Below are 72,089 nucleotides of genomic sequence, written 5' to 3' on the forward strand. Positions count from 1 at the left end.
GCTTAGTCACACAGCCACCTTGGTGCGCCTCTTTTTTTCTTTGCATCATGTGCTGTTTGGGGACTATTTTTTTGAAGTGCCATCCTATCTAACACTGCAGTGCCACTCCTAGATGGGCCAGGTGTTTGTGTCGGCCACTTGTGTCGCTTATCTTAGTCACACAGCGACCTTGGTGCGTCTCTTTTTTTCTTTGCATCATGTGCTATTTGGGGACAATTTTTTTGTAGTGCCATCCTGCCTGACACTGCAGTGCCACTCCTAGATGGGCCAGGTGTTTGTGTCGGCCACTTGTGTCGCTTAGCTTAGTCACACAGCGACCTTGGTGCGCCTCTTTTTTTCTTTGCATCATGTGCTGTTTGGAGACTATTTTTTGAAGTGCCATCCTGTCTGACACTGCAGTGCCACTCCTAGATGGGCCAGGTGTTTGTGTCGGCCACTTGTGTCGCTTATCTTAGTCACACAGCGACCTTGGTGCGCCTCTTTTTTTCTTTGCATCATGTGCTGTTTGGGGACTATTTTTTTGAAGTACCATCCTGCCTGACACTGCATTGCCACTCCTAGATGGGCCAGGTGTTTGTGTCGGCCACTTGTGTCGCTTAGCTTAGCCATCCAGCGACCTTGGTGCAAATTTTAGGACTAAAAATAATATTGTGAGGTGTGAGATGTTCAGAATAGACTGGAAATGAGTGGAAATTATGGTTATTGTGGTTAATAATACTATGGGATCAAATTGCCCCCAAATTCTATGATTTAAGCTGTTTTTTAGGGTTTTTTGAAAAAAACACCCAAATCCAAAACACACCCGAATCCGACAAAAAAATTTCGGTGAGGTTTTGCCAAAACGCGTCCGAATCCAAAACACGGCCGCGGAACCGAATCCAAAACCAAAACACAAAACCCGAAAAATGTCCGGTGCACATCACTACCCTAAACCACACACACACGGCAAAGCCTTTAAAATTAATTTGGATAATTATAACCCTTTTATTTAGAGCTATTATAATAATATGCAGCACAGGCGAGCGTACCCCTACACCACACAGGGCAAACCCTGTAAAAATTATTTGGATAATAATATAAGTAATGTATATAACCCTTTTATTTGGAGAAAATAATATACAGCACAGGACACCACCACTGGACTTATGGCAGCACAAGACACCACCACTGGACTGATGCAGCACAAGACAGCACCACTGGACTGGACTTATACGGCAGTACCCCTGGACTTATACGGCAGTACCCCTTGAGTTGTACAGCAGTGTCAGACAGGATGGCACTTTAAAAAACTAGTCCCCAAACAGCACATGATGCAAAGAAGAAAAAGAGGTGCAAGATGGAAATGTCCTTGTGCCCTCCCACCCACCCTTATGTTGTATAAACAGGACATGCACACTTTAACAAACCAATCATTTCAGCGACAGGGTCTGCCACATGACTGTGGCTGAAATGACTGGTTTGTTTGGGCCCCCACCAAAAAAGCCATCAATCTCTCCTTACACAAACTGGCTCTACAGAGGCAAGATGTCCACCTCATCTTCCGATTCCTCACCCCTTTCAGTGTGTACATCCTCCTCAGAGTATTAATTCGTCCCCACTAGAATCCACCATCACAGGTCCCTGTGTACTTTCTGGAGGCAATTGCCGGTAAAGGTCTTCCCGGAGGAATTTATAATTCATTTTGATGAACATCATCTTCTCCACATTTTGTGGAAGTAACCTTCTACGCCGATCGCTGACAAGGTTACCGGCTGCACTAAACACTCTTTCGGAGTACACACTGGATGGGAGGCAACTTAGGTAAAATAAAGCCAGTTTGTGCAAGGGCCTCCAAATTGCCTCTTTTTCCTGCCAGTATACGTACGGACTGTCTGACATGCCTACTTGGATGCTGTAACTCATATAATCCTTCACCATTCTTTCAATGGTGATAGAATCATATGCAGTGACAGTAGACGACATGTCAGTAATCATTGGCAGGTCCTTCAGTCCGGACCAGAGGTCAGCACTCGCTCCTGACTGCCCTGCATCACCGCCAGCGGGTGTGCTAGGAAATTTTATCCTTTTCCTCGCAGCCCCAGTAGCGGGAGATAATGAAGGAGGAGCTGTTGATGGGTCATGTTCTGCTTGAGTTGACAATTTTCTCACCAGCAGGTCTTTGAACCTCTGCAGACTTGTGTCTGCCGGAAAGAAAGATACAACGTAGGCTTTAAACCTAGGATGGAGCATGGTGGCCAAAATGTAGTGCTCTGATGCTGCTACTGGTGCCGCTGCTGTTGTTGCTTCAGGACGCAATACATCTATCCAGTGGGCTGTCACAGTCATATAGTCCTTAGTCTGCCCTGTTCCATTTGTCCACATGTCCGTGGTTAAGTGGACAGTGGGTACAATTGCATTTTTTAGGACACTGAGGACACTTTTTCTGATTCCTCTGTACATTCTCGGTATCGTATGCTTAGTGAAGTGGAACGAAGATGGGATTTGGTACCAGGGTAACACTACCTCCATCATTTCTCTAAGTCCCACTGAACTAATGGCGGATACCAGACGCACGTCTAACACCAACATAGCTGTCAAGGCCACAGTTATTCGCTTTGCAACAGGATGTCTGCTGTCATATTTCATCTTCCTCACCAAGGACTGTTGGACAGTCAATTGCTTACTGGAAGTAGTACAAGTGGTCTTCCGACTTACCCTCTGGGATGACGATTGACTCCCAGCAGCAACAACAGCAACGACAGCAACAGCAGCAGTAGGCGTACCACTCAAGTATCCTCTGGAGGAATCCCGGTTAAGAGAGGACTCCTCAGTCTTGCCAGTGACATGCCCTGCAGGACTACTGACGTTCCTGACTGAGGAGGAAGTTGACGTTGAGGGAGTTGGTGGTGTAGCTTGCAGGAGCTTGGGTACAAGAGGAAGAAGGGATTTAGGTGTCAGTGGACTGCTTACGCTCTTACCCAAAGTTTCACAACTTGACAAAGACTTATGATGAATGCGCAGCAGGTGACGTATAAGGGAGGATGTTTCTAGGTGATTAACATCCTTACCCTTACTTATTACAGATTGACAGAGACAACACACGGCTTGACACCTGTTGTCCGGATTTGTGGATAAATAATTCCACACCGATGAGGTGCTTTTTTGGTATTTTGCCCAGGCATCACAATGGGCTTATTCATCCCACGGACAACAGGTGTCTCCCCCGGTGCCTGATTTAAACAAACCACATCACCATCAGAATCCTGCTTGTCAACTTCCTCCTCAGCGCAAGCAACACCCATATCCTCATCCTGGTGTACTTCAACAGTGACATCTTCAATTTGAATATCAGAAACTGGACTGTGGGTACTACTTCCAGCACTTGCAGTCAGCATGCAAATGGTGGAAAGAGCCACCTCTTCCCATCCAGTGTTGGGAAGGTCAGGCATCACAACCGCCGACACACTTGGACTCTCATTGGGAATTTGTGATAATATCATCTTAGAACGCACAGTTCTTTGCTGTGCTTTTGCCATCTTAGCTCTTATCATTTGTCTAGCGGGAGGATGAGGGCTTCCATCGTCAGGTGAAACTGAACCACTGTCATGAATATAGGCCAGGACCTTAGCTGTTACTTGTCACTCCGTGTTGTAAATGGAATATTGGAAAGTTTACATTTCTACTCAGTCCATTTCAATTAATTTTTTGGGGTCTTTTTACTGAACTTTGTCTTTTTGGTTTTTACATGCCCTCTACTATCACATTGGGCATTGGCCTTGGCAGACGACGTTGATGGCATTTCATCATCTATGTCATGACTAGTGGCAGCAGCTTCAGCACTAGGAGGAAGTGGTTCTTGATCTTTCCCTATTTAATCCTCCAAATTTTTGTTCTCCATTATTTTTCTGGAGTTATATAACAATATGCGGTACAGGAGAGCGTACCTCTACACCACACAGGGCAAACCCTGTGAAAATTATTTGGATTAAATATTATTAACCCCTTTATTTGGAGTAAATAATATACCGCACAGGACAGCATCACTGAATTTATATGGCAGCACCACTGGACAGGACTTATACGGCAGCACCACTGGACAGGACTTATACGGCAGTACCACTGGAATTATACGGCAGTATCACTGGATTTATACAGTAATATCACTGGAATTATACGGCAGTACCACTGGACTGGATTTATATGGCAGTATCACTGGATTTATACGCCAGTACCACTGGAATTATACGGCAGTATCACTGGAGTTATACGCCAGTACCACTGGATTTATACAGCAGTACCACTGAACTGGATTTATACGGCAGTATCACTGGACTGGATTTATACGCCACTAATACTGGAATTATATGCCAGTATCACTGGAATTATACGGCAGTATCACTGGAATTATACGGCAATACCATTGGAAATATATATGGCAGTATCACCGGACTGGATTTATACGGCAGTACACTGGATTTATACAGCAGTAGCACTGGACATATACGGCAGTATCACTGGATTTATACGGCAGTACCACTGGACATATACGGCAGTATCACTAGACTGGACTTATACGCCAGTACCACTGGATTTATACGGCATGACCACTGGACATATACGGCAGTATCACTGGAATTATATGGCAGTACCACTGGACATATATGGCAGTATCACTGGACTGGATTTATACGCCAGTACCACTGGAATTATACACCAGTATCAGTGGAATTATACAGCAGTATCACTGGAATTATATGGCAGTACCACTGGAATTATACGCCAGTACCACTGGACATATACAGCAGTATCACTGGACTGGATTTTTATGCCAGTACTGCTGGAATTATACGCCAGTACCACTGGAATTATATGGCAGTACCACTGGAATTATATGGCAGTACCACTAGAATTATATGGCAGTACCACTGGACATATGCGGCAGTATCACTGGACATATACGGCAGTATCACTGGACTGGATTTATACGCCAGTACCACTGGATTTATACAGCAGTACCGCTGGACATAAACGGCAGTACCGCTGGACATATACGGCAGTACCGCTGGACATATACGGCAGTATCACTGGACATATACGGCAGTATCACTGGACATATACGGCAGTACCACTGGACATATACAGCAGCACAGGGACACCACCACTGGACTGATGTAGGATAACACAGCACCACTGCAATGGACTAGACTTATACAGCAGCACTGGACATATGGCAGCAGAGGACACCACCACTGTGACTGGACCGATGCAGCACAAGACACTACCACTGTACTTATGCAGGACAACACAGCACCACTTCAATGGCCTGGACTTATACAGCAGCTCTAGACATATGGCAGCAGAGGACACCAGCACTGTGACTGGACTGATGCAGCACAATACATTACCACTGAACTGATGCAGCACATCACAGCACCACTGGACTGGATTTATACAGCAGCACTGGACATATGGCAGCAGAGGACACCACCACTGTGACTGGACTGATGCAGCACAAGACACTACCACTGAACTGATGCAGGACACTGAGGACGGAGACACATCCTCTCTCTACACTCTCCAATGCCGGAGTGAAATTGGCGGCGACGCGCGGCTCCTTATATGTAATCCAAACCCTGCGAGAATCCAACAGTGGGATGATGACGTTTTGCCTCGTTCTGGTTTCTGAGTCAGGTGGGAAAACCCGAGCCTGACTCGAATCCGGGCTCGGATAGTGAAGTTCGGGGGGGGGGAGGGGTTCGGTTCTCAGGGAACCGAACCCGCTCATCTCTAATTTGAAATCAATAAAGCAAGGGTGCAGCCAGATTAACAACAATCTCACATTTCAGATCTGATTAAACTTTGCATGTGTAAATACACTTGAAGAGTAACTCTATCTACCTTTACATAGAATAATATAATCTAGTACCATTTCCTTAAGAATTGCTATGTTCAGTGGCATTTCATATGCTTTACCACTACCTTGTCATCGTAAATCTGATGTTATAAGACTATAACTTATTTGCCCCAGTAGCTAACACCATCTTCACATTTCGGTGATCCATAAATTCTCATTGCCGCAATAAGTATCTTTAAGACATTATAATTAACGGGTCTAAATACTGATAGTTAATAAATAGGTCCCTTAGAGAGGAGTCAGACGCACCTATGAAAATGTATGCATCTCCTGGTTTTGACCGTGCATCTGAATTGCAGAATATAGACTGTACATTGCTGCATAGTGTGTCTGAAGTTGCATAAATGAGTATGCGTGGTGCATTTTGTTTTAACAGAGACCAGCGTGGTGTAGGTGTTTCTGGATGGCAGGTATCAAGATGGACAGAGCAGCTATATTTGATGGGAGCGTTGTGGGTGTGTGTACTGTACAGCTCCATGCCATTCTGTACATAAGCAAGAATACACCAAAACATAAGCCCATCTATTCCTACCTTTTGGCAAAAGTCATCGACTTCTCTATTAGCTCCACTCTTTTGTGCGTGAACCCCGTGTTTTGGTTTTGGCAAAACCCCCCTCGAGTGTTTGGTTTAGATTTATAGATTTAAGTTGGTTTAAAATCGATAACAATTTGATAATCATTAATAAAAATTGATAAAAACAGCTAAAAATTATTTTTTTTGCAATTTAAAACCCAAAATTGGGATTTGAAATCCAAATTTGAACCGCAGAAGGATTCAGGTGGATATAGATTTCTGGGAAACCGAACCGCACATCTCTACTCCTTGGGACCACAAATCGTGACTGTTTCATTGCAAAGGAGGTAGCTAGGAGGTATCCATTTTACATACCTCCAAGTCCCAACCATACCAATATGAGGGCTCTTTATCCCGTTATCATGATCAGAACTGCAATGTCCAGATTACTTGGGAGTTGAGGAGGTACATTATGTTAATCTCCACTACTGCCTGCCTAGCATACTAGCACAGTAGCACTGAATAGGTGGAGTGCGCATCTAACACTGGTGCACACGACAGTTAAAAGATTATAGGAGGGGACTAGCAATAGAGAAGGGCCAGCCCAGAGGGTCCACACCCCTTCAGTGAGGCAGACATGCCACCTTCATGATGTGGCCATGCCCGTTATCCCAAGATGCAAATCTCCAAAATTGGGAGGACAAGTAAGGCTTGCTGGGTGAGGGGCTTATGCATTGTTCCACTGTATGCATAATAAGCTACATATAATTTAAACCTTTCATGCATAGAGGTCACTACAGTGGACACCTCTCTATACAATCCATCTCTTGACATCACTAGTGCATTATGGGGTATATGCAATTCCGGATGAATTGCGCCTTTTTTTCGACCGTTTTAGGATTCGACTATACTCGACAGCCGAAACCCTCCACCCGGGACCATGAATTCGACATATTCAATACAAAATTAATTCGACACTCCCCTTGTTGAATAACGGACCAATTGTCGAGTAGTGGGCGTCCTGGATTCGACTTCCCGCCGTTTGGAGCCCTTTATAGGACTTGTTTGCTGCCTGCTCAGCAGCCATTTTGTGAACCTGCAGAGAGGTGTGTGGAGGTGCAGAGCTAGCAAATTGGTTGTTGTTTGCTGTGGTATCGTTTGGATACCCAGCAGGCTTTAATCCAGGACGGACAGGATACCTGTTACCCCGGAGGAGAGTCGTTTTTGGAGCGATTTCTACATTTGTAGGTAAGTACCACATGTGGCCTGGCGTTGCATGTATGTGTTTGTGTAGTGGGTGGGTGCCATGAGGTGTACATGTGGCGTTGCTTTGGGGTGTTTGGGGTATGTATATGTGTGCAGGTATGTGTATATAGCTCCTGCTTGTATTGCTGCATGTTTTTTTTGGAGTTTTGTGTTTGTGGGTAGTTTTTCACGTTTTTTTTTTTTCATAAAATGTTTTTTGGATCATGCTTTTGCATTAGTGTACCTCCAGCATGTGCAGGAATGCTTTTTGGCTTGTTTGGGGTGATTTTAGAGTAGGGGTTGGCAACATGCGGCCCGCGGGCCGGATGCGGCCCGCGGACCGATTCTGCCTGGCCCGCTGTGCCCCATCAGAGTGCAATGACAAGCAGCCCGACAGGCTGAGCCGCTTGTCATTGCGCTACCCTGCTAGCAGACGCGGCGCCGCTAAGGAAATCCCGGTCACGTCACAGGGTCAGCTGACCGGGATTTCCTCTGTTGTTATGCGCTGGGGTCAGCTGTCCGGAACTCTGGTAGGCTGACAGCCAGTCCCTGTGTGACGGAGCTCTAGTCACTCACGACCCTGCATCCTGACCTCTCCGAGTGCTCCCCTTCAGTGTGAGGAGCATGAGTGGCCAAGGAGGAGCGGGACTCAGGCAGGCTGGCAGCTTGTTTCGGAGACTACACAAGGAGCCTGATTAGCAGCGGCTGTGTGTTGCTGGTAAGTGTGTGCACTGCAGGCGCGCTCTGTCCTCTAAGAGTTTGTTTGGGGCAGGCTGCGGGCACATATGGATGTATCTGCAGCCGGCAGCTGCTACTGTGGGGTGGGATGGGCAAGAGGGGGTTTGTGGATGGCTGCTGTGTGTGTGGAGGGGGGTGTCGGATGCCAGCTGCTGTATGTGGAGGGGGTGTCGGATGCTGGCTGCTGTGTGTGGAGTGGGGGAGGGGGTGTCGGATGCTGGCTGTTGTATGTGGAGTGGGAGAGGGGGCTGTCAAATGCAGTGGGTGTGGGGTCTCTCTGGCTGCAGCTATACTGACAGGGGGTATCTCTTTGGCCACTGTTATGTACTGAAGGGATGATGGATTGGGGTGCTGGATGCTGCCTGTTGTGTGCTGTGGGGGAGAGGAAGGGGGGTGTATTGTGATTGTGACTCCAGCCACTGCTCTGTACTGGATGGGGAGGTAATGTTGGCCACTGCTGTGAGTTTGGAAGACGGGGGTTGTGTAGGACGGCTGCTGTGTGTGATGGTGGGGTGTGCTTACCGCTAAGGTTGGGGGTCAAGGGTAAGGGGGGTATGACAAGGGGGGCCCCCAGATATATCAGTTTGCCGGGCCCCAATATTTCTTTTGCCAGCCCTGGCAGCGGCCAGTGACTGAGGAGAAGAGCGCACGGGGGAGAAGGAGGGGGAGGAGGGAGCCGCAGCAGCGCTGTGTAATTGGTAGAGGTGCTGCTGTCCCTCTGCTTCACCATAGGCTGCCCTCCGCCGCTGTGAATGCTGGGAAGCGTATCCCAGCATTCACAGCGGCGGAGAACAGCCTATGGTGAAGCAGAGGGACAGCAGCAGCACCTCCACCAATTACACAGTGCTGCTGCGACTCCCTCCTCCACCTCCCTCCTCCTCCTTGCCCGGGATCTCTGCAGAAGCTGCACAGAGGAGCCTGAGCCAGCGGAGAGAGTAAGTATAATTCTTTCTTTCTTTCTTTCTTTCTTTCTTTCTTTCTTTCTTTCTTTCTTTCTTTCTTGTCTGACGTAATGTGTAAAAACAGGGGCGCTGTCTGCTGTAATGTGTAAAAATGGCACGCTGTCTGCTGTAATGTGTAAAAAGGGCACGCTGTCTGCCGTAATGTGTAAAAAAGGGGACGCTGTCTGCCATAATGTGTAAAAAGGGGGACGCTGTCTGCCGTAATGTGTAAAAAAGGGACGCTGTCTGCCGTAATGTGTAAAAAAGGGGATGCTGTCTGCCGTAATGTTAAAAAAGGGGGACGCTGTCTGCCGTTATGTGTAAAAAGGGGGACGCTGTCTGCCGTAATGTGTAAAAAAGGGGACTCTTTTTGAGTATTTTGTGTGTGGCCCTCGAATATTCGCTGGAAGTGTTAAGCGGCCCCCCAGCTGAAATAATTGCCCACCCCTGTTTTAGAGCGTGTCGGTATCAACCATGTGGTCGACATGTGATGTCGTTTGTTTCCAAAACATGTTTTTTTGCTCCTATTTTAGCACTGGTGCATCGCTGCACATGCTGGAGGTACTTTTTGGCTTGTTTGGTGTGACTTTGAGCGTGTTGGCATCAACCATGTGGTCGACATGTGATGTCGTTTGTTTCCAAAACATCTTTTTTTGCTCCTATTTTAGCACTGGTTGACCTCCAGTATGTGCAGGAATGCTTTTTGGCTTGTTTGGGGTGATTTTAGAGCGTGTCGGTATCAACCATGTGGTCAACATGTGATGTCGTTTGTTTCCAAAACATGCTTTTTTGCTCCTATTTTAGCACTGGTGCATCCCTGCACTGGTTGACCTCCAGCATGTGCAGGGATGCTTGTACGGGGGTTTTGGCTTGTTTGGCTGAGTTTTTTTTTCAATTTTTCACATTTTTTTTTTAATGTGTGTTTGGTCCTGCTTGAGAACTGGGGTCCCAGCAGCATCACGTGTGGTTGCATGTAATTATGTAATGTGTTAAATTTGTAAAAATAATTGTTATTTTTACAACAGAGATGTCCAGGGACAAGCGGCCCCGATCCCCCCTTCCCTCCACCCCTCAGAAGAATTTTCCCTGCACAGCAATGAGGAGTGGGAGCCGACCCAGGAGGAGGATACGACCGAACAGGCATCCAGTGACCAGCCACGGTCGTCAAGGGACCAAAGGAAGAAGCAAAAGAAAAAGAAAAGGCCTAGAAAGGTAAATACTGACAACACCTGCAGACAGGGTTCACTACGATATGCCGGCGGTCGGGCTCCCGGCGACCAGCATACCGGCGCCGGGAGCCCGACCGCCGGCTTACTGACAGTGTGGCGAGCGCAAATGAGCCCCTTGCGGGCTCACTCCGCTCGCCACGCTATGGGCACGGTGGCGCGCCACGTTATTTTATTCTCCCTCCAGGGGGGTCGTGGACCCCCACGAGGGAGAATAAGTGTCAGTATGCCGGCTGTCGGGATCCCGGCGCCGGTATACTGTGCGCCGGGATCCCGTCAGTCGGCATACTGAAGACCACCCTGCAGACACAATAGCATCCAACTTGACACACCCTAGTTTGCGCACTGCCATGCACACCTACAGGTATCTGTGCGCACTGCCAGGGATACTGACACACTCACAGGTACATACCGATCATATTAGTTGCATGTTTTTTTTATCCCTAAAGGCAAGAAGCCAGCCAGAGGATCAGTCGGAGGAGGAAGCCTCTGGTGAAGATGCAGGACAGAAGAAGCCGCGTGGAACCAGATACACTGAGGCGGAAAACTGTGCCCTAGTGGATGGCGTCAACAGGTCCTACGACGTTCTGTATGGACCAAAGGCACAGACCACAGCAGCTAAGACCAAGCGAAACATCTGGGATGCCATCGCGACACAAGTCACTGCAGTATCTGGAAACCGCCGGAGCACCAGAAACTGCATGAAGCGGTACAGTGATTGCCGCAGACAGACCAAGAAGAAGATGGGGATTCAGCGCCGACATGAGACAGCTACGGGAGGTGGTCCGGCTCTCAATCTGAAGTGGCTACCCTGTGAGAACGTTATTAAAAGGCGCATGAACCCTGTCATGGTCCAAGGAGTTTGCGGAGGTGTGGACTCCAGCCGTCCTGCTGGCTTTCCCGAGGAGGAAGAACCGCCCAGAAGACTGAAGACGGCGGGAGATAAGCAGTCCAAAAGGAGGCCTGATGGTAAGAATACATTCAGATGAGCTGTACTAAATCTTTTTTTTTTTTTATTTGCTAATGTGTTTGTTCTTTTTCCCCAGACACGCCTGCCCAGAGGACATCACCTGTGCACAGGACATCGGCAGCGCGCGGACCATCACCTGCGCAGCAGGCATCGGCAGCAGCACGCGGACCATCACCTGCGCAGCAAGCATCAGCAGCGCGCAGATCATCACCTGCGCGCCACACATCGTCAGCGCGCAGAAAGACACCTGCGCGCCAGACATCAGCGCGCGGAACGTCACCTGCGCACCAGACACCGTCGGTGACCACACCACCAGCTGGGCGCCAAACTACATCTCCTGCGCTCAGGCAATCACCAGCTCGTCATCTCTCCAGGAGCTCTGGGACTGTGACCGAAGAGCCTCAACAAGACACTACCCTTGTGGATCCATCACCCGAACTGTTTGAGTCAACAGGGTTAACGGACGAGAATTTTCTTGGGTTTGAAGACAGCCGTGAAGACGTATCCAGCCATACCCTTGAAAAGTCTCCAGAATTGAGGACAAGTGAAGCTCCTGGAGCAGCGGCACCACAGGATGGAGAAGGTTTATTATTATTATTTTTTTGTGGGGGGGGGGCACCATTTTTGTATAGTTTATTAACTTTATTTTTTCTTCTTCTTTTGCAAACAGAGGTGCCACAAACCAGCAGCGGATTAGCGTCGGGGATTGGTCCCTACTACAGGCCGGATCTTGGACTGGATGAGTCGGACAATGAGGTGGAGGGGCAGCAGTCCGCTGTTTCTACATCCCTGTGTGAGTAATTATCAAATTGTGAACCTTCAAACAAATGTATGAATGTGTATACTAATTTCTAATTTTCTTTTCAGCTTCACAAATGCAATTGGTGGCAGACGTACAGCAAGGGTAGGATCCCTCAAATATTCTGATAAAGCTAAATATTTATCTTATATAAAACCCTTTATGAGGTCTAAGAACACTGTACGCTATTTACGTATGGAGTACCGTAAGGGTACGCTTGTTGCGTAACGATCGCTTAGCCGTGGTCGAGACGCTCAAGCGTCACGTTCGCTCACGGCCGAGAGATCACAGGCAGGCACGCTATTGGCTGCCGGCTAACGTAATGATTCGCTATAGCGTAGCGGACGCTCGGGACCACGAGGAGATCACCAGCGGCGCTGACGCTCACAATGTTAAACCTTTAAATCTAAACCAAAAACAATGTAATATGCTGTAAAACCTTAGTGTAGAGATAGGGTGTAGATGCAACACAGTGTAACCTTATTAACTTAAAAGCTGTTTGAGCGTCACCGACGCTCTGTGAATACTTAACACTATAAGAAATACACAGATACCGTGCTTAGGGTCCAACGCCTAATATATATATTATGAATGTTATACTTGCAAAAGAATTAATACAATACAAGTCATACACTACAATATAACATAGACTACCTAACCAGATAACTACACAGGAAATACAATACAATACTATTACGTTTAAGAGAGTACGAGAGAAAGAGAAGAAGAGAGAGAGAGAGAGAGAGAGAGAGATATGGCCCATAACATCAAGAAAGACAATATGATTGCGGAGAAAACTTACGCACAAAGGAAACGATCGCATGCGCCTCTGGACATCCAGCTCCCGATTTTCAGCAATGATAACCGTTGAAGAGTGAGAGCTGGATGTGATCGGCTTGTCTATTTATGCCCCACACACAATACAATTCAATGGTTCCTACAATCTCATTGTTCATTGGACACAGGAATTCCTCCTCGCATTATACCAAAAGGTCATAGGTTGATTCATACAGGTGGGCTGTGACTATTTCCAACAGCTCAGGTGGGAGGGAAACTGGGTTTCCCGCCGCATGGATAAGTAAGTGCAAATACAGTAAATGTTCATAAACTTCTTATGTCCATAACTATTCGCACGAGCGATTAATCCGCTTCAAACCAACACCGGAATATTGCTAATTAAATACTCTTCCGATGGGTACTAAACACCACTGTATTACTCCTGTCTGACCCTTCGTATCAAACAAAGGGGGATTTCTCTGTTCATGAACATTCTATATTAACCAAACTTTCAGAATCTATCAAAGGGACCATGATCTACAAAATACATTATATAGTGGAAATATGTAACGAAAGAGTCGCACGCTACGAACACATGAACTCTACCGTAAATGCACATACCGCGCGCCCGCGGGTGCCCGCAACAGCGAGTATGCGCCCGCACGGGAGAGCGCACGCATGTGCAGCGCAGACCTGTGTGAGGTGCAAATATGGCAGTGTGCATAGAGATATTTTTCTGACTTTGACAGTCCACCCTTTGGCAGTCAACAATAACTGCCACTTCCTAAAACATTTCAAAAAGAGAAAAATATATGTCAGGGGTTAATACATTTACATGGTTGGGTAGGGGAGGACAGGAGAAGGTAGGAAAAGGGTATGACCTAGTGTGATAGCAGAAGCATGTGTGTATGAATCCGTGCTTGGGGGTCATGTATCATCGTGCCGTACGTGTTTTAAATCAAGCTTCGAGGTATTGCGAAGTATACATTTGAATTCCTTCTTATCCCGTGGTACGGGTCTGTGGATGGGCTGTCAAACTTTACCGAGCTCTTTTCGGATTTTGAACAAAATGGGGAGCACATTTTAGTTGATGATACATGAATGGGGGAATATGTGATTGCTGATATCTGTGCCTGTATTCCCTATACTATGTGTGTAATTACCTGAAGGTTGTAGAGATGAAGAAAAGACATAATTACGGTAAATGCAGTGGTATTCTATGTCAGGTAAATGAACATTTGTCGGTTGAAGTCTTGTTCGGTGTCTGTTGAATGCAGTCTTCTTTGTGCTTTTGCCCATAAGGTGCGAGCAAAAGCTTTGTCAATGTCCATAGATTTACAAAAGTGTTGGGCTAGCGTAATTTTAAAATTTCTAGGGAAACTGGGGATCTATGGCAAAGTTCATCAAAAATCTGCGTATCATGTTGTCAAAACTTCTTCTTTAATCCATCTGTTGTCTGTATATCGGCTCATCAAATTCCTCGTCCAAGTGGGTCTTTTTACCTTGGAGAAAACGGAAAAACAGGTGAAAGAAACGGACCGTAGAAATCGCATTTTCATCACATCATTGTTTCTACATTTGGGTCATAAATCAAATCCATTGGAATTACAGTTTCCTCACTCCTTAAACTCATCACCCTGGTACTTCGTTTGCACTTCGTTAAAGCCTGACCGCATCTAAATATCAAGCCAATCGTTATGATAACACCTAAGATACATAGGAGAAACTTCCCAACATCCATTATGACTCCTTGAGCCCATTCTCCTAAACCGGAGAACCAATTTTGCGGGTTCAACCATGACACCCAACCAGTCAGCTCATTACTCACAGCAGCAAGGGTGAGATTGTGTCTCCTGCGAAATTCCCACTTCAGTTGGAGAATATCGTCCATCTTTTGGTCTATGACCTCGACCGGGTCCTCGGTACTATTTGTAATATATGTGCAACATTTCACGCCGTACTGCGTTGCCAGTGTGACACAATATCCACCTGTTACTGCCGTGAGATAATTGAGAATCATTCTATGCTGAACCAGTTCTGTTTTATAAGCTTGAAGTTCTCTTCCAGTATACCTAAACGTGTCATCATACATTTCTGTGATATTGTCTAACAAATTTGCGAGCGCAGATATGTATTTATAATTCAACACTCCTCTGGCGGTGCGAGTGAAATCTAACGCGATTAGAACCTGAATCCCGGTGGATTCATGGATCATGTCAGAGGCCGGATGCTCTGTTCTTTCTATCAGGTGCCGTTTAACTACGTGCTCGTAATGGGTGTGAGTATAAGGAGCTTGGGCAACACGGTGTATATCCTTCATTTTGGCATGTGATACAGTCATTACTTCAGGCAGTACTTTTCCAATATAACACAATCCTTCAGAGTTTGGGGCAAGCCACTTATACGCCTTCCTCCCGCATATGAAATATGCATCATCGGGGAGAACATATGGGACGGAGTAGGACATAACCATATTACACATCTTCCATGTGAAATCTCCTAACCCTAATTCTCCCATCTGTCTAGTACACGTATCAGTTTGTACGATATGTGCACAGTATCCTGGTGATACCTCTCCAACTCTCGTAATCCTATTTCCTAGGGTATACCTATATCGGAAAGATTTTCCTCTACTTGCTATGTGGCGTACAAGCTCTGTATCTGTCGGCATTCTATCTGCTCTATATGAAAAGGTCATGGTTTGGTTACTCCATGACACTTCCCAATTTCCCGGCTTTCGGGGATTGGAAATGTTAAAACATATGAGGGATCTATCCACATGATATTGGTGGAGCTTCAAACTAGGAGGACTGGAGATATTAAACCTCCTGTCCACCGGCCTCCCACCACTTAGCTCAAGTACCTCCCCTATCGTTAAAGGAAATGGTACTAGTCCTGATTTGCTATGACCTTGAGGTACTTGAGAGCATACCCAACAATCTGTTTGATTTAACACACTACCCACTAAGGAGTGATAGTCACTCAAGGGATGCCGGTCCATGTGGATATTAAAACTGGATTGGCATTTCTTAATGCACCCATCCTCAACTACGTTGTCACAGAGCCTACAGATACAGTTTTCTTCAGCTAACAATCCTTCACAATTCCTTCTATGGTCAATGCTATCGGATCGTTTTCTGATACTCGCCTTTGCTTGTTGATTATGTTGTTCTTGGGAAACTACGCCTCCATCTCTGTCATCAGAACCCATTCCAGAACCTCTCTCGACCTCCATGGTACTCTCGCCGGAACAGACTGCTCTGGTCAACATTATGGTCAACAGGAAAATCCGGATCACAGTCTCTTGGGGCAAGTCCATCTTATAGGAGGAAACGAAGAAGAATGAGAAGGGGGAAAAATAATTTGAGGGAGGGGGGATGGGAAGTGGAGAAAAACAATAAAAGGGAACAGGGAATCGACAACTGCTTTTGATCTTGTGATTCTCAATGCTCAGGTGCCGCCTCAGTCCTCCTGGAACAGACACTCCAGTGATACAACTTCCTCTACCGTCTGTTCCTTATCACGGGACCTCTCTGGATCAGCAACCTTCTTACAATGGGACGAATGAACCCAAGTCTCTCTCTCGGCAACTTTCAATGCTGTAGTGCTAGTCAATAAGACTTGGTACGGTCCTTCCCATCTGTCAATAAGGCAACCTGAGCGTAGAAAATTCCGTATCATTACATAATCCCCAGGTTCAATGTCATGACAATTACTATCTGGTAAATCAGGAATCACTAACTTCAAATTATCATTTTGATTCCTTAGCTGTTTACTAATATTAACCAGGTACTTTACAGTCACTTCATTGTTACACTTCAAATCATCCTGAGGGTTAATCATAACATGCGGTTGTCGACCAAACAAGATTTCAAAAGGGGACAGATTAAGAGGGGACCTGGGAGTGGTTCTGATGCTGTACAGTACAATGGGTAGAGCTTCTGGCCATGTCAATCCTGTCTCTGCCATAACTTTGCTCAGTTTATTTTTAATAGTGCTGTTCACTCTTTCTACCTTCGCACTCGCCTGTGGACGGTATGGAGTGTGCAGCTTGCTATCAATTCCCATCAACTTACACATTCCTTGAAAGACATCACCTGTAAAATGGGTACCCCTATCACTTTCAATTATTCTAGGGATACCATATCTACATACAAATTCCTGCACAATTTTCTTAGCAGTAAACATAGCGGTATTTGTGGCCGCAGGAAATGCTTCGACCAAATTTGAGAAAACATCTATACAAACAAGTACATATTTCAAATTTCGACAAGGGGGTAATTGAATGAAGTCAATCTGTATTACCTGGAAAGGGCCGCCTGCAGGTGGGATATGAGATGGTTCTGTTGGTATTGCTTTTCCGATGTTCTTTCTCAAACAGGTAAGGCATGACATTGCTCTCTTACTTGCATGAGGTGAAAATCCTGGGGCGCACCAATATGCTCTTACCAACTTGCACATTCCCTCCTTGCCCAGATGAGTCAGCCCGTGAGCTGCCTCAGCTAAACATGGGAGATATGCTCTGGGGGCCACCGGTTTACCTTGTCCATCCGTCCAGAGTCCTGAGGACTCCTGGCCATATCCCTTTGCCTTCCAGACTGCCTTTTCCTGTGTGGAACACAAATTTTGCATTTCACACAACTTCTGTGTGTTGATGGTATTAAATACCATCAGTTGCGTGGTGTCTGTCTGTCTGGGGGTACCAGCTGCTAACTTAGCTGCTTCGTCTGCTCGGCTGTTACCAAGTGATACTGGGTCTTGGCTATATGTGTGTGCTTTACACTTGATAACAGCCACTCTGTCGGGTTCCTGTATCGCTGTTAGAAGCCTTTTGATGTGGGCTGCATGCGCTACCGGTGTACCAGCTGCCGTCATGAAATTTCTGAGGCGCCATAGGGCTCCGAAATCATGGACTACCCCGAATGCGTATCTAGAGTCGGTGTAGATATTGGCTGATTTGCCCTTAGCCAATTCACATGCTCTGGTTAGGGCGACCAATTCAGCAACCTGGGCTGAGTGAGGTGGGCCTAGCGGTTCCGCTTCTATGGTGCCTTGGTCATCTACGACTGCGTATCCAGTACACAAGTCTCCCGAGTCTGGCTGTCTGTGACAACTACCATCCATGTAGAAAGTTAGATCTACATCTTCCAGTGGATTGTCACTGATGTCAGGCCTTGCGGTAAAATTTTGGGTCAAATATTCCATACAATCATGTGTGTCTTCCTTTGTGTTAAATTCTCCTTCCCCACCACTCTCATCCTCCACCCTTTGTGCCTGTCCAGGCACACCCGGGAGATATGATGCAGGATTTAATGCACTGCATCTCCTTATGGTGATGTTTACGGGGGCCATTAGTGCCAATTCCCATCTTGTAAACCGCGCTGATGAGACGTGCCTGGTTTGGGCAGAATTTAGCAAGGCTGACACTGCATGTGGTGTATGAATTGTGAGGTTGTGACCTAGCACTACATCTTCGCTTTTCGTTACTAGCAATGCTATCGCAGCAACGCTTCGCAAGCATGTGGGGAGGGATCGCGCTACCGTGTCTAGCTGAGCGCTGTAGTATGCTACCGGCCTGCTGGCATCACCGTGCTTTTGGGTTAAGACGCCTGCCGCGCAACCAGCACTTTCTGTTCCGTACAGCTCAAAGGGTTTCCCATAGTCTGGCATACCTAATGCTGGTGCTTGCGTTAGGCACTGTTTAAGTCTCTCAAATGCCATCTCGGACTCGTCTGTATGCGAAATCCGCTCAGGTTTGTTTGAGGAGACCATCTCCTGCAAAGGTAACGCTAGAATGGAAAACCCTGGGATCCAGTTACGGCAATACCCACACATTCCTAAAAATGTTCTGATCTGTTGCTGGGTTTGTGGCAGAGTCATGTCTCTAATTGCTTGAATTCTATCAGCGGTCAGGTGTCTCAGTCCTTGTGTTAGACAGTGTCCCAAATACTTTACCTTAGTTTGGCATAATTGCAACTTGTCTTTGGAAACCTTGTGTCCTGTGTCTGAAAGATGAAACAGGAGCTGTTTCGTATCCTTCAGGGATGCTTCCAATGAATCAGAACACAGTAGTAGATCATCCACGTACTGTATTAATACTGATCCACTCTTTGGTTGGAAAGACTGTAAACAATCATGCAAAGCCTGGGAAAAGATACTTGGACTGTCTATGAAACCTTGTGGTAATCGAGTCCATGTGTATTGGACTCCTCTGTATGTGAATGCAAACAAATATTGGATGTCAGGGTGCAGAGGTACCGAAAAGAAAGCGGAGCAGAGGTCAATAACAGTGAAAAATTTCGCAGTGGGAGGGATTTGCATAAGGATGACAGCTGGATTTGGCACTACGGGGAACTGACTCTCAACTATTTTGTTAATCCCCCTTAGATCCTGCACTAGCCGGTAACCCCTCCCCCCACTCTTTTTCACAGGGAAGATGGGACTATTGGCAGTGCTGGACGTTCTTACCAGAATGCCCTGTTGTAGCAAGCGCTCTATTACGGGATACACTCCTAACTCCACCTCTGGCTTCAGAGGGTACTGTGGCATTTTTGGAGCTATCCTACCATCTTTTACTTGTACAACTACCGGAGCTACGTTTGCCATTAATCCAGTGTCCTGTCCATCTTTAGTCCAAAGTGACTCTGGTATCTGGGATGTCATTTCTTCTACTTGGGATGGAGTCCTATTTGTCATAATGGTATGTGACATTAATTTTGATGGGGAGTCTAACATGTCTTGCACTTCCTGAGCGTGATTCTCAGGTATGTCCAAGAATACACCTTCAGGAGTACAATAAATGACGCACCCCATTTTGCACAATAAGTCTCTTCCCAGGAGATTAGTCGGTGCCGATGCAGCTAGCAAAAAGGAATGCTTGGTATGTAACGGCCCTACTGTAATCTCGGCTGGTTTGCTAACAGGGTAGTGCTGGACTACTCCCGTTACCCCTATGGCTGGAATTGTCTTACCAGTGGTTCTCATGCCCACTGTCGAATTTATCACTGATTTGGCCGCCCCTGTATCTACAAGAAAGTTTAATGATTTACCAGCTACATTGATTGCAATTTCTGGTTCACTTCCAAGATTTGCAATCAATTTTACTGGCTGCAGATTACAGGTATGGCCACACCCCTATTGGGTATGGTGACCTCCCTGAATCCCGCTGGCAGCAACTGCTTGTGAAGGGGTTAAATGGGAACTACCAGTGGCTTGCCAGTCTCTGTTCGGGGGGTATCTTTTTGTTTCCCCTGTATGTGGCTCATAACTCCGTCTTTGCGGACCATGCTCCCAATGTCGTGTGTCGTGTCGTTGTCTAGGGGGTTGATATGAGTTTTGTGAATTTTTCACTCTACAGTCTCGTGCCATGTGTCCCTGTCTATGACAAGAAAAACAAGTTACCACATTTGACTTACCCACAGGGTTTGGTGATTTATACAAAGGCTGCCTTGTGGTCAGGGCCTGTATACTTACGGCCATTAACTTATCACCTTGTGACTCCCTGTGTCGGGTGATATTCCGGTCGTGATCAATAGCAGCCTCTCTCAAAGTAGCCACCGACAGACCTCGCCAACATGGTTGCGTGGTCTGTACTCTTGTCTTTAATGTCTCTTTTAACCCATCCATTAGTACAGATACTGCTACTTCTCGATGGTTTATGTTTGTTTTAATGTCCTCTATACCTGTGTACTTTGCCATTTCTAGTAATGCCCTGTGAAAATATTCTGCAGCAGTTTCTGACTCTTTCTGTCTAATGGAGAAAATCTTGTTCCACTTAACTACCGCTGGGAAATACTCTTTTAACTGTAAACTTATTCTTTTTACGTTATCTTTGTTGTACACATCTGTAAGAGGTACATCCTGATCTAATCCACAGTCAGCCAAAAATTGAGCTGCGTCGACATTTGAGGGTAAACATGCCCTCAGCAATACCTGCCAGTCTTTGTTATTGGGCTCTAAAGTGTTCCCTAGGTCTCTGATGTATTTCTGGCTGGCAACTAAGTCTTTCCTAGGGTCAGGGAACTCAGACACTATGGTTCTTAGTTCCATTCGGGAAAATGGGCTGTACATGGCAATGTTCCTAACAGGTGTGATTCCTGTTGTGTCAGTTTTCCCATTTGGCACTGCTATTACCCTAACAGGATTAAGTTTACTAACATCACTCTGTGTAGGTTCTACAGCCTGTGGTTTCAGCGTAGTGTATGGTGCCGTACTTACCTGTAGATACGACCTCACCTATCCCTCCGCTAGGGGCTTTTGTTACTAATCTCGTGGGTGGAGCCGTGCCTACTGTTGTCTCTGCTATGGTGGCTGCTAGAGAGAGCGCCGATATTGTTGCCGATTCGTCTTCTTGATCACACTCCTGGGGAAAGTTCAAAACAGGGTACAACTTGCACGGGTTAATACTTGCATTAGTTAACTTATTAACATTTACACAGTTGCTAAGTGTTTGTTTGTTACACCCTAATGCGTCATTCTCCGCAACCAATTTCTCTCCTGATATGTATGGTGGCGGCGGGGCTGTCGCTATCAATTTCTTGATAGGATTAGATCCTGCCGCCAGAGCCAATCCTCTCTGTATTTCACCCTCCTGTTGCCATAACTGTAAATAATCATAATGTTGGATTCGTCTCTTTGTTGATTTAATGAGACATATCCTCCTCCTTAAATTTTGCAACACTTCTGATCTAAAGCTACCTACTCTTGGGAATTTCTCCCCGTCATGCACTGTCATTCTCTCCCATTCATCACATAAAACCTCTGTATGTGAGCCATATTTTTCACACATTACGTACCTTGCCGACCCGACTGGTCGGTTTACTGAATCAACCCGAACCGAGGTTGATCGCCCCCTTCCTGAACAATTGGCCCCCATAACTTGCAGGCGTTGCTTTCACCACCTCTGACCTTATTTCAGGGTCTTCAGCGAACCCTTACAAAAACCAAAATGTTCACGATAGGCTGACGGTGGCGGTTTACCGAGTACCCCACTCACTCGCCCACGCCGACCAATACGACCCACACACTGCCTTAGTGCTGGTGTACTCGACCCAGGGCCCCTATGAACCTCTATTTACTGGAACATGCGAGGGATATCCGCAGAACACTTACTCTTTCCAGTAACTATTGGTTGTTGGACAATTCCTGAGTGACCAGCGAACTTCCCTTCAGAAAATAAAAAATTACACAAATCACATCAGAGTGTACAAATAGTTTTACGACCGGGTTTGTACACAAATGGTACTGGTCAGATTAACTAATGTACACAATTACGTGCGGTACAATCGTTCAGCACATAAGCAACTAATCTTATGTACTGAGCGACCAGTGGAATCGAAAATTTCGGCTGCGAATTCCTTCAGCCAGAGCTTTATTGGCCTATATGGGTTTTGCACCAACCCCCTTGGTTGTGCCCTTTTCTCTTTTATGGCAGACTTCTTAGTCTGCTGTACCTGGACCTCCCGGTCTGTAGTATGACCTCCTGGTCTACTATTCTCTACTGCTCAAATTTTATGTTTAACCAGAGATGCCTCCCTAGCCACCATGCACGTCACTTACATGTATGTACCTCTGCGAGAACTCGACTTCTTGTGGTTCAACCTGTAAAATTGTATAAACTTATATATACAAAACACTCACTCACCACACGTACACTTTTGCTTCTATTTCTATTTCTGCGCAGAAATTTTCTTTAGACCAGATGTGTTGTGAATTTGGAGAAGGATCTGTTAATCTAAATTTCGGAAACTAAAAATAGATTTTGCGCTATTTATCGCCTGATGCGCTACTTATCGCCTGTTGCGCTACTTAAAAATCAACTGTCGTGTGACTTGAGTTACGTGGGCGTACCCAGACGCTCCGTTGCGTAATTTACGCTGCGTGCGTCGGCCTTGGCGTACGCGAGTCTCAGCCCTTTTTTAGAGACACGTGTACACAAAACCAATGTCCACCGCAACACAACTAACACTTTTATCAATGTAGATGATCCTCGATCGTCTACCGTGCAACACACCAATCTCTCCTTTTACCTTAGGTAGAGTTGCATGTGGGTTTTACACTTTAACTATGAAATAGCGACAAATCTCTCTTAGCACGTTTTATCAATTATAAAAATGGCAAACAGGAGAGTGATATATGAAAATACACGAATGAAAAGGAAATGCAGATATGTGCGTGTGTACGCAAGACAGAAATAAACAGTTTTAAAAGACACTAGCGTGTTGTTCTTACCTCCGGTTCCGGATTCCTTCAGCACCCTTTACTAAGCGAAGCAGACGCTTATCCAAACAGCACTACGAGGAATATGACCTCCCGCCCTTTGCTGCTGGATAATGTCTGCTGAAATTACCTAGCAGAGATATGTGAAGGACAGGACGAGCCGCCAATTGATAAAGCTAAATATTTATCTTATATAAAACCCTTTATGAGGTCTAAGAACACTGTACGCTATTTACGTATGGAGTACCGTAAGGGTACGCTCGTTGCGTAACGATCGCTTAGCCGTGGTCGAGACGCTCAAGCGTCACGTTCGCTCACGGCCGAGAGATCACAGGCAGGCACGCTATTGGCTGCCGGCTAACGTAATGATTCGCTATAGCGTAGCGGACGCTCGGGACCACGAGGAGATCACCAGCGGCGCTGACGCTCACAATGTTAAACCTTTAAATCTAAACCAAAAACAATGTAATATGCTGTAAAACCTTAGTGTAGAGATAGGGTGTAGATGCAACACAGTGTAACCTTATTAACTTAAAAGCTGTTTGAGCGTCACCGACGCTCTGTGAATACTTAACACTATAAGAAATACACAGATACCGTGCTTAGGGTCCAACGCCTAATATATATATTATGAATGTTATACTTGCAAAAGAATTAATACAATACAAGTCATACACTACAATATAACATAGACTACCTAACCAGATAACTACACAGGAAATACAATACAATACTATTACGTTTAAGAGAGTACGAGAGAAAGAGAAGAAGAGAGAGAGAGAGAGATATGGCCCATAACATCAAGAAAGACAATATGATTGCGGAGAAAACTTACGCACAAAGGAAACGATCGCATGTGCCTCTGGACATCCAGCTCCCGATTTTCAGCAATGATAACCGTTGAAGAGTGAGAGCTGGATGTGATCGGCTTGTCTATTTATGCCCCACACACAATACAATTCAATGGTTCCTACAATCTCATTGTTCATTGGACACAGGAATTCCTCCTCGCATTATACCAAAAGGTCATAGGTTGATTCATACAGGTGGGCTGTGACTATTTCCAACAGCTCAGGTGGGAGGGAAACTGGGTTTCCCGCCGCATGGATAAGTAAGTGCAAATACAGTAAATGTTCATAAACTTCTTATGTCCATAACTATTCGCACGAGCGATTAATCCGCTTCAAACCAACACCGGAATATTGCTAATTAAATACTCTTCCGATGGGTACTAAACACCACTGTATTACTCCTGTCTGACCCTTCGTATCAAACAAAGGGGGATTTCTCTGTTCATGAACATTCTATATTAACCAAACTTTCAGAATCTATCAAAGGGACCATGATCTACAAAATACATTATATAGTGGAAATATGTAACGAAAGAGTCGCACGCTACGAACACATGAACTCTACCGTAAATGCACATACCGCGCGCCCGCGGGTGCCCGCAACAGCGAGTATGCGCACGCACGGGAGAGCGCACGCATGCGCAGCGCAGACCTGTGTGAGGTGCAAATATGGCAGTGTGCATAGAGATATTTTTCTGACTTTGACAATTCAGAGAGTAAACACCCTGGCAGCAGAGATGAATGTCAGCCAGGATAGTTTTCGGGTTGTCGTTGGAACCAGACTGGACGTCATTGAGAAGACAATGGATAAGATGGCAAACGGTTTGGTTGACATGCAAAAGGCTCTTGCCGACTGCACGGCAGAAACGCAAAAGACCAGACGAGAAGATCACAGGGAGACTATGGACATCCTTCACGTTCTGGCCACATCCATCAACCAGCTGGTGGATAACACATCATGCCTGGCACACAGCGTTGACAACATGTCGGAGAGCCAACGACATTCCGCATCCAGCCACCAGATCATCGCAACAACGCTACAGATGATCTATGATAAGCTCCCAGAGCCAGATCAACAACACGCTGGTAAACCACCACATCCGCCAACACAAGCCACACGGACGCCTCCTGCCCTTGCTCCACCACGATCCTGGTACGGACGGTCACAGCTGTACCAAGGATATACAGGGATGTAACCCACCTACCAGATGCCTCCACCACCGGCCACCACGTCTACACCAGCACGGCCACCGAGGCCAATTCAACACACCCCACAGCCCGCAGGGCATTGACGCCACATCAGGAGGTAGAAGAGGATCCGGACGGCCAACAACCACCATAAGCCCGGTCGTATTGTTTTATTATTTACTATTTATGTTTTTCATGTTTCCCTTTCTCCCACTCCCATAAGTTTGTTTTTTTCCTTACTATTTTAAATTTTGTGTTGGGCTCCCCCACCCCCGACCAGATACTACCAAGGAGCTATGTCTAGGCATACATGCGCGGGCATGTATGCAGGCGCGTGTGGTAACTGATGAAAGCTCCTTGTGGTTACATATATGATGGGCCAAAGAGCTATTCTGATACCACTGTTTTTCTTTTTTATACCAAACAAATCAGTTGTGATTTGGTGTAAATTAGGCTTTCACTGTAGTGTGAATTTACTATTCACTAGTCTTTGTTTTTTGCTTCTTCATAGGATTGGTTGAAAACTTGAAGTTGATGGCGTAGATGGGTTGTGCAACCAAGGTGAGTAAAGCGATGATTCTAGTATATATTCCAGAAACTTTGGAACGTCTGACCCCGGGAACAACACAGTCCAGCAATGGGTCATGCTGGACTGTGTGGTTCCACAAGTGCACCCGTGTCAAAGTGCTGACCACTGTCTTGACTCTGCCACTTTGGGACGTCTGACCCTGGGAACAACACAGTCCAGCAATGGGTCATGCTGGACTGTGTGGTTCCACAAATGTTCTTGGGAAAGGAATGAACATGACATCATTAGTGTCTTTACTTAATATGGATTTTTTTTCACAGATATCTACACAAGAAAAGAATGTAAAGAAGAACAAACACTACTTTTTTTGTTTTATTACATTCTATTTTTTAATCCAAAATTAAATACAATTATATTTCTTCAATACATTTTTTAAATGAGAAGTTTTGTGTGTTTTTCTTTAAATTATTAGTAAATAAAATGTAAAATATGGTATTTCAGAGATGCAGTGGTATTGTGTTAGGTCGCCCATGGTACAGCAGGGAAACTGTCGTGTCCCTTTTCATCTATGCTGTTTCCTGCAAATCGGGAAGGATACTCCGCAAGACCTGTGGAAGAGAATAGTATGAGGTTCCAGGTATTGGTAATAGGAAAAGACAAGGTACAAGCAAGACTTGGACACAAGCAGGTTACATTGGCCTTTGTCCCAAATGCAACCCTCCGGCACTTGAGAAACTACACATCCAAACATTCCCTGACACAGCGTAAGCATTGGTGTGTCAGGGCATGATTGGATGTGCAGTGTTGCAAATGCTGGAGGGCTGCACCTTAGACATGCCGGGGTTACTTGGACAAGAGGGAGTTTTGGGCAATACATCTCACCTGAGGGGGGTTGTCTGCTACATGGCCGAGGTTCAGGTCCACATCACAAGTAGGTCGCCCAATGGTACATCAGGGGAAATGTCATGTCTCCACATCCACGCCACTTGGGAAGGATACTCCGCAAGACCTGTGGAAGAGAATAGTATGAGGTTCCAGGTATTGGTAATAGGAAAAGACAAGGTACAAGCAACACTTGGACACAAGCAGATTACATCGGCCTTTGTCCCAAATGCAACCCTCCGGCACTTGAGAAACTACACATCCAAACATTCCCTGACACAGCGTTAGCATTGGTGTGTCAGGGCATGATTGGATGTGCAGTTTTGCAAATGCCGGAGGGCTGCACTTTGGACATGCCGGGGTTTCTTGGACAAGAGGGAGTTTTGGGCAATACATCTCACCTGAGGGGGGTTGTCTGCTACATGGCGGAGGTTCAGGTCCACATCACAAGTAGGTTGCCCATGGTAGAGTGGGATAAACGGGTCCAATAATTGCAGCAACCCAACAACAGGAACAAACAGGGGGTAACAGGTCGTCAACAGGACGAAACATTGAAAACAATGCTGGGAAGGTGCGTCAACAGGACGTAAAACTCTGAAATACATAAATAAACATTTTTTTTAGATTATTACAATCTCAGTTTACACGATAATACAAATATTAAAAGTATACTCACAGGCAGTGGAAAAAAAGTTTTGAATCAATCTCCGTCGATAATCATCTCCTTCGTCCATACCCACCGGTGGAGCAGAAGAACGGTTCCCGCGTCGGAAAGCCCTGCGATGAAGAGTCACCGGCAACCGGTTTGCGACACATATGTTGTGTAAAATACAACATGCATTTACCATGCCGCAAACCTTCGCCGGTGAGTACAAAAGAGCACCACCGGAAGTGTCTAAACATCTAAACCGGTTTTTAAGTACACCGAAGGCACGCTCAATTACTCCCCTCGATGCTTTGTGTGTCTCTTGGTAACATTTTTCTGCTTCACCAACAGGATTAGACAATGGGGTCAAGAGCCAAGATTTGTTGGGATAACCCGCATCGCCTATGGAAATAAGAAAAATAGTGGGTAATATAAAAAAAAAAAAATAAATAAATAAATACCTAACAGCCAGCCACCTGGCATTTTTCCTGTTTCAAAATCCTCAAACAGCGATGACTGGATTAGGATGAAGGAGTCGTGAGACGATCCAGGAAATCCCACAAAAATATTCAAAAATGTATTGTTGACATCACAGACCGCCTGTATATTCATGGAATGGAATTGTTTTCGGTTCCGAAAACATTCTTCTGAATTCCGTGGCGGTCTGATCTGCACGTGGGTACAGTCAATCGCGCCCAGAACACTGGGAAATTTGTGTTCGGTGAAAAAGCCTAATTGGATCTCACGCCATCCGCTGACTGTATCTGGAAATCTGATGAACTGGATCGTCAATTTGCGGAAAGCCCTAATGACCTGGGTTATACAGCGCGACAGTGTCGACTGTGAAAAACCGCATGTTTGAGACAAAGTAGGCTGGAATGTGCCTGACGGCAAAAAATTTAACATAGCCAGCAGTTTCTGGAAACCGCTGACTGTGCGATTGGTCCGTGCCCGAGGTTCCAGGTCGGCCTCCAACAGATCGTACAGCGAATATATGTCGCAAGTCGATAAGCGATAATTTTGAATCACCTCAAACTCGCTGAGATCCTCCAGTTCACGCCTAGTGCGATACTGGCGTGGACGTGGAAATGAAACACGCAATACTGACTCACCCAATGCAGACATTTGCTGACTTTGATCCTGATGTTCAGCAGCCCTTTCTTCCTCCATGCTTGCAGCCAGCATGAACATCACAATCTGGTCAGAAAAAGGCTCCATTATTGTAGTCAGTACAAAAATAGGATATAAATGTGTTAAAACGCAGGGATTGTCCTAAAAAAACGATTCCACAAGAGAGCTGACTGTAATTGCTCCTTCTCCCTTAAGTCTCAAACCCGGGAGTGAGGATAGAGGAGTGGCTTTGCAGAAGTGTATTCTGGGTAAAACTGTGGAATCATGGGTACATTTCCCTCAGCAGAGTGAAGAAAAAAATATTCTTTTTAAAAATCAATTAAATAATACTTGTGAGTCAAAAAAGACAAACCAAGTAGATAATCCCTTCAAATATAAATAAATATGCTATTAGCAATCCAAGAAGCAAAAAAAAATACATTTTTAAAAAAAATTTAATCGGCTCTCGCCAGCAAAGTGAGGCGGAATGAAATTGACGAAATTGCTGTCGAAAAGCACTGGTGTCGAATCGACATTCTTCAATTGAATATACTTTTGTTGAAAAGCTGCATTTTGACCATTGCAGACATGTCGAATTTTGAAAATTTCGATTTTAAAAAAGTTGAATCTGAAACGGCAGGTATTTTGACGAAAAGTACTGTATTGCATTGTCGAATCCAATTCGACATGTTTTTTTTTGTCGAAAATGCCCCGTTTTTCGACTTTTGTGGCAATTCGACCGCAATTGCATATACCCCTATGTCCTCTTCTTGAGACCTCTACCAAATTTAGGTATGCCATCTAGTGGCATATTTATTATAAAACCAATAAGGTCAAAATAAAATGGCACAACAAAGTTCACCAACACCAAGCACGTCAGGGATATATGTCAAATCTATTTTCTCAAAGATGCCAGTGCAGGTAAAATAAATAAATTCAAGGATCGTAACCGTTAGGGTACAACATAGTAGATATTTTGTTCAAGTACTCAATTTTTTTTATTTTTTTTAAAGTTGATGTTAATCCATATATCCACTCCAGTGGAAGTCATGCAGTACAAATATCCATACTGCGTGCTAGTCTTATGCTGGCATATAGGCCTAACCAGGGGCACCAGAACGTGTTGTTGTTGAAGGAGGTGCATATATAAAAATAAATTTTGGCACTCCCCTCCCCCCACGATTATCCACCCCCACCCCATGCGGGGAGCACTTACCCCCCAGATCACCGCAGAGAATCTGAATCAATACACCAGCGCTGCAGCGTGCTGCCCCGTTTCCTCCTGTCCTAGCTGGCTCTCAGATGCATTACTGGGAGGAGCCATGCTGAGCCTGCTGGGACAGCACGCTGCGGTGCCGGAGTTTTGAAGTCACAGTCACTGCTGTGATCTGGGGGGTAAGCACTCCCCCTCCCCACACCTGCACCTCTGTCACATTTGGGGGGGGGGCATGCTGCCCCATCTGCGTTAATTATGATCTCTAACTCATCCACCTTAACGTGAAAAATGTGAGAGTTGTCATTGATGTGAAGGACCCTTCGAGTCCCTCTCTGGGTTACTTTTGTGGTGTGTAGCACATAGGCTATATGGCTAATGCCATCGGTCACACTATCTTTAGATGGCATTAGCCAGATAGCCTATGTGCTACACACCACTAAAGGTTCCCAGATAGGGACTCGAAGGGTCCTTCACATCAATGACAACTCTCACATGCATGATCTAATGACTGCTCCTGCGCAGTAGCTCTGCCGGCCCCGATCCCACATGTAAATTAGCGATGACTTTACTTTTACATAAAGCAGGGATGGGGTCCTATCAGAGCCCCGGTCCCTGTGAGTGTTTAATAGTATAATGCCTGTGATACTTATTGCTATAATAAGTGGTTATAAGAAATTATAATGATCAGATCCAAGTCCCAATAATTAATAAATAGGTTCTAAGTGGCCATACCAAGAGGTATTTTGTAGGCTCGGTCATACTAGAGATGAGCGCCGGAAATTTTTCGGGTTTTGTGTTTTGGTTTTGGGTTCGGTTCCGCGGCCGTGTTTTGGGTTCGACCGCGTTTTGGCAAAACCTCACCGAATTTTTTTTGTCGGATTCGGGTGTGTTTTGGATTCGGGTGTTTTTTTTAAAAAACCCTAAAAAACAGCTTAAATCATAGAATTTGGGGGTAATTTTGATCCCAAAGTATTATTAACCTCAAAAAACATAATTTACACTCATTTTCAGCCTATTCTGAACACATCACACCTCACAATATTATTTTTAGTCCTAAAATTTGCACCGAGGTCGCTGTGTGAGTAAGATAAGCGACCCTAGTGGCCGACACAAACACCGGGCCCATCTAGGAGTGGCACTGCAGTGTCACGCAGGATGGCCCTTCCAAAAAACCCTCCCCAAACAGCACATGACGCAAAGAAAAAAAGAGGCGCAATGAGGTAGCTGACTGTGTGAGTAAGATTAGCGACCCTAGTGGCCGACACAAACACCGGGCACATCTAGGAGTGGCACTGCAGTGTCACGCAGGATGTCCCTTCCAAAAAACCCTCCCCAAACAGCACATGACGCAAAGAAAAAAAGAGGCGCAATGAGGTAGCTGTGTGAGTAAGATTAGCGACCCTAGTGGCCGACACAAACACCGGGCCCATCTAGGAGTGGCACTGCAGTGTCACGCAGGATGTCCCTTCCAAAAAACCCTCCCCAATCAGCACATGATGCAAAGAAAAAGAAAAGAAAAAAGAGGTGCAAGATGGAATTATCCTTGGGCCCTCCCACCCACCCTTATGTTGTATAAACAAAACAGGACATGCACACTTTAACCAACCCATCATTTCAGTGACAGGGTCTGCCACACGACTGTGACTGATATGACGGGTTGGTTTGGACCCCCCCCAAAAAAGAAGCAATTAATCTCTCCTTGCACAAACTGGCTCTACAGAGGCAAGATGTCCACCTCATCTTCACCCTCCGATATATCACCGTGTACATCCCCCTCCTCACAGATTATCAATTCGTCCCCACTGGAATCCACCATCTCAGCTCCCTGTGTACTTTGTGGAGGCAATTGCTGCTGGTCAATGTCTCCGCGGAGGAATTGATTATAATTCATTTTAATGAACATCATCTTCTCCACATTTTCTGGATGTAACCTCGTACGCCGATTGCTGACAAGGTGAGCGGCGGCACTAAACACTCTTTCGGAGTACACACTTGTGGGAGGGCAACTTAGGTAGAATAAAGCCAGTTTGTGCAAGGGCCTCCAAATTGCCTCTTTTTCCTGCCAGTATAAGTACGGACTGTGTGACGTGCCTACTTGGATGCGGTCACTCATATAATCCTCCACCATTCTATCAATGTTGAGAGAATCATATGCAGTGACAGTAGACGACATGTCCGTAATCGTTGTCAGGTCCTTCAGTCCGGACCAGATGTCAGCATCAGCAGTCGCTCCAGACTGCCCTGCATCACCGCCAGCGGGTGGGCTCGGAATTCTGAGCCTTTTCCTCGCACCCCCAGTTGCGGGAGAATGTGAAGGAGGAGATGTTGACAGGTCGCGTTCCGCTTGACTTGACAATTTTGTCACCAGCAGGTCTTTCAACCCCAGCAGACCTGTGTCTGCCGGAAAGAGAGATCCAAGGTAGGCTTTAAATCTAGGATCGAGCACGGTGGCCAAAATGTAGTGCTCTGATTTCAACAGATTGACCACCCGTGAATCCTTGTTAAGCGAATTAAGGGCTGCATCCACAAGTCCCACATGCCTAGCGGAATCGCTCCGTGTTAGCTCCTTCTTCAATGCCTCCAGCTTCTTCTGCAAAAGCCTGATGAGGGGAATGACCTGACTCAGGCTGGCAGTGTCTGAACTGACTTCACGTGTGGCAAGTTCAAAGGGCATCAGAACCTTGCACAACGTTGAAATCATTCTCCACTGCACTTGAGACAGGTGCATTCCATCTCCTATATCGTGCTCAATTGTATAGGCTTGAATGGCCTTTTGCTGCTCCTCCAACCTCTGAAGCATATAGAGGGTTGAATTCCACCTCGTTACCACTTCTTGCTTCAGATGATGGCAGGGCAGGTTCAGTAGTTTTTGGTGGTGCTCCAGTCTTCTGTACGTGGTGCCTGTACGCCGAAAGTGTCCCGCAATTTTTCTGGCCACCGACAGCATCTCTTGCACGCCCCTGTCGTTTTTTAAAAAATTCTGCACCACCAAATTCAAGGTATGTGCAAAACATGGGACGTGCTGGAATTTGCCCATATTTAATGCACACACAATATTGCTGGCGTTGTCCGATGCCACAAATCCACAGGAGAGTCCAATTGGGGTAAGCCATTCCGCGATGATCTTCCTCAGTTGCCGTAAGAGGTTTTCAGCTGTGTGCGTATTCTGGAAAGCGGTAATACAAAGCGTAGCCTGCCTAGGAAAGAGTTGGCGTTTGCGAGATGCTGCTACTGGTGCCGCCGCTGCTGTTCTTGCGGCGGGAGTCCATACATCTACCCAGTGGGCTGTCACAGTCATATAGTCCTGACCCTGCCCTGCTCCACTTGTCCACATGTCCGTGGTTAAGTGGACATTGGGTACAACTGCATTTTTTAGGAGACTGGTGAGTCTTTTTCTGACGTCCGTGTACATTCTCGGTATCGCCTGCCTAGAGAAGTGGAACCTAGATGGTATTTGGTAACGGGGGCACACTGCCTCAATAAATTGTCTAGTTCCCTGTGAACTAACGGCGGATACCGGACGCACGTCTAACACCAACATAGTTGTCAAGGACTCAGTTATCCGCTTTGCAGTAGGATGACTGCTGTGATATTTCATCTTCCTCGCAAAGGACTGTTGAACAGTCAATTGCTTACTGGAAGTAGTACAAGTGGGCTTACGACTTCCCCTCTGGGATGACCATCGACTCCCAGCGGCAACAACAGCAGCGCCAGCAGCAGTAGGCGTTACACGCAAGGATGCATCGGAGGAATCCCAGGCAGGAGAGGACTCGTCAGACTTGCCAGTGACATGGCCTGCAGGACTATTGGCATTCCTGGGGAAGGAGGAAATTGACACTGAGGGAGTTGGTGGGGTGGTTTGCGTGAGCTTGGTTACAAGAGGAAGGGATTTACTGGTCAGTGGACTGCTTCCGCTGTCACCCAAAGTTTTTGAACTTGTCACTGACTTATTATGAATGCGCTGCAGGTGACGTATAAGGGAGGATGTTCCGAGGTGGTTAACGTCCTTACCCCTACTTATTACAGCTTGACAAAGGGAACACACGGCTTGACACCTGTTGTCCGCATTTCTGGTGAAATACCTCCACACCGAAGAGCTGATTTTTTTGGTATTTTCACCTGGCATGTCAACGGCCATATTCCTCCCACGGACAACAGGTGTCTCCCCGGGTGCCTGACTTAAACAAACCACCTCACCATCAGAATCCTCCTGGTCAATTTCCTCCCCAGCGCCAGCAACACCCATATCCTCCTCATCCTGGTGTACTTCAACACTGACATCTTCAATCTGACTATCAGGAACTGGACTGCGGGTGCTCCTTCCAGCACTTGCAGGGGGCATGCAAATAGTGGAAGGCGCATGCTCTTCACGTCCAGTGTTGGGAAGGTCAGGCATCGCAAACGACACAATTGGACTCTCCTTGTGGATTTGGGATTTCAAAGAACGCACAGTTCTTTGCGGTGCTTTTGCCAGCTTGAGTCTTTTCAGTTTTCTAGCGAGAGGCTGAGTGCTTCCATCCTCATGTGAAGCTGAACCACTAGCCATGAACATAGGCCAGGGCCTCAGCCGTTCCTTGCCACTCCGTGTGGTAAATGGCATATTGGCAAGTTTACGCTTCTCCTCCGACAATTTTATTTTAGGTTTTGGAGTCCTTTTTTTTCTGATATTTGGTGTTTTGGATTTGACATGCTCTGTACTATGACATTGGGCATCGGCCTTGGCAGACGACGTTGCTGGCATTTCATCGTCTCGGCCATGACTAGTGGCAGCAGCTTCAGCACGAGGTGGAAGTGGATCTTGATCTTTCCCTAATTTTGGAACCTCAACTTTTTTGTTCTCCATATTTTATAGGCAGAACTAAAAGGCACCTCAGGTAAACAATGGAGATGGATGGATTGGATACTAGTATACAATTATGGACGGACTGCCACGGTTAGGTGGTATAAAAAAACCACGGTTAGGTGGTATATATTATAATAATAATACAATTATGGATGGACGGACTGCCTGCCGACTGCCGACACAGAGGTAGCCACAGCCGTGAACTACCGCACTGTACACTGGTTGATAAAGAGATAGTAGTATACTCGTAACAACTAGTATGACACTATGACGACGGTATAAAGAATGAAAAAAAAACCACGGTTAGGTGGTATATATTATAATAATAATACAATTATGGATGGACGGACTGCCTGCCGACTGCCGACACAGAGGTAGCCACAGCCGTGAACTACCGCACTGTACACTGGTTGATAAAGAGATAGTAGTATACTCGTAACAACTAGTATGACACTATGACGACGGTATAAAGAATGAAAAAAAAACCACGGTTAGGTGGTATATATTATAATAATAATACAATTATGGATGGACGGACTGCCTGCCGACTGCCGACACAGAGGTAGCCACAGCCGTGAACTACCGCACTGTACACTGGTTGATAAAGAGATAGTAGTATACTCGTAACAACTAGTATGACACTATGACGACGGTATAAAGAATGAAAAAAAAACCACGGTTAGGTGGTATATATTATAATAATAATACAATTATGGATGGACGGACTGCCTGCCGACTGCCGACACAGAGGTAGCCACAGCCGTGAACTACCGCACTGTACACTGGTTGATAAAGAGATAGTAGTATACTCGTAACAACTAGTATGACACTATGACGACGGTATAAAGAATGCAAAAAAAACCACAGTTAGGTGGTATATATTATAATAATAATACAATTATGGATGGACGGACTGCCTGCCGACTGCCGACACAGAGGTAGCCACAGCCGTGAACTACCGCACTGTACACTGGTTGATAAAGAGATAGTAGTATACTCGTAACAACTAGTATGACACTATGACGGTATAAAGAATGAAAAAAAAACCACGGTTAGGTGGTATATATTATAATAATAATACAATTATGGATGGACGGACTGCCTGCCGACTGCCGACACAGAGGTAGCCACAGCCGTGAACTACCGCACTGTACACTGGTTGATAAAGAGATAGTAGTATACTCGTAACAATTAGGATGACACTATGACGGTATAAAGAATGAAAAAAAAACCACGGTTAGGTGGTAGGTATATAATAATAAATAATACAATTCTGGTCGGACGGACTGCCTGCCGTGTGCCGACACAGAGGTAGCCACAGCCGTGAACTACCGCACTGTACACTGGTTGATAAAGAGATAGTAGTATACTCGTAACAATTAGGATGACACTATGACGGTATAAAGAATGAAAAAAAAACCACGGTTAGGTGGTAGGTATATAATAATAAATAATACAATTCTGGTCGGACGGACTGCCTGCCGTGTGCCGACACAGAGGTAGCCACAGCCGTGAACTACCGCACTGTACACTGGTTGATAAAGAGATAGTAGTATACTCGTAACAATTAGGATGACACTATGACGGTATAAAGAATGAAAAAAAAACCACGGCTAGGTGGTAGGTATATAATAATAAATAATACAATTCTGGTCGGACGGACTGCCTGCCATGTGCCGACACAGAGGTAGCCACAGCCGTGAACTACCGCACTGTACACTGGTTGATAAAGAGATAGTAGTATACTCGTAACAATTAGGATGACACTATGACGGTATAAAGAATGAAAAAAAAACCACGGTTAGGTGGTAGGTATATAATAATAAATAATACAATTCTGGTCGGACGGACTGCCTGCCGTGTGCCGACACAGAGGTAGCCACAGCCGTGAACTACCGCACTGTACACTGGTTGATAAAGAGATAGTAGTATACTCGTAACAATTAGGATGACACTATGACGGTATAAAGAATGAAAAAAAAACCACGGTTAGGTGGTAGGTATATAATAATAAATAATACAATTCTGGTCGGACGGACTGCCTGCCGTGTGCCGACACAGAGGTAGCCACAGCCGTGAACTACCGCACTGTACTGTGTCTGCTGCTAATATAGACTGGTTGATATTTAAAGAGATATTAGTAGTATACAACAGTACTATACTGGTGGTCAGGCACTGGTCACCACTCCTGCAGCAAAAGTGTGCACTGTTAATTAATATAATTGTACTCCTGGCTCCTGCTAACAACCTGCAGTGCTCCCCAGTCTCCCCCACAATTAATTATAAGCTTTTAATTTATACATTGATGACTGTGCAGCACACTGGGCTGAGCTGAGTGCACACAGACTGAGTCACACTGTGTGACTGACTGTGCTGTGTATCGTTTTTTTTTTCAGGCAGAGAACGGATATAGCAGAGAGAAGTGAACGGATATATTATATTAAATAAAAGTTAACTAGCAACTGCACTGGTCACTGACTGTGGTAAACTAACTCTGTCTGCGACTCTGCACAATCTCTCTCTATCTAATCTATCTATCTCTATTCTAATGGAGAGGACGCCAGACACGTCCTCTCCCTATCAATCTCAATGCACGAGTGAAAATGGCGGCGACGCGCGGCTCCTTATATAGAATCCGAGTCTCGCGATAGAATCCGAGCCTCGCGAGAATCCGACAGCGTCATGATGACGTTCGGGCGCGCTCGGGTTAACCGAGCAAGGCGGGAAGATCCGAGTCGCTCGGACCCGTGGAAAAAAAAGTGAAGTTCGTGCGGGTTCGGATTCAAAGAAACCGAACCCGCTCATCTCTAGGTCATACCAGACTGATTAGAAATGATGTATGAAATTATGATTGGATTTGACTTGGCAGGTCCAATGTCAGGCTTTTATGCAGCATCATAGGACTTGTTCAGAAGTGGGTTGATCGTCCAGATGTACATAAAATATAATTAGCATTACAATATAGGTAATATGATACATTTTAATTAACTGATAATAGTTACATAAATCTGATCTATGAGTTTCCCATGTTTTTTAGATTGCAAATTTATTTTGCAAAAAAGGCAAAAAAATTAATGAATTTTCCAAATCTGTCATTGGCACCTCCCAGCAGTGTTGCTTATGTTAGGAGATAGAGGGTCTGATTCAGAGGTGGATGCAATGCTGGTTGCCACTGTGTCTTTGTACGCAGTGGATCTGAGAATATATGTAAATGTCGCAGCCACTGGGATTTGTATTGAGAAGTCTTAGATCCAGACACTTGTGTACAAAGATGGACCATTGGATGCCCATCAGTTGCCCAATGTTTGCTCCATCGCAATTAAGATGCTGGGCCCAGAGCCATGGGTACAAGGGACGCAACAGTGGCCTAAGTTTTAGTAGCCACCCCCGTCACCTCCCACTAACAGTTACTGCCTGCCAATCACTCTCCATCCTAACCCACACTATGGCCCCACATGTGTAGTGCAACTCTGATGCATGTGCAGTAGAAAAACATTAGGCAACTGCGCAAACATTGAGTACATCTTTGCATCAGACCCAGAGTCAGGAGAGAGAGCACACCTGCATATGATGATCACCTCATAGAAAAATAGTGTTTCTTACATTTATAATATAAATAGATGTCTTGACATAACTTGAAACTAAAAATTGTTTATTTTTAGACAGACTTGACTTAATCTTTATTAGCATTTGACGCAATTATCTGAATATTTCAGCGTGTAGCTGATTTGATAATCTAGACAATTAAATTCCTGTTATTACTGCCATTATTTCGGGGGCTATGAGGCTTTTTATAGCGAGATAAGAGGCCTCTTTGTGAGTCTCTGGACCACTTTCTAGTCTTTTGGCAGATGCTTTGTCGGGGCAGTACGTATAGCTACAAAATAGGAGACGGAGTTAAAGGCACAGAACAAGAGCAGAGTGTCTGCCAATAAAAATGATCACAAATCTGCCTGCTGATGTCACAACCCTGAAAGTCAAAGGTCGGCAGGGAATAAATGGTTCTGAAAGGGATGGCCTGTTTTGTGCACAAAGCTGTTGCTGGCTGGATAGCCATGCTACATGAGTAAATTGGTAACACAAAGGCGTCCAGTCTGCCTCATTAGCAGCCCAGAACTGGGTGAAGAGAAGTGTTTGATGAAATCTCTGCGTCCCACTGTGACACTGTGTGATGTAAATGGAATAATTACCATGATCTAATGGTCTCCTTCTTTAGCAAGCAGCCTTCCTTTCAAAGGAACCTCTCTTTATTGTATTCATAGGCTGTAGTGTAAACTGCAGGGTGCCGCCTTACACTCGGAGACTGGCAGACTGATGACAGGTCAGCTCTTGCCAGCTTATGCTGCACAGATTTCCAGCATGAGACTGGCAGATTGGGGGTCGTGCTCTGCTGCTGTGGACCTCTAGATAATCTACATTAACAGCAGACTTGAGTCATGAAACTCATTTATAGCAGGTGTCATGGGTCAGAACAGCATGTCCACATCATAACTACTAAACCTTTTCATGAGAGTATATTTATGCCCTCTCAATTAACGACTACTATCAGCAACATACAGTATGTGTACTGGAGCGTAGCTGTACAATTCTAGGTATTGGTCTCTAAACTGTGGGTTTTCCTGAGATCTTTTACTATTTGAGAGGATTTTAGAGATGTGCACCGGAAATTTTTCGGGTTTTGTGTTTTGGTTTTGGATTCGGTTCCGCGGCCGTGTTTTGGATTCGGACGCGTTTTGGCAAAACCTCCCTGAAAATTTTTTGTCGGATTCGGGTGTTTTTTTTACAAAAAACCCTCAAAAACAGCTTAAATCATAGAATTTGGGTGTCATTTTGATCCCATAGTATTATTAACCTCTATAACCATAATTTCCACTCAATTCCAGTCTGTTCTGAACACCTCACAATATTATTTTTAGTCCTAAAATTTGCACCGAGGTCGCTGGATGACTAAGCTAAGCGACCCAAGTGGCCGACACAAACACCTGGCCCATCTAGGAGTGGCACTGCAGTGTCAGACAGGATGGCAGATTAAAAAAATAGTCCCCAAACAGCACATGATGCAAAGAAAAAAAGAGGTGCACCAAGGTCGCTGTGTGACTAAGCTAAGCGACCCAAGTGGCCGACACAAACACCTTGCCCATCTAGGAGTGGCACTACAGTGTCAGACAGGATGGCAGATTAAAAAAATAGTCCCCAAACAGCACATAATGCAAAGAAAAAAAGAGGTGCACCAAGGTCGCTGTGTGACTAAGGTAAGCGACCCAAGTGGCCGACACAAACACCTGGCCCATCTAGGAGTGGCACTGCAGTGTCAGACAGGATGGCAGATTTAAAAAATAGTCCCCAAACAGCACATGATGCAAAGATAAATTAAAGAAAAAAGAGGTGCAAGATGGTATTTTCCTTGGGCCCTCCCACCCACCCTTATGTTGTATAAACAGTAGTAATGTCCACCGGACATTTTTCGGGTTTTGTGTTTTGGTTTTGGATTCGGTTCCGCGGCTGTGTTTTGGATTCGGACGCGTTTTGGCAAAACCTCCCTGAAATTTTTTTGGCGGTTTTGGGTGTGTTTTGGATTCGGGTGTTTTTTTACAAAAAACCCTCAAAAACAGCTTAAATCATAGAATTTGGGGGTCATTTTGATCCCATAGTATTATTAACCTCAATAACCATAATTTCCACTCATTTCCAGTCTATTCTGAACACCTCACACCTCACAATATTATTTTTAGTCCTAAAATTTGCACCGAGGTCGCTGGATGACTAAGCTAAGCGAACCTAGTGGCCGACACAAACACCTGGCCCATCTAGGAGTGGCACTGCAGTGTCAGACAGGATGGCACTTCAAAAAATAGTCCCCAAACAGCAGATGATGCAAAGAAAAAAAGAGGTGCACCAAGGTCGCTGTGTGACTAAGCTAAGCGACCCAAGTGGCCGACACAAACACCTGGCCCATCTAGGAGTGGCACTGCAGTTTTCTAATGAGAGGATGAGTGCTTCCATCCTCATGTGAATCTGAACCACTAGCCATGAACATAGGCTAGGGCCTCAGCCGTTCCTTGCCACTCCATGTCGTAAATGGCATATTGGCAAGTTTACGCTTCTCATCAGACGCTTTTAATTTTGATTTTTGGGTCATTTAACTGAACTTTTGTTTTTTGGATTTTACATGCTCTCTACTATGACATTGGGCATTGGCCTTGGCAGACGACGTTGATGGCATTTCAACGTCTCGGTCATGATTAGTGGCAGCAGCTTCAGCACGAGGTGGAAGTGGATCTTGATCTTTCCCTATTTTACCCTCCACATTTTTGTTCTCCATTTTTTAATGTGTGGAATTATATGCCAGTAATATATCAATAGCAATAGCCTACTGTACCGTACTGCTATATATTATATACAGATGGTCAGCAAAATTATGCACTGTCCCCCTACTATATATACTGCGCAAAACTTAAATGCACCACAGGTATGGATGGATAGTATACTTGACGACACAGAGGTAGGTAGACCAGTGGACTACTGTACCGTACTGCTATATATTATATACTGGTGGTCAGCAAAATTATGCACTGTCCTACTATATATACTGCGCACAACAACTGAAATGCACCACAGTTATGAATGGATAGTATACTTGATGACACAGAGGTAGGTAGAGCAGTGGACTACTGTACCGTACTGCTATATATTATATACTGGTGGTCAGCAAAATTATGCACTGTCCTCCTACTATATATACTGCGCACAACAACTAAAATGCACCACAGGTATGGATGGATAGTATACTTGATGACACAGAGGTAGGTAGAGCAGTGAACTACTGTACCGTACTGCTATATATTATATACTGGTGGTCAGCAAAACTATGCACTGTCCTCCTACTATATATACTGCGCAAAACTTAAATGCACCACAGGTATGGATGGATAGTATACTTGATGACACAGAGGTAGGTAGAGCAGTGGACTATTGTACCGTACTGCTATATATTATATACTGGTGGTCAGCAAAATTATGCACAGTCCTCCTTCTATATATACTGCGCACAACAACTAAAATGCACCACAGGTATGGATGGATATTATATTTGACGACTAAGAGGTAGGTAGAGCAGTGGACTACTGTACCGTACTGCGATATATTATATACTGGTGGTCAGCAAAATTATGCACTGTACTCCTACTATATATGCTGCGCACAACAACTAAAATGCACCACAGGTATGGATGGATAGTATACTTGACGACACAGAGGTAGGTAGAGCAGTGGCCTACTGTACCGTACTGCTATATATTATATACTGGTGGTCAGCAAAATTATGCACTGTCCTCCTACTATATATACTGCGCACAACAACTAAAATGCACCACAGGTATGGATGGATAGTATACTTGACGACACAGAGGTAGGTAGAGCAGTGAACTACTGTACCGTACTGCTATATATTATATACTGATGGTCAGCAAAATTATGCACTGTCCTATTATATATACTGTGCAAAACGTAAATGCACCACAGGTATGGATGGATAGTATACTTGACGACACAGAGGTAGGTAGAGCAGTGAACTACTGTACCGTACTGCTATATATTATATACAGGTGGTCAGCAAAATTTTGCACTGTCCTCCTACTATATATACTGCGCACAACAACTAAAATGCATCACAGGTATGGATGGATAGTAAACTTGACGACACAGAGGTAGGTAGAGCAGTGGACTACTGTACCGTACTGCTATATATTATATACTGGTGGTCAGCAAAACTATGCACTGTCCTCCTACTATATATACTGCGCAAAACTTAAATGCACCACAAGTATGGATAAATAGTATACTTGACGACACAGAGGTAGGTAGAGCAGTGGACTATTCTACCGTACTGCTATATATTATATACTGGTGGTCAGCAAAATGATGCACAGTCCTCCTACTATATATACTGCGCACAACAACTAAAATGCACCACAGGTATGGATGGATATTATATTTGACGACACAGAGGTAGGTAGAGCAGTGGACTACTGTACCGTACTGCTATATATTATATACTGGTGGTTAGCAAAATTATGCACTGTACTCCTACTATATATGCTGCGCACAACAACTAAAATGCACCACAGGTATGGATGGATAGTATACTTGACGACACAGAGGTAGGTAGAGCAGTGGACTACTGTACCGTACTGCTATATATTATATACTGGTGGTCAGCAAAATTATGCACTGTCCTCCTACTATATATACTGCGCACAACAACTAAAATGCACCACAGATATGGATGGATAGTATACTTGATGACACAGAGGTAGGTAGAGCAGTGGATTACTGTAGCATACTGCTATAAATTATATACTGGTGGTTAGAAAAATTATGCACTGTCCTCCTACTATATATACTGCACAAAACTTAAATGCACCACAGGTATGGATGGATAGTATACTTGAAGACACAGAGGTAGTTAGAGCAGTGGACTACTGTACCGTACTGCTATATATTATATACTGGTGGTCAGCAAAATTATGCACTGTCCTCCTACTATATATGCTGCGCACAACAACTAAAATGCACCACAGGTATGGATGGATAGTATACTTGACGACACAGAGGTAGGTAGAGCAGTGGACTACTGTACCGTACTGCTATATATTATATACTGGTGGTCAGCAAAATTATGCACTGTCCTCCTACTATATATGCTGCGCACAACAACTAAAATGCACCACAGGTATGGATGGATAGTATACTTGACGACACAGAGGTAGGTAGAGCAGTGGACTACTGTACCGTACTGCTATATATTATATACTGGTGGTCAGCAAAATTATGCACTGTCCTCCTACTATATATACTGCGCACAACAACTAAAATGCACCACAGGTATGGATGGGTAGTATACTTGACGACACAGAGGTAGGTAGAGCAGTGGACTACTGTACCGTACTGCTATATATTATATACTGGTGGTCAGCAAAATTATGCACTGTCCTACTATATATACTGCGCACAACAACTAAAATGCACCACAGGTATGGATGGATAGCATACTTGACGACACAGAGGTAGGTAGAGCAGTGGACTACTGTACTGTACTGCTATATATTATATACTGGTGGTCAGCAAAATTATGCACTGTCCTCCTACTATATATACTGCGCACAACAACTAAAATGCACCACAGGTATGGATGGATAATATACTTGACGACACAGAGGTAGGTAGAGCAGTGGACTACTGTACCGTACTGCTATATATTATATACTGGTGGTCAGCAAAATTATGCACTGTCCTCCTACTATATATACTGAGCACAACAACTAAAATGCACCACAGGTATGGATGGATAGTAGACTTGACGACACAGAGGTAGGTAGATCAGTGAACTACTGTACCGTACTGCTATATATTATATACTGGTAGTCAGCAAAATTATGCACTGTCCTCCTATTATATATACTGTGCAAAACTTAAATGCACCACAGGTATGGATGGATAGTATACTTGACGACACAGAGGTAGGTGGAGCAGTGAACTAATGTACCGTACTGCTATATATTATATACTGGTGGTCAGCAAAATTATGCACTGTCCTCCTACTATATATACCGCGCAAAACTTAAATGCACCACAGGTATGGATGGATAGTATACTTGACGACACAGAGGTAGGTAGAGCAGTGGCCTACTGTACCGTACTGCTATATATTATATACTGGTGGTCAGCAAAATTATGCACTGTCCTCCTACTATATATACTGCGCACAACAACTAAAATGCACCACAGGTATGGATGAATAGTATACTTGACGACACAGAGGTAGGTAGAGCAGTGAACTACTGTACCGTACTGCTATATATTATATACTGGTGGTCAGCAAAATTATGCACTGTCCTCCTACTATATATACTGCGCACAACAACTAAAATGCACCACAGGTATGGATGGATAGTATACTTGACGACACAGAGTTAGGTAGAGCAGTGGCCTACTGTACCGTACTGCTATATATTATATACTGGTGGTCAGCAAAATTATGCACTGTCCTCCTACTATATATACTGCGCACAACAACTAAAATGCACCACAGGTATGGATGGATAGTATACTTGACGACACAGAGGTAGGTAGAGCAGTGGACTACTGTACCGTACTGCTATATATTATATACTGATGGTCAGCAAAATTATGCACTGTCCTATTATATATACTGTGCAAAACGTAAATGCACCACAGGTATGGATGGATAGTATACTTGACGACATAGAGGTAGGTAGAGCAGTGAACTACTGTACCGTACTGCTATATATTATATACTGGTGGTCAGCAAAATTATGCACTGTCCTCCTACTATATATACTGTGCACAACAACAAAAATGCATCACAGGTATGGATGGATAGTATACTTGACGACACAGAGGTAGGTAGAGCAGTGGACTACTGTACTGTACTGCTATATATTATATACTGGTGGTCAGCAAAACTATGCACTGTCCTCCTACTATATATACTGCGCAAAACTTAAATGCACCACAAGTATGGATGGATAGTATACTTGACGACACAGAGGTAGGTAGAGCAGTGGACTATTGTACCGTACTGCTATATATTATATACTGGTGGTCAGCAAAATTATGCACAGTCCTCTTACTATATATACTGCGCACAACAACTAAAATGCACCACAGGTATGGATGGATATTATATTTGACGACACAGAGGTAGGTAGAGCAGTGGACTACTGTACCGTACTGCTATATATTATATACTGTTGGTCAGCAAAATTATGCACAGTACTCCTACTATATATGCTGCGCACAACAACTAAAATGCACCACAGGTATGGATAGATAGTATACTTGACGACACAGAGGTAGGTAGAGCAGTGGACTACTGTACCGTACTGCTATATATTATATACTGGTGGTCAGCAAAATTATGCACTGTCCTCCTACTATATATACTGCGCACAACAACTAAAATGCACCACAGATATGGATGGATAGTATACTTGATGACACAGAGGTAGGTAGAGCAGTGGGTTACTGTAGCATACTGCTATAAATTATATACTGGTGGTTAGCAAAATTATGCACTGTCCTCCTACTATATATACTGCACAAAACTTAAATGCACCACAGGTATGGATGGATAGTATACTTGAAGACACAGAGGTAGTTAGAGCAGTGGACTACTGTACCGTACTGCTATATATTATATACTGGTGGTCAGCAAAATTATGCACTGTCCTACTATATATGCTGCGCACAACAACTGAAATGCACCACAGGTATGGATGGATAGTATACTTGACGACACAGAGGTAGGTAGAGCAGTGGACTACTGTACCGTACTGCTATATATTATATACTGGTGGTCAGCAAAATTATGCACTGTCCTCCTACTATATATACTGCGCACAACAACTAAAATGCACCACAGGTATGGATGGATAGTATACTTGACGACACAGAGGTAGGTAGAGCAGTGGACTACTGTACCGTACTGCTATATATTATATACTGGTGGTCAGCAAAATTATGCACTGTTCTACTATATATACTGCGCACAACAACTAAAATGCACCACAGGTATGGATGGATAGCATACTTGACGACACAGAGGTAGGTAGAGCAGTGGACTACTGTACTGTACTGCTATATATTATATACTGGTGGTCAGCAAAATTATGCACTGTCCTCCTACTATATATGCTGCGCACAACAACTAAAATGCACCACAGGTATGGATGGATAATATACTTGACGACACAGAGGTAGGTAGAGCAGTGGACTACTGTACCGTACTGCTATATATTATATACTGGTGGTCAGCAAAATTATGCACTGTCCTCCTACTATATATACTGCGCACAACAACTAAAATGCACCACAGATATGGATGGATAGTATACTCGACGACACAGAGATAGGTAGAACAGTGGACTACTGTACCGTACTGCTATATATTATATACTGGTGGTCAGCAAAATTATGCACTATCCTTCTATATATACTGCGCAAAACTTAAATGCACCACAGGTATGGATGGATAGCATACTTGACGACACAGAGGTAGGTAGAGCAGTGGACTACTGTACCGTACTGCTATATAATATATACTGGTGGTCAGCAAAATTATGCACTGTCCTCCTACTATATATACTGCGCACAACAACTAAAATGCACCACAGGTATGGATGGATAGTAGACTTGACGACACAGAGGTAGGTAGAGCAGTGAACTACTGTACCGTACTGCTATATATTATATACTGGTAGTCAGCAAAATTATGCACTGTCCTCCTATTATATATACTGTGCAAAACTTAAATGCACCACAGGTATGGATGGATAGTATACTTGACGACACAGAGGTACGTAGAGCAGTGGACTACTGTACCGTACTGCTATATATTATATACTGGTGGTCAGCAAAATTATGCACTGTCCTCCTACTATATATACTGTGCACAACAACTAAAATGCACACAGGTATGGATGGATAGTATACTTGACGACACAGAGGTAGGTAGAACAGTGGACTACTGTACCGTACTGCTATATATTATATACTGATGGTCAGCAAAATTATGCACTGTCCTCCTATTATATATACTGTGCAAAACTTAAATGCACCACAGGTATGAATGGATAGTATACTTGACGACACAGAGGTAGGTAGAGCAGTGAACTACTATACCGTACTGCTATATATTATATACTGGTGGTCAGCAAAATTATGCACTGTCCTCCGACTATATATACTGCGCACAACAACTAAAATGCATCACAGGTATGGATGGATAGTATACTTGACGACACAGAGGTAGGTAGAGCAGTGGCCTACTGTACCGTACTGCTATATATTATATACTGGTGGTCAGCAAAATTATGCACTGTCCTCCTACTATATATACTGCGCACAACAACTAAAATTCACCACAGATATGGATGGATAGTATACTTGACGACACAGAGGTAGGTAGAGCAGTGGACTACTGTACTGTACTGCTATATATTATATACTGGTGGTCAGCTAAATTATGCACTGTCCTCCTACTATATATACTGTGCAAAACTTAAATGCACCACAGGTATGGATGGATAGTATACTTGATGACACAGAGGTAGGTAGAGCAGTGAACTACTGTACCGTACTGCTATATATTATATACTGGTGGTCAGCAAAATTATGCACTGTCCTCATACTATATATGCTGTGCACCACAACTAAAATGCACCACAGGTATGGATGGATAGTATACTTGACGACACAGAGGTAGGTAGAGCAGTGGACTACTGTACCGTACTGCTATATATTATATACTGGTGGTCAGCAAAATTTTATGCACTGTCCTCCTACTATATATACTGCGCACAACAACTAAAATGCACCACAGGTATGGATGGATAGTATACTTGACGACACAGAGGAAGGTAGAGCAGTGGACTACTGTACCGTACTGCTATGTATTATATACTGGTGGTCAGCAAAATTATGCACTGTCCTACTATATATACTGCGCACAACAACTAAAATGCACCACAGGTATGGATGGATAGCATACTTGACGACACAGAGGTAGGTAGAGCAGTGGACTACTGTACTGTACTGCTATATATTATATACTGGTGGTCAGCAAAATTATGCACTGTCCTCCTACTATATATACTGCGCACAACAACTAAAATGCACCACAGGTATGGATGGATAGTATACTTGACGACACAGAGGTAGGTAGAGCAGTGGACTACTGTACCGTACTGTATATATTATATACTGGTGGTCAGCAAAATTATGCACTGTCCTCCTACTATATATACTGCGCACAACAACTAAAATGCACCACAGATATGGAAGGATAGTATACTTGATGACACAGAGGTAGGTAGAGCAGTGGATTACTGTAGCATACTGCTATAAATTATATACTGGTGGTTAGCAAAATTATGCACTGTCCTCCTACTATATATACTGCACAAAACTTAAATGCACCACAGGTATGGATGGATAGTATACTTGAAGACACAGAGGTAGTTAGAGCAGTGGACTACTGTACCGTACTGCTATATATTATATACTGGTGGTCAGCAAAATTATGCACTGTCCTCCTACTATATATGCTGCGCACAACAACTAAAATGCACCACAGGTATGGATGGATAGTATACTTGACGACACAGAGGTAGGTAGAGCAGTGGACTACTGTACCGTACTGCTATATATTATATACTGGTGGTCAGCAAAATTATGCACTGTCCTCCTACTATATATACTGCGCACAACAACTAAAATGCACCACAGGTATGGATGGGTAGTATACTTGACGACACAGAGGTAGGTAGAGCAGTGGACTACTGTACCGTACTGCTATATATTATATACTGGTGGTCAGCAAAATTATGCACTGTCCTACTATATATACTGCGCACAACAACTAAAATGCACCACAGGTATGGATGGATAGCATACTTGACGACACAGAGGTAGGTAGAGCAGTGGACTACTGTACTGTACTGCTATATATTATATACTTGTGGTCAGCAAAATTATGCACTGTCCTCCTACTATATATACTGCGCACAACAACTAAAATGCACCACAGGTATGGATGGATAATATACTTGACGACACAGAGGTAGGTAGAGCAGTGGACTACTGTACCGTACTGCTATATATTATATACTGGTGGTCAGCAAAATTATGCACTGTCCTCCTACTATATATACTGAGCACAACAACTAAAATGCACCACAGATATGGATGGATAGTATACTCGACGACACAGAGATAGGTAGAACAGTGGACTACTGTACCGTACTGCTATATATTATATACTGGTGGTCAGCAAAATTATGCACTATCCTTCTATATATACTGCGCAAAACTTAAATGCACCACAGGTATGGATGGATAGTATACTTGACGACACAGAGGTAGGTAGAGCAGTGGACTACTGTAACGTACTTCTATATAATATATACTGGTGGTCAGCAAAATTATGCACTGTCCTCCTACTATATATACTGCGCACAACAACTAAAATGCACCACAGGTATGGATGGATAGTAGACTTGACGACACAGAGGTAGGTAGAGCAGTGGACTACTGTACTGTACTGCTATATATTATATACTGGTGGTCAGCAAAATTATGCACTATCCTCCTACTATATATACTGTGCAAAACTTAAATGCACCACAGGTATGGATGGATAGTATACTTGACGACACAGAGGTAGGTAGAGCAGTGGACTACTGTACCGTACTGCTATATATTATATACTGGTGGTCAGCAAAATTTTATGCACTGTCCTCCTACTATATATACTGCGCACAACAACTAAAATGCACCACAGGTATGGATGGATAGTATACTTGACGACACAGAGGAAGGTAGAGCAATGGACTACTGTACCGTACTGCTATGTATTATATACTGGTGGTCAGCAAAATTATGCACTGTCCTACTATATATACTGCGCACAACAACTAAAATGCACCACAGGTATGGATGGATAGCATACTTGACGACACAGAGGTAGGTAGAGCAGTGGACTACTGTACTGTACTGCTATATATTATATACTGGTGGTCAGCAAAATTATGCACTGTCCTCCTACTATATATACTGCGCACAACAACTAAAATGCACCACAGGTATGGATGGATAGTATACTTGACGACACAGAGGTAGGTAGAGCAGTGGACTACTGTACCGTACTGCTATATATTATATACTGGTGGTCAGCAAAATTATGCACTGTCCTCCTACTATATATGCTGCGCACAACAACTAAAATGCACCACAGGTATGGATGGATAGTATACTTGACGACACAGAGGTAGGTAGAGCAGTGGATTACTGTAGCATACTGCTATAAATTATATACTGGTGGTTTGCAAAATTATGCACTGTCCTCCTACTATATATACTGCACAAAACTTAAATGCACCACAGGTATGGATGGATAGTATACTTGATGACACAGAGGTAGGTAGAGCAGTGGATTACTGTAGCATACTGCTATAAATTATATACTGGTGGTTTGCAAAATTATGCACTGTCCTCCTACTATATATACTGCACAAAACTTAAATGCACCACAGGTAGGGATGGATAGTATACTTGAAGACACAGAGGTAGTTAGAGCAGTGGACTACTGTACCGTACTGCTATATATTATATACTGGTGGTCAGCAAAATTATGCACTGTCCTCCTACTATATATGCTGCGCACAACAACTAAAATGCACCACAGGTATGGATGGATAGTATACTTGACGACACAGAGGTAGGTAGAGCAGTGGACTACTGTACCGTACTGCTATATATTATATACTGGTGGTCAGCAAAATTATGCACTGTCCTCCTACTATATATACTGCGCACAACAACTAAAATACACCACAGGTATGGATGGGTAGTATACTTGACGACACAGAGGTAGGTAGAGCAGTGGACTACTGTACCGTACTGCTATATATTATATACTGGTGGTCAGCAAAATTATGCACTGTCCTACTATATATACTGCGCACAACAACTAAAATGCACCACAGGTATGGATGGATAGCATACTTGACGACACAGAGGTAGGTAGAGCAGTGGACTACTGTACCGTACTGCTATATATTATATACTGGTGGTCAGCAAAATTATGCACTGTCCTCCTACTATATATACTGCGCACAACAACTAAAATGCACCACAGATATGGATGGATAGTATACTCGACGACACAGAGATAGGTAGAACAGTGGACTACTGTACCGTACTGCTATATATTATATACTGGTGGTCAGCAAAATTATGCACTATCCTTCTATATATACTGCGCAAAACTTAAATGCACCACAGGTATGGATGGATAGTATACTTGACGACACAGAGGTAGGTAGAGCAGTGGACTACTGTACCGTACTGCTATATAATATATACTGGTGGTCAGCAAAATTATGCACTGTCCTCCTACTATATATACTGCGCACAACAACTAAAATGCACCACAGGTATGGATGGATAGTAGACTTGACGACACAGAGGTAGGTAGATCAGTGAACTACTGTACCGTACTGCTATATATTATATACTGGTAGTCAGCAAAATTATGCACTGTCCTCCTATTATATATACTGTGCAAAACTTAAATGCACCACAGATATGGATGGATAGTATACTTGACGACACAGAGGTAGGTAGAGCAGTGAACTAATGTACCTTACTGCTATATATTATATACTGGTGGTCAGCAAAATTATGCACTGTCCTCCTACTATATATACCACGCAAAACTTAAATGCACCACAGGTATGGATGGATAGTATACTTGACGACACAGAGGTACGTAGAGCAGTGGACTACTGTACCGTACTGCTATATATTATATACTGGTGGTCAGCAAAATTATGCACTGTCCTCCTACTATATATACTGCGCACAACAACTAAAATGCACCACAGGTATGGATGGATAGTATACTTGACGACACAGAGGTAGGTAGAGCAGTGAACTACTGTACCGTACTGCTATATATTATATACTGGTGGTCAGCAAAATTATGCACTGTCCTCCTACTATATATACTGCGCACAACAACTAAAATGCACCACAGGTATGGATGGATAGTATACTTGATGACACAGAGTTAGGTAGAGCAGTGGCCTACTGTACCGTACTGCTATATATTATATACTGGTGGTCAGCAAAATTATGCACTGTCCTCCTACTATATATACTGCGCACAACAACTAAAATGCACCACAGGTATGGATGGATAGTATACTTGACGACACAGAGGTAGGTAGAGCAGTGGACTACTGTACCGTACTGCTATATATTATATACTGATGGTCAGCAAAATTATGCACTGTCCTATTATATATACTGTGCAAAACGTAAATGCACCACAGGTATGGATGGATAGTATACTTGACGACACAGAGGTAGGCAGAGCAGTGAACTAATGTACCGTACTGCTATATATTATATACTGGTGGTCAGCAAAATTATGCACTGTCCTCCTACTATATATACTGCGCACAACAACTAAAATGCATCACAGGTATGGATGGATAGTATACTTGACGACACAGAGGTAGGTAGAGCAGTGGACTACTGTACCGTACTGCTATATATTATATACTGGCGGTCAGCAAAACTATGCACTGTCCTCCTACTATATATACTGCGCAATACTTAAATGCACCACAAGTATGGATGGATAGTATACTTGACGACACAGAGGTAGGTAGAGCAGTGGACTATTGTACCGTACTGCTATATATTATATACTGGTGGTCAGCAAAATTATGCACAGTCCTCCTACTATATATACTGCGCACAACAACTAAAATGCACCACAGGTATGGATGGATATTATATTTGACGACACAGAGGTAGGTAGAGCAGTGGACTACTGTACCGTACTGCTATATATTATATACTGGTGGTCAGCAAAATTATGCACTGTACTCCTACTATATATGCTGCGCACAACAACTAAAATGCACCACAGGTATGGATGGATAGTATACTTGACGACACAGAGGTAGGTAGAGCAGTGGACTACTGTACCGTACTGCTATATATTATATACTGGTGGTCAGCAAAATTATGCACTGTCCTCCTACTATATATACTGCGCACAACAACTAAAATGCACCACAGATATGGATGGATAGTATACTTGATGACACAGAGGTAGGTAGAGCAGTGGGTTACTGTAGCATACTGCTATAAATTATATACTGGTGGTTAGCAAAATTATGCACTGTCCTCCTACTATATATACTGCACAAAACTTAAATGCACCACAGGTATGGATGGATAGTATACTTGAAGACACAGAGGTAGTTAGAGCAGTGGACTACTGTACCGTACTGCTATATATTATATACTGGTGGTCAGCAAAATTATGCACTGTCCTCCTACTATATATGCTGCGCACAACAACTAAAATGCACCACAGGTATGGATGGATAGTATACTTGACGACACAGAGGTAGGTAGAGCAGTGGACTACTGTACCGTACTGCTATATATTATATACTGGTGGTCAGCAAAATTATGCACTGTCCTCCTACTATATATACTGCGCACAACAACTAAAATGCACCACAGGTATGGATGGATAGTATACTTGACGACACAGAGGTAGGACTACTGTACCGTACTGCTATATATTATATACTGGTGGTCAGCAAAATTATGCACTGTCCTACTATATATACTGCGCACAACAACTAAAATGCACCACAGGTATGGATGGATAGCATACTTGACGACACAGAGGTAGGTAGAGCAGTGGACTACTGTACTGTACTGCTATATATTATATACTGGTGGTCAGCAAAATTATGCACTGTCCTCCTACTATATATACTGCGCACAACGACTAAAATGCACCACAGGTATGGATGGATAATATACTTGATGACACAGAGGTAGGTAGAGCAGTGGACTACTGTACCGTACTGCTATATATTATATACTGGTGGTCAGCAAAATTATGCACTGTCCTCCTACTATATATACTGCGCACAACAACTAAAATGCACCACAGATATGGATGGATAGTATACTCGACGACACAGAGATAGGTAGAACAGTGGACTACTGTACCGTACTGCTATATATTATATACTGGTGGTCAGCAAAATTATGCACTATCCTTCTATATATACTGCGCAAAACTTAAATGCACCACAGGTATGGATGGATAGCATACTTGACGACACAGAGGTAGGTAGAGCAGTGGACTACTGTACCGTACTGCTATATAATAAATACTGGTGGTCAGCAAAATTATGCACTGTCCTCCTACTATATATACTGCGCACAACAACTAAAATGCACCACAGGTATGGATGGATAGTAGACTTGACGACACAGAGGTAGGTAGAGCAGTGAACTACTGTACCGTACTGCTATATATTATATACTGGTAGTCAGCAAAATTATGCACTGTCCTCCTATTATATATACTGTGCAAAACTTAAATGCACCACAGGTATGGATGGATAGTATACTTGACGACACAGAGGTAGGTAGAGCAGTGAACTAATGTACCGTACTGCTATATATTATATACTGGTGGTCAGCAAAATTATGCACTGTCCTCCTACTATATATACCGCGCAAAACTTAAATGCACCACAGGTATGGATGGATAGTATACTTGACGACACAGAGGTACGTAGAGCAGTGGACTACTGTACCGTACTGCTATATATTATATACTGGTGGTCAGCAAAATTATGCACTGTCCTCCTACTATATATACTGTGCACAACAACTAAAATGCACCACAGGTATGGATGGATAGTATACTTGACGACACAGAGGTAGGTAGAGCAGTGGACTACTGTACCGTACTGCTATATATTATATACTGATGGTCAGCAAAATTATGCACTGTCCTCCTATTGTATATACTGTGCAAAACTTAAATGCACCACAGGTATGGATGGATAGTATACTTGACGACACAGAGGTAGGTAGAGCAGTGAACTACTATACCGTACTGCTATATATTATATACTGGTGGTCAGCAAAATTATGCACTGTCCTCCGACTATATATACTGCGCACAACAACTAAAATGCATCACAGGTATGGATGGATAGTATACTTGACGACACAAAGGTAGGTAGAGCAGTGGCCTACTGTACCGTACTGCTATATATTATATACTGGTGGTCAGCAAAATTATGCACTGTCCTCCTACTATATATACTGCGCACAACAACTAAAATGCACCACAGATATGGATGGATAGTATACTTGACGACACAGAGGTAGGTAGAGCAGTGGACTACTGTACTGTACTGCTATATATTATATACTGGTGGTCAGCAAAATTATGCACTGTCCTCCTACTATATATACTGTGCAAAACTTAAATGCACCACAGGTATGGATGGATAGTATACTTGATGACACAGAGGTAGGTAGAGCAGTGAACTACTGTACCGTACTGCTATATATTATATACTGGTGGTCAGCAAAATTATGCACTGTCCTCCTACTATATATGCTGCGCACAACAACTAAAATGCACCACAGGTATGGATGGATAGTATACTTGACGACACAGAGGTAGGTAGAGCAGTGGACTACTGTACCGTACTGCTATATATTATATACTGGTGGTCAGCAAAATTTTATGCACTGTCCTCCTACTATATATACTGCGCACAACAACTAAAATGCACCACAGGTATGGATGGATAGTATACTTGACGACACCGAGGAAGGTAAAGCAGTGGACTACTGTACCGTACTGCTATATATTATATACTGGTGGTCAGCAAAATGATGCACTGTCCTACTATATATACTGCGCACAACAACTAAAATGCACCACAGGTATGGATGGATAGCATACTTGACGACACAGAGGTAGGTAGAGCAGTGGACTACTGTACTGTACTGCTATATATTATATACTGGTGGTCAGCAAAATTATGCACTGTCCTCCTACTATATATACTGCGCACAACAACTAAAATGCACCACAGGTATGGATGGATAGTATACTTGACGACACAGAGGTAGGTAGAGCAGTGGACTACTGTACCGTACTGCTATATATTATATACTGGTGGTCAGCAAAATTATGCACTGTCCTCCTACTATATATACTGCGCACAACAACTAAAATGCACCACAGGTATGGATGGATAGTATACTTGACGACACAGAGGTAGGTAGAGCAGTGAACTACTGTACCGTACTGCTATATATTATATACTGGTGGTCAGCAAAATTATGCACTGTCCTCCTACTATATATGCTGCGCAAAACAACTAAAATGCACCACAGGTATGGATTTATAGTATACTTGACGTCACAGAGGTAGGTAGAGCAGTGGACCACTGTACCGTACTGCTATATATTATACACTGGTAGTCAGCAAAATTATGCACTGTCCTCCTACTATATATACCGCGCAAAACTTAAATGCAACACAGGTATGGATGGATAGTATACTTGACGACACAGAGGTACGTAGAGCAGTGGACTACTGTACCGTACTGCTATATATTATATACTGGTTGTCAGCAAAATTATGCACTGTCCTCCTACTATATATACTGCGCACAACAACTAAAATGCACCACAGGTATGGATGGATAGTATACTTGATGACACAGAGGTGGGTAGAGCAGTGGACTACTGTACCGTACTGCTATATATTATATACTGGTGGTCAGCAAAATTATGCACTGTCCTCCTACTATATATACTGCGCACAACTAAAATGCACCACAGCTATGGATGGATAGTATACTTGATGACACAGAGGTAGGTAGAGCAGTGGACTACTGTACCGTACTGCTATATATTATATACTGGTGGTCAGCAAAATTATGCACTGTCCTCCTACTATATATACTGCGCACCACAACTAAAATGCACCACAGATATGGATGGATAGTATACTTGACGACACAGAGGTAGGTAGAACAGTGTACTACTGTACCGTACTGCTATATATTATATACAGGTGGTCAGCAAAATTATGCACTGTCCTCCTACTATATATACTGTGCACAACAACTAATTTGCACCACAGGTATGGATGGATAGTATACTTGACGACACAGAGGTAGGTAGAGCAGTGGACTACTGTACCGTACTGTGATATATTATATACTGGTGGTCAGCAAAATTATGCACTGTCCTCCTACTATATATACTGCGCACAACTAAAATGCACCACAGGTATGGATGGATAGTATACTTGACGACACAGAGGTAGATAGAGCAGTGGACTACTGTACCGTACTGCTATATATTATATACTGGTGGTCAGCAAAATTATGCACTGTCCTCCTACTATATATACTGCGCACAACTAAAATGCACCACAGGTATGGATGGATAGTATACTTGACGACACAGAGGTAGGTAGTGCAGTGGCCTACTGTACCGTACTGCTATATATTATATACTGGTGGTCAGCAAAATTATGCACTGTCCTCCTACTACTGCTCACAACAACTAAAATGCACCACAGTTATGGATGGATGGTATACTTGACGACACAGAGGTAGGTAGAGCAGTGGCCTACTGTACCGTACTGCTATATATTATATACTGGTGGTCAGCAAAATTATGCACTGTCCTCCTACTATATATACTGCGCACAACAACTAAAATGCACCACAGGTATGGATGGATAGTATACTTGACGACACAGAGGTAGGTAGAGCAGTGGACTACTGTACCGTACTGATATAATACTGGTGGTCACTGGTCAGCAAAATTCTGCACTGTACTCCTACTATATACTACAATGCAGCACAGATATGGAGCGTTTTTCAGGCAGAGAACGTATAATACTGGTGGTCACTGGTCAGCAAAACTCTGCACTGTCCTCCTACTATATAATACTGGTGGTCCCCAGTCCCCACAATAAAGTACACTGAGCACATATATTTGCAGCACTCTGAGCACAGATATGGAGCGTTTTTCAGGCAGAGAACGTAGATATTTTCAGCACACTGAGCACAGATATTTGCAAGCACACTGAGCACAGATATTTGCAAGCACACTGAGCACAGATATTTGCAGCACACTGAGCACAGATATTTGCAGCACACTGAACACAACTGAGAGAACGCTGCACGTCCATCTCCAATGCACGAGTGAAAATGGCGGCGACGCGCCGATCCTTATATAGAATACGAATCTCGCGAGAATACGACAGCGGGATGATGACGTTCGGGCGCGCTCGGGTTAACCGAGCAAGGCGGGAAGATTCGAGTCTGCCTCGGAACCGTGTAAAATGAGTGAAGTTTGGGGGGGTTCGGATTCCGAGGAACCGAACCCGCTCATCTCTACATTTTATACAATGCTGTCATGCTACCAGTGGCAGGACAGCCACCATTGCAGTAGATGCTGTATTCATGGGTCCAAGGGTGAAGAGGTGCTTGCAGCCTTTATACACCCATCAGTGGTGGTAATCCCACAACTGCTTGCATGAACATTTATCTAGGAGCCTGTGAAGTGAAGCCTGAACTGAGAGGACCTGCATTGCAGGGTACCCCATCTTTCAGAACCCATATGTCATCTTTATGGAAATCCCAGCTCCCGTGTGCTTTGGATCACATCTATATGTATATGCAGGGTTTAAAGTGGTCATAGAGAGGTGGAGGAACTCATCCCCCCTGTCCCCTCTCCTGTCCCTACGTTAGGCAAAGCTACACTGAGATGGAGCCTTGCCACTGCCAGTGGCGCAACTACGGCTGATGATCTTCATAGCAAATATAAAACTGTTGCCCCTTGAAAACTACAAAATTCTGGCTGTATAGTTTTATTGGTACTGAAATGCACATTGGCAACACAAGTAAGGTAAGTGCAAGAGCAAGAAGTAATATCTTAATATCATTGGAATAAATGCCATGTGCACACAAAAACACACTGTTGTGTATAGAAAAATGTAAAATGAATGGCCAGGGGCCTGGGGGACAATTAGGCCCCCAGATGCTATAAGGGCTATGATGGTGTAAGATACATGCCAGACACATTTTAACACCCCTGCCACCAGCTGACACAACAATGTTAGGTCACTTAAAAAAAATACAAAAATTGTTCTGTGCCGTCAGTATCGCTCGTAATAATTTTTCTGTCACTCATTTTTTTTATAGGGTCACCAAGTCTTTGTCATTTGGGTGACCCATGTTTTTTTAATTTTTTTATTTTGCAACCCCTAGATATTTCCTGTGCTTGGGTCATTTATTTACTTGTATGGTGGTGTTTCTGCTAGAGATGAGCGGGTTCGGTTCCTCGGAATCCGAACCCGCCCGAACTTCAGCTTTTTTTACACGGATCCGAGCGACTCGGATCTTCCCGCCTTGCTCGGTTAACCCGAGCGCGCCCGAACGTCATCATGACGCTGTCGGATTCTCGCGAGGCTCGGATTCTATCGCAAGACTCGGATTCTATATAAGGAGCCACGCGTCGCCGCCATTTTCACACGTGCATTGAGATTGATAGGGAGAGGACGTGGCTGGCGTCCTCTCCATTTAGATTAGAAGAGAGAGAGTGAGATTGAGACAGAGACACTTGATTTACTGGAGTTTAGGAGTACTAGAGAGTGCAGAGTTTACTAGTGACTGACCACTGACCAGTGACCACCAGTGCAGTTTTATTTAATATAATCCGTTCTCTGCCTGAAAAAAACGATACACAGTGACTCAGTCACATACCATATCTGTGCTCAGCCCAGTGTGCTGCATCATCTATGTATAATATCTGACTGTGCTCACACAGCTTAATTGTGGGGGAGACTGGGGAGCAGTTATAGGTTATAGCAGGAGCCAGGAGTACATATTATTAAAATTAAACAGTGCACACTTTTGCTGCAGGAGTGCCACTGCCAGTGTGACTGACCAGTGACCTGACCACACTGACCACCAGTATAGTATACTATATTGTGATTGCCTGAAAAAGTTAAACACTCGTCGTGTGACTTGTGTGGTGTTTTTTTATTCTATAAAAAACTCATTCTGCTGACAGACAGTGTCCAGCAGGTCCGTCATTATATAATATATACCTGTCCGGCTGCAGTAGTGATATATATATATTTTTTATATCATTATTTATCATCCAGTCGCAGCAGACACAGTACGGTAGTTCACGGCTGTAGCTACCTCTGTGTCGGCACTCGGCAGTCCATCCATAATTGTATACCACCTACCCGTGGTTTTTTTTTTCTTTCTTCTTTATACATACTACATCTCATTATCATCCAGTCTATATTAGCAGCAGACACAGTACAGTACGGTAGTCCACGGCTGTAGCTACCTCTGTGTCGGCACTCGGCAGTCCATCCATAATTGTATACCACCTACCCGCGGTTTTTTTTTTCTTCTTTATACATACTACATCTCATTATCATCCAGTCTATATTAGCAGCAGACACAGTACAGTACGGTAGTCCACGGCTGTAGCTACCTCTGTGTCGGCACTCGGCAGTCCATCCATAATTGTATACCACCTACCCGTGGTTTTTTTTTCTTTCTTCTTTATACATACTACATCTCATTATCAACCAGTCTATATTAGCAGCAGACACAGAACAGTACGGTAGTCCACGGCTGTAGCTACCTCTGTGTCGGCACTCGGCAGTCCGTCCATAATTGTATACCACCTACCCGTGGTTTTTTTTTCTTTCTTCTTTATACATACTACATCTCATTATCATCCAGTCTATATTAGCAGCAGACACAGTACAGTATGGTAGTCCACGGCTGTAGCTACCTCTGTGTCGGCACTCGGCAGTCCATCCATAATTGTATACCACCTACCCGTGGTTTTTTTTTTCTTCTTTATACATACTACATCTCATTATCATCCAGTCTATATTAGCAGCAGACACAGTACAGTACGGTAGTCCACGGCTGTAGCTACCTCTGTGTCGGCACTCGGCAGTCCATCCATAATTGTATACCACCTACCCGTGGTTTTTTTTTCTTTCTTCTTTATACATACTACATCTCATTATCATCCAGTCTATATTAGCAGCAGACACAGTACAGTGCGGTAGTCCACGGCTGTAGCTACCTCTGTGTCGGCACTCGGCAGTCCGTCCATAATTGTATACCACCTACCCGTGGTTTTTTTTTTCTTTCTTCTTTATACATACTACATCTCATTATCATCCAGTCTATATTAGCAGCAGACACAGTACAGTACGGTAGTCCACGGCTGTAGCTACCTCTGTGTCGGCACTCGGCAGTCCGTCCATAATTGTATACCACCTACCCGTGGTTTTTTTTTCTTTCTTCTTTATACATACATACTACATCTCATTATCAACCAGTCTATATTAGCAGCAGACACAGTACAGTACGGTAGTCCACGGCTGTAGCTACCTCTGTGTCGGCACTCGGCAGTCCATCCATAATTGTATACCACCTACCCGTGGTTTTTTTTTTCTTCTTTATACATACTACATCTCATTATCATCCAGTCTATATTAGCAGCAGACACAGTACAGTACGGTAGTCCACGGCTGTAGCTACCTCTGTGTCGGCACTCGGCAGTCCGTCCATAATTGTATACCACCTACCCGTGGTTTTTTTTTCTTTCTTCTTTATACATACATACTACATCTCATTATCAACCAGTCTATATTAGCAGCAGACACAGTACAGTACGGTAGTCCACGGCTGTAGCTACCTCTGTGTCGGCACTCGGCAGTCCATCCATAATTGTATACTAGTATCCATCCATCTCCATTGTTTACCTGAGGTGCCTTTTAGTTGTGCCTATTAAAATATGGAGAACAAAAATGTTGAGGTTCCAAAATTAGGGAAAGATCAAGATCCACTTCCACCTCGTGCTGAAGCTGCTGCCACTAGTCATGGCCGAGACGATGAAATGCCAGCAACGTCGTCTGCCAAGGCCGATGCCCAATGTCATAGTACAGAGCATGTCAAATCCAAAACACCAAATATCAGTAAAAAAAGGACTCCAAAACCTAAAATAAAATTGTCGGAGGAGAAGCGTCAACTTGCCAATATGCCATTTACCACACGGAGTGGCAAGGAATGGCTGAGGCCCTGGCCTATGTTCATGGCTAGTGGTTCTGCTTCACCACATGAGGATGGAAGCACTCAGCCTCTCGCTAGAAAAATGAAAAGACTCAAGCTGGAAAAAGCACAGCAAAGAACTGTGCGTTCTTCGAAATCCCAAATCCACAAGGAGAGTCCAATTGTGTCGGTTGCGATGCCTGATCTTCCCAACACTGGACGTGAAGAGCATGCGCCTTCCACCATTTGCACGCCCCCTGCAAGTGCTGGAAGGAGCACCCGCAGTCCAGTTCCTGATAGTCAGATTGAAGATGTCAGTGTTGAAGTACACCAGGATGAGGAGGATATGGGTGTTGCTGGCGCTGGGGAGGAAATTGACCAGGAGGATTCTGATGGTGAGGTGGTTTGTTTAAGTCAGGCACCCGGGGAGACACCTGTTGTCCATGGGAGGAATATGGCCGTTGACATGCCTGGTGAAAATACCAAAAAAATCAGCTCTTCGGTGTGGAAGTATTTCACCAGAAATGCGGACAACATTTGTCAAGCCGTGTGTTCCCTTTGTCAAGCTGTAATAAGTAGGGGTAAGGACGTTAACCACCTCGGAACATCCTCCCTTATACGTCACCTGCAGCGCATTCATAATAAGTCAGTGACAAGTTCAAAAACTTTGGCCGACAGCGGAAGCAGTCCACTGACTAGTAAATCCCTTCCTCTTGTAACCAAGCTCACGCAAACCACCCCACCAACTCCCTCAGTGTCAATTTCCTCCTTCCCCAGGAATGCCAATAGTCCTGCAGGCCATGTCACTGGCAATTCTGACGAGTCCTCTCCTGCCTGGGATTCCTCCGATGCATCCTTGCGTGTAACGCCTACTGCTGCTGGCGCTGCTGTTGTTGCTGCTGGGAGTCGATGGTCATCCCAGAGGGGAAGTCGTAAGCCCACTTGTACTACTTCCAGTAAGCAATTGACTGTTCAACAGTCCTTTGCGAGGAAGATGAAATATCACAGCAGTCATCCTGCTGCAAAGCGGATAACTGAGGCCTTGACAACTATGTTGGTGTTAGACGTGCGTCCGGTATCCGCCGTTAGTTCACAGGGAACTAGACAATTTATTGAGGCAGTGTGCCCCCGTTACCAAATACCATCTAGGTTCCACTTCTCTAGGCAGGCGATACCGAGAATGTACACGGACGTCAGAAAAAGACTCACCAGTGTCCTAAAAAATGCAGTTGTACCCAATGTCCACTTAACCACGGACATGTGGACAAGTAGAGCAGGGCAGGGTCAGGACTATATGACTGTGACAGCCCACTGGGTAGACTCCCGCCGCAAGAACAGCAGCGGCGGCACCAGTAGCAGCATCTCGCAAACGCCAACTCTTTCCTAGGCAGGCTACGCTTTGTATCACCGGTTTCCAGAATACGCACACAGCTGAAAACCTCTTACGGCAACTGAGGAAGATCATCGCGGAATGGCTTACCCCAATTGGACTCTCCTGTGGATTTGTGGCATCGGACAACGCCAGCAATATTGTGTGTGCATTAAATATGGGCAAATTCCAGCACGTCCCATGTTTTGCACATACCTTGAATTTGGTGGTGCAGAATTTTTTAAAAAACGACAGGGGCGTGCAAGAGATGCTGTCGGTGGCCAGAAGAATTGCGGGACACTTTCGGCGTACAGGCACCACGTACAGAAGACTGGAGCACCACCAAAAACTACTGAACCTGCCCTGCCATCATCTGAAGCAAGAAGTGGTAACGAGGTGGAATTCAACCCTCTATATGCTTCAGAGGTTGGAGGAGCAGCAAAAGGCCATTCAAGCCTATACAATTGAGCACGATATAGGAGGTGGAATGCACCTGTCTCAAGCGCAGTGGAGAATGATTACAACGTTGTGCAAAGTTCTGATGCCCTTTGAACTTGCCACATGTGAAGTCAGTTCAGACACTGCCAGCCTGAGTCAGGTCATTCCCCTCATCAGGCTTTTGCAGAAGAAGCTGGAGACATTGAAGGAGGAGCTAACACGGAGCGATTCCGCTAGGCATGTGGGACTTGTGGATGGAGCCCTTAATTCGCTTAACAAGGATTCACGGGGGGTCAATCTGTTGAAATCAGAGCACTACATTTTGGCCACCGTGCTCGATCCTAGATTTAAAGCCTACCTTGGATCTCTCTTTCCGGCAGACACAAGTCTGCTGGGGTTGAAAGACCTGCTGGTGAGAAAATTGTCAAGTCAAGCGGAACGCGACCTGTCAACATCTCCTCCTTCACATTCTCCCGCAACTGGGGGTGCGAGGAAAAGGCTCAGAATTCCGAGCCCACCCGCTGGCGGTGATGCAGGGCAGTCTGGAGCGACTGCTGATGCTGACATCTGGTCCGGACTGAAGGACCTGACAACGATTACGGATACGGACATGTCGTCTACTGGCACTGCATATGATTCTCTCCCCATTGAAAGAATGGTGGAGGATTATATGAGTGACCGCATCCAAGTAGGCACGTCACACAGTCCGTACTTATACTGGCAGGAAAAAGAGGCAATTTGGAGGCCCTTGCACAAACTGGCTTTATTCTACCTAAGTTGCCCTCCCACAAGTGTGTACTCCGAAAGAGTGTTTAGTGCCGCCGCTCACCTTGTCAGCAATCGGCGTACGAGGTTACATCCAGAAAATGTGGAGAAGATGATGTTCATTAAAATGAATTATAATCAATTCCTCCGCGGAGACATTGACCAGCAGCAATTGCCTCCACAAAGTACACAGGGAGCTGAGATGGTGGATTCCAGTGGGGACGAATTGATAATCTGTGAGGAGGGGGATGTACACGGTGATATATCGGAGGATGATGATGAGGTGGACATCTTGCCTCTGTAGAGCCAGTTTGTGCAAGGAGAGATTAATTGCTTCTTTTTTTGGGGGGGGTCCAAACCAACCCGTCATATCAGTCACAGTCGTGTGGCAGACCCTGTCACTGAAATGATGGGTTGGTTAAAGTGTGCATGTCCTGTTTTGTTTATACAACATAAGGGTGGGTGGGAGGGCCCAAGGACAATTCCATCTTGCACCTCTTTTTTCTTTTATTTTTCTTTGCGTCATGTGCTGTTTGGGGAGGGTTTTTTGGAAGGGCCATCCTGCGTGACACTGCAGTGCCACTCCTAGATGGGCCCGGTGTTTGTGTCGGCCACTAGGGTCGCTTATCTTACTCACATAGTCAGCTACCTCATTGCGCCTCTTTTTTTCTTTGCGTCATGTGCTGTTTGGGGAGGGTTTTTTGGAAGGGACATCCTGCGTGACACTGCAGTGCCACTCCTAGATGGGCCCGGTGTTTGTGTCGGCCACTAGGGTCGCTTATCTTACTCACACAGCTACCTCATTGCGCCTCTTTTTTTCTTTGCGTCATGTGCTGTTTGGGGAGGGTTTTTTGGAAGGGACATCCTGCGTGACACTGCAGTGCCACTCCTAGATGGGCCCGGTGTTTGTGTCGGCCACTAGGGTTGCTTATCTTACTCACACAGCGACCTCGGTGCAAATTTTAGGACTAAAAATAATATTGTGAGGTGTGAGGTATTCAGAATAGACTGAAAATGAGTGGAAATTATGGTTTTTGAGGTTAATAATACTTTGGGATCAAAATGACCCCCAAATTCTATGATTTAAGCTGTTTTTTAGGGTTTTTTGAAAAAAACACCCGAATCCAAAACACACCCGAATCCGACAAAAAAAATTCGGTGAGGTTTTGCCAAAACGCGGTCGAACCCAAAACACGGCCGCGGAACCGAACCCAAAACCAAAACACAAAACCCGAAAAATTTCCGGCGCTCATCTCTAGTTTCTGCAAAGGAGGGCCTCTGAAAAAGTTGAGCAGCTCTAGGCAGTGTCTTGAGCTGGTATTCAGCATGCACATAGGAGATCATGTGGTATGGAAGCCACCTGTTTGCGTAATAAAATGTCATCTTCATATAACAAAGGTGCAAACTTATAATACATAGTAATAGAAGTTTTTAGACAGGTTAAAATGTGAACTACCCCGATGAAAGATCCTGGAGACACCATCCTCCTACAGTTTTCCAGCATCATCCACCTGCATCTCTACTGCTCCTTCCATCCCTCCCTGCGTCTCTTTAGTGCCATCCCCCCTTCATCTCTCCAGCTCTCCCTTATATCTCTACAACGTCATTCCTTCCTTCATCACTTCAATACCATCCCCTCCTACGTCTATTTAGCACCACCCTCCAGCCTCATCCCTCCCCACTATTATTTTTTTATACTTTTTTAGTAACTTGATAATAGTTCTTCTATCAATGCTGCAGCAGAGGTCCTCATTCACTAACACCCAGAGGTTAAAGTAAGCCGGAACGGGATGGAACTGTGTTCCGTCAGTTCCATTTGGGGACGGTACCAGTTCCGCCTCCTCCGGCTCACCTAACCCACGATGTCAGCCGGCAGCATAGGGATACTGGGCGCCCGCTGAGATTTTATTACCAGCGGGCGCCCGGCTTCCCCTTCACATCGGCAGCCGGTACTCACTCCTGAGCTCCGGCTTTAGGCTTTTGCAGTGAGCAGCGTGTGCTATGGGAGAGACATCATGATGTCTCTCCCATAGTTCCAAGGAGCGGGCGGCAAGGAAAAAGGACGTCAGCGGTCGGACGCAGGAGCGGGGCTTAAGGTGAGTATATTGTGTTTGGTTTTTTTGTGTGTAAGCGGCACTACTAAAGGGGGCATATCTACAGGGGGCAAAACTAAATGGGTGCAAATCTATTGGGGGAATATCTACAGGGGGCATATCTACAGGGGGCAAAACTAAAGGGGCATATCTACAGGGGGCAAAACTAAAGGGAGCATAATTAAAGGGGGCATATCTACAGGGGCAAAACTAAAGAGGCATATTTACAGGGGGAAAAACTAAAGGGTCATATCTACAGGGGGCAAAACTAAAGGGGGCATAACTAAAGGGGGCATATCTACAGGGGGCAAAACTAAAGGGGGAAAACTAAAAGGGGCATATCTACAGGGGCCACGTCTACTGGGACAAAACTAAAGGGGGCATATCTACAAGGGGCATAGCTAAAAGGGGCATAGCTAAAAGGGGCATATCTACTTCAGACATAACTAAAGGGGGCATATCTACTGGGGGCATAACTACAAGGGGAAAATCTAAACGGGCATAACTAAAGGGGCCATGTCTACAGGTGGCAAAACTAAAGGGGGCATATCTACAGGGGGCAAAACTAAAGGGGACATATCTACAGGAGCAAATCTAAAGGGGGCAAAACTAAAGGAGGCATTACTACTAGGGCCACATCTACAGGGTGCAAAACTAAAGGGGTCATATCTATAGGGGACAAAACTAAAGGGGGCATATCTGCTTGGAGCAAAACTAAATGGGGCATATCTACTGGGGGCATATATACAAGGGGCATAACTAAAAGGGGCATATCTACTGGGGACATAACTAAAGGGGGCATATCTACTGGGGGAATATCTACAAGGGGCATAACTAAAGGGGGGCATATCTACAGGGGGCATATATACAAGAGGCATATCTACAGGTAGCATATCTACAGGGGCAAAACTTAAGGGGTCATATCTACAGGGGGCATACCTACAGGGGGCATATCTACAGGGAGAAAAGCTTTAGTGGGCATATCTACTGGGAGCATAACTAAATGGGACATATCTACTGGAGGCAATACTACATGGGGGAATTAAGTGGCACCAATTCTATGGGCTCTACATAAGGGGCACTACCACTGCGGGCACTACCAGTACAGTGGGCATTGCATAAGCCGCACTACTACTATAGGCATTGTGTATTTGGGGTGCTACTAGTGTGGGCTTTCTGTACAAGGGGCACTAATGTGTGTCATAACTTGAATAAGGGACACTACTATGTGGTGTAATGTGAATAAAATTTGTGCTACTGAGCGGCGTAATTTGAATTGGGGATACTATTGGGTGACCACGCCCCTTTATTTTTGAGACCACGCCCCTTTTTGTGGCATGAACCACATTCACACAGGCGGTGGGGAGGAGGTGAGTTCCACCACCTCCCTAGAACCACTTTAAGCACTACTAACACCCCAGCAGCACCCACACTTCTCATTCACGTATAACTAGAGATGTGCGGCTGGCACTTTTCGTGTTTTGTGTTTTGGTTTTGGTTCTAATTCCACTTTCGTGTTTTGGTTTTGGCTTGGTTTTGGCAAAGCCACCCTTTCATGTTTTGGTTTTGGTTTTGGATCTGGATGATTTTTGGGGGGAAAAACATAAAAACAGCTAAAATCACAGAATTTGGGGGTAATTTTGCTCCTACGGTATTATTAACCTCAATAACAATAATTTCCACTCATTTCCAGTCTATTCTGAACACCTCACAATATTGTTTTTAGGCCTAAAAGTTGCACCGAGGTGGCTGTATGACTAAGCTAAGCGACACAAGTGTGCGGCACAAACACCTGACCCATCTAGGAGTGGCACTGCAGTTGTAGACAAGATGACACTATTCAAAAACTAGTCCCCAAACAGCACATGATGCAAAGAAGAAAAAGAGGTGCAATGAGGAAGCTGGATGGCCAAGCTAAGCGACACAAGTGTTCGGCACAAACACCAGGCCCATCTAAGAGTGGCACTGCAGTTACAGACAGGATGGCACAAAAAAAAAACTAGTCCACAAACAGCACATGATGCAAAGAAGAAAAAGAGGTGCAAGATGGAATTGTCCTTGAGCCCTCCCACCCACCCTTATGTTGTATAAACAGGACATGCACACTTTATCAAACCAATCATTTCAGCGACAGGGTCTGCCACACGACTGTGGCTGAAATGACTGGTTTGTTTGGGCCCCCACCAAAAAAGAAGCAATCTCTCCTTGCACAAACTGGATCTACAGAGGCAAGATGTCCACCTCATCATCATCCTCTGATTCCTCACCCCTTTCACTGTGTACATCCTCGTCACAAAGTATTAATTCGTCCCCACTAGAATCCACCATCACAGGTCCCTATGTACTTTCTGGAGGCAATTGCTGGTAAAGGTCTACCCAGAGGAATTTATAATTCATTTTGATGAACATCATCTTCTCCACATTTAGTGGAAGTAACCTCCTACGCCGATCGCTGACAAGGTTACCGGCTGCACTAAACACTCTTTCGGAGCACACACTGGAGGGGGGGTGGGGGACACAATTTAGGTAAAATAAAGCCAGTTTGTGCAAGGGCCTCCAAATTGCCTCTTTTTCCTGCCAGTATACGTACGGACTGTCTGACGTGCCTACTTGGATGCTGTCACTCATATAATCCTCCACCATTCTTTCAGTGGTGACAGAATCATATGCAGTGACAGTAGACATGTCAGTAATCGTTGGCAGGTCCTTCAGTCCGGACCAGATGTCAGCTTTCGCTCCTGACTGCCCTGCATCACTGCCAGCGGGTGGGCTCGGAAATCTTATCCTTTTCCTTGCAGCCCCAGTTGCGGGAGAAATTGAAGGAGGAGCTGTTGACGGGTCAGATCCGCTTGAGTTGACAATTTACTAACCATCAGGTCTTTGCACTAGGGATGTGCACTTGAAATTTTTCGGGTTTTGTGTTTTGGTTTTGGGTTCGGTTCCGCGGCCGTGTTTTGGGTTCGAACGCGTTTTGGCAAAACCTCACCAAATTTTTTTTGTCGGATTCGGGTGTGTTTTGGATTCGGTGTTTTTTTCAAAAAACCCTAAAAAACAGCTTAAATCATAGAATTTGGGGGTCATTTTGATCCCAAAGTATTATTAACCTCAAAAACCATAATTTCCACTCATTTTCAGTCTATTCTGAACACCTCACACCTCACAATATTATTTTTAGTCCTAAAATTTGCACCGAGGTCGCTGGATGACTAAGCTAAGCGACCCAAGTGGCCGACACAAACACCTGGCCCATCTAGGAGTGGCACTGCAGTGTCACGCAGGATGGCCCTTCCAAAAAACACTCCCCAAACAGCACATGACGCAAAGAAAAAAAGAGGCGCAATGAGGTAGCTGTGTGACTAAGCTCAACGACCCAAGTGGCCAACACAAACACCTGGCCCATCTAGGAGTGGCACTGCAGTGTCACGCAGGATGGCCCTTCCAAAAAACACTCCCCAAACAGCACATGACGCAAAGAAAAAAAGAGGCGCAATGAGGTAGCTGTGTGACTAAGCTCAGCGACCCAAGTGGCCGACACAAACACCTGGCCCATCTAGGAGTGGCACTGCAGTGTCACGCAGGATGGCCCTTCCAAAAAACACTCCCCAAACAGCACATGACGCAAAGAAAAAAAGAGGCGCAATGAGGTAGCTGTGTGACTAAGCTCAACGACCCAAGTGGCCGACACAAACACCTGGCCCATATAGGAGTGGCACTGCAGTGTCACGCAGGATGGCCCTTCCAAAAAACACCCCCCAAACAGCACATGACGCAAAGAAAAAAAGAGGCGCAATGAGGTAGCTGTGTGAGTAAGCTAAGCGACCCTAGTGGCCGACACAAACACCTGGCCCATCTAGGAGTGGCACTGCAGTGTCACGCAGGCTGGCCCTTCAAAAAACTACTCCCCAAACAGCACATGACGCAAAGAAAAAAAGAGGCGCAATGAGGTAGCTGTGTGAGTAAGCTAAGCGACCCTAGTGGCCGACACAAACACCTGGCCCATCTAGGAGTGGCACTGCAGTGTCACGCAGGATGGCCCTTCAAAAAACACTCCCCAAACAGCACATGACGCAAAGAAGAAAAAAAAGAGGCGCAATGAGGTAGCTGTGTGAGTAAGCTAAGCGACCCTAGTGGCCGACACAAACACCTGGCCCATCTAGGAGTGGCACTGCAGTGTCACGCAGGATGGCCCTTCAAAAAAATACTCCCCAAACAGCACATGACGCAAAGAAAAATGAAAGAAAAAAGAGGTGCAAGATGGAATTGTCCTTGGGCCCTCCCACCCACCCTTATGTTGTATAAACAGGACATGCACACTTTAACCAACCCATCATTTCAGTGACAGGGTCTGCCACACGACTGTGACTGAAATGACGGGTTGGTTTGGACCCCCACCAAAAAAGAAGCAATTAATCTCTCCTTGCACAAACTGGCTCTACAGAGTCAAGATGTCCACCTCATCATCATCCTCCGATATATCACCGTGTACATCCCCCTCCTCACAGATTATCAATTCGTCCCCACTGGAATCCACCATCTCAGCTCCCTGTGTACTTTGTGGAGGCAATTGCTGCTGGTCAATGTCTCCACGGAGGAATTGATTATAATTCATTTTAATGATCATCTTCTCCACATTTTCTGGAAGTAACCTCGTACGCCGATTGCTGACAAGGTGAGCGGCGGCACTAAACACTCTTTCGGAGTACACACTTGTGGGAGGGCAACTTAGGTAGAATAAAGCCAGTTTGTGCAAGGGCCTCCAAATTGCCTCTTTTTCCTGCCAGTATAAGTACGGACTGTCTGACGTGCCTACTTGGATGCGGTCACTCATAAAATCCTCCACCATTCTTTCAATGGGGAGAGAATCATATGCAGTGCCAGTAGACGACATGTCCGTAATCGTTGGCAGGTCCTTCAGTCCGGACCAGATGTCAGCATCAGCAGTCGCTCCAGACTGCCCTGCATCACCGCCAGCGGGTGGGCTCGGAATTCTGAGCCTTTTCCTCGCACCCCCAGTTGCGGGAGAATGTGAAGGAGGAGATGTTGACAGGTCGCGTTCCGCTTGACTTGACAATTTTCTCACCAGTAGGTCTTTGAACCCCAGCAGACTTGTGTCTGCCGGAAAGAGAGATCCAAGGTAGGTTTTAAATCTAGGATCGAGCACGGTGGCCAAAATGTAGTGCTCTGATTTCAACAGATTGACCACCCGTGAATCCTTGTTAAGCGAATTAAGGGCTCCATCCACAAGTCCCACATGCCTAGCGGAATCGCTCTGTCTTAGCTCCTCCTTCAA

The sequence above is a fragment of the Pseudophryne corroboree genome, chromosome 3, assembly GCF_028390025.1.
Source record: "Pseudophryne corroboree isolate aPseCor3 chromosome 3, aPseCor3.hap2, whole genome shotgun sequence".
Classification (NCBI taxonomy): domain Eukaryota; kingdom Metazoa; phylum Chordata; class Amphibia; order Anura; family Myobatrachidae; genus Pseudophryne; species Pseudophryne corroboree.